This window comes from Helianthus annuus, chromosome 13 (assembly GCF_002127325.2).
Source record: "Helianthus annuus cultivar XRQ/B chromosome 13, HanXRQr2.0-SUNRISE, whole genome shotgun sequence".
Lineage (NCBI taxonomy): Eukaryota > Viridiplantae > Streptophyta > Magnoliopsida > Asterales > Asteraceae > Helianthus > Helianthus annuus.
This window is the reverse complement of record NC_035445.2, coordinates 53320655-53392743: the sequence shown is the minus strand read 5'-3', so window position 1 is coordinate 53392743 and position 72089 is coordinate 53320655. Positions and strand designations below refer to the sequence as shown.

Genomic DNA, 72089 nt, shown 5'->3' with positions numbered 1-72089 from the left:
GGGTGGGATAAGGCTTTGGGACCAATAGGTCCTTGGTTCGATTACCACAAGGGGTTTTCCCCAGATTTATTGGGTTTTCTCATTAATTGGTGTATAGGCATTATGCTTAGTGGCGATAGATATGATCGGGTGATTCCGCTCGTGGCACAATAATACTCCAGTGGTCCGTCAGTTATTCAAATTTTCTGTTAAAAAAAATACAAATCTCGTTTCTTCGTAATGTCCAACTACATTTTCTAATTGTTCCCACATTAATTCATTATTTGGAGTATTTTTAAATTCGTAAATTCTTACAATAAACGATGGTATGAAAGAGAGACAGATTTCATATACCTTTTATCATAGTGGGTCGCCGCCAATGCTTGATTGTATGTATTGATTATTTTTGGCACTCAAACTGTCTAACTTACATGATTCCATATGAAACTTTATTTGACCAAAACAATACTGAAAAGAAATATAGTTTATACTGCTGTCATATATTATTACCCTCATGGTTATCGCAATGACTATTAATTAATTAATTATTAACTAACTATATATTAATTTACAACTTTGTGTTATTGATAGTTGTAACTTTGGCATATTTGATTGTATCTCACTGTTTTTTTTAATCTTGGTTTTTTATCCTTTTTATACCCTTTATTCCAATACTTTTATATATATTTAAAGTTTAACCCTTACACTTTTTTACTTTCAACTTTGTTCTCTATACTTTTCATATTTTACAAATTTTTTGTTTTACGTTTTGTTCTAAGTTTTACGAGATAACACTCCGCACATACGTGTAACCTTAGAGAGCTGGTGATGGATGAAGCACACAAGTCTCGATACTCTGTTCATCCAGGTTCTGATAGGATGAAGCACACAAGTCTCGATACTCTATTCATCCAGGTTCTGATAAGATGTATCAGGATCTGAAAGTCTTGTACTGGTGGGCAGGCATGAAATACTTGTTGGGTTTAAACTACATTCTATTCCGGTCATCACTTAATCTAGCGTATCGTACCGTTTTTAACACTTTAAGCTAGTCGGTCTAAGTCTACGACTTAAATAGGACCCCTTAGCATTCTAATTGGTTATTTATACCATCGTTCCAGACTAGAGCCTTCAAGTAAATGCTACTGATGTACACAAAATGCAACATATAAATTACATCAATTGTGGCATAAAACTAACCCTTTTTTAGTACTAATGTTGGAAAAAGTGTGCTTTTGTCTTCCTTTTGTATTTTCAGGATTAAATGAGCTCAAAATAACAAAAGAAGCAAAAAGACAGCAAAATCTAACATAAATACAAGAAAAGGAACAAAAGTGGCATGCCCGACCTCCCGACAGCATCTTCCCAAGCAAAACAAAGAAGACAGAAGACTGAACACGCCCCGTGCTCAGTGAGCACAGGGTCGTGCCCAAGTGCCAGCAGAAAAGACAAACTCATAGAAGCTTCTGTTGCCCACCACGGGGCCGTGCCCAGCGGACACGGGGGCGTGGTCAACTTCCTGTAGGCGCATTTATTGTAATTGCGAATTACAATTAATGAAGAGAGAGAGTCAGATGGACACGGGGCCGTGCCCAGCGGACACGGGGCCGTGCCCGAGCTTCTGTTCAGCCTATAAATAGGAGTGTTTGGAGCTCTTGCAACTCATCCCTTGGCACACCACCTCTCTCACACTTCACCCACCACCCACCACCCACCACCACCATAACACCATCATCCACCACCATCATCCATTGTCCATCATAGAGTGTGTGAGTCATCTCGGGATCCAAGATTGATCGTAAGAGTTCTTGACAATCAAAGGCCAGTTTGCCTAAGTCTCTTACATCACTTGGTGAAGACAAGTGTCTAGTGTAATACTTTTTATTTTTAATCTTTTGCACTTTTTAATTGGTTTTGTATTAATGACTTTAATTACTAGTTTCTTATGTTGAAGGTGATTCTTCCTTATCGTTTGTCTGTGGTGTCTTGGCATTATTTTACTGTCTATATAAAATAAAAGATTTTCACCATTCATATCTCCACGGTCTATATGGAGGTATGTTGACTACATGGTCGGGGATTAAGGGAACGGTTTGGTAAGAGTCTTGCCATTGTTCAGTGTATAGATCCTACAAAGGACCTGGGTCAAATTTAGTAGGACCTCCTTCAATACCCAAAGGTATTGGATGGCGGGGGTCCAAACTCTTTGATCCCCTCATAAGTTAAACTACTATTAAAACTTTAACCCAGCTACTTAGGACTGTATCTCTGCTGACTCAGACTACTTAGCTGAGGGTAACGTCGCCTTCAAAAGAGGGGCCTACCACATTATGCATTAATAACTTAATTAATTATCTTTCAATAATCCGACCCTTTAGGATTGTATCCTTGCTGACTCAAACTGCTGGGTTGAGGGTAGCGTCGCCTTCAAAAGAGGGGCCTACTACAATAACTAAGATAATCTCTTAAATAAGTGCAAAATTGCAAAAATAATCAAAGGTTACACTACACACGAGTCGGATCCAAGTGAATCATCTTGTCTATCTGTTTTTATTTTTATTTTATTTTTCAGCATTTTAGTTAGTTTTATTTTCATTGTTTAAAAACCTTTTTCTAACTTTTTGATTTGATTAGACGTTGAGGATAAAACGGTACTAAAAGCTCTTGTGTCCTTGGACGACCTCGGTATCTTACCAACACTATACTACGTCCAGGATGGGTGCACTTGCCCATATGTGTGTTTAGTGTTAGTAAATATCGTGTTTTATAAATTTAAAACTTGGCTAAAAAGTGTAAAAGAGCTTAAAATATATACTTAAATTATATTACACCTAACGCACATCAAGTTTTTGGCGCCGCTACCGGGGACACAAGGATTTTAAGAAAGCTTAAAATCTACGGCCTAATCTGTTTTTCAAAACTTTTTTTTTAAAACGCGCGCACGTTTTTTTGCATTTTAGTTTAGTTTGCATTTATAGTAGCCTGAACACGGGGTCGTGTTCACTGAACACGGGGCCGTGTTGCATATTTTTAGTTAAACACCCAGATACAGAGTCTGAACACGGGGTCGTGCTCACTGAACACGCCCCCGTGCTCAACAAGACCAGTAACTTTTATTAAAACGCCCAGATACAGACCCTGAACACGGGGCCGTGTTCACCAAACACGGGGCCGTGTCCAGCCTCTGTTTCCGTCTTTATTTTTGTTTTCTGGTCCCGAGACTCAGTTGTGGTCTGTTGAGTGATTCTTATGGATCAATACTAAGGAGGCTACAACTACACCTATGAGGGGAATGATTACATGAGAGACTATTGCACTAATTATGGTAACCCGCACTCGGTACAATATTGTAACTTATTTCAACCATCCAATTCATACAACTATTATGAGGAGCCTAGGTACGAGCCATCGACTTCATACACATCCTATGAAGACCAAAGGTATGAACCTTCTTCCTCATACTCATATTTTGATGAACCAAGGTATGAGCCTTCATACTCATACTTTGGGGAGTCAAGATATGAACAACCACCTTCATATACTTATTATGAGGAACCATGGCGTGAACAACCCACCTCATATGAGTACTATGACGAACAAAATTACGACCCTTATCCATCATATGCTTACAATGAAGAACAATGGTGTGAACCATCTACTTCATATGGGTACTATGAGGAACCAAGGATCGAACAACCGGATTCAAGCTTTGAGGATCCCGATCCTTTCTCTATCACCGAAGTGGCCGATAGGATAATAAAAAACTTAAAACTATCGAAAGATACATAAAAGAATCTCGCGCAAGGGAAGAGGAGTCCCGCGCTAGAGAAGAATTAAATAAAGAAATGATAGTTGAAAAGTTAAAAATGGAAGAACAAATAAGTGAAAAACCGACACATGAGTTAAACAACGAAAAAGGTGAGTCCGATAACGTTAAAATTCAAGAAGAGTCTAATTTTGAAGGAATTAATCTCTTATCACCTTCTTTTGAAAATCATTGTTTAGTATCAACTCATGCTAAATTTTTAAAAGAGTTAAACACTAACGCAAAAATTGAGGAAATGGTATGTGTTAAGTTAACTTATGATCAAACTTCGCTAATAAAAGAAGACCCTTTTGAAATTAACATCACACCGGTTCCATATTTTTTTCAAAATTTATTTATTAGTAACATCACCATTGATAAGGATCTTTCTGTTAACATAATGCCTAACTACATTTTCAAAAAATTAAGTATTAGTGATTTTGCTCCACTTCAAATACCCATTTTTCTATCCAATCGGAGAATAATAAAATCAATCGGTGTAGTTGAGGACGTCTTGGTTCAAACAAATCAAATGGTTATTCCAACCGACTTTGTCATCCTCGATGACGCTCCTCTAGTGTTGGGAAGACCTTTTGTAAAAACTCATGAAGCTTTGAAAAACCAGAAGTTTAATAATCTACCTCTTCAATTAGGGGCATTCAAAAGGAGCATAGACCTTGAGCGTTCAATGAAATATCCTTTTGGCAACAATGACCCCCTAATTGAAGATGAAGATGAGCCACCCGATATAAGTGGAAAAATTGACCACTTTGTTGAAGAAGAGGTCGCCATAGAACAAACCTTTAAAATTCTTGATCTAGATGAGCCCCAAAATAAGGAGTCTCCTAAAGACCCGCCCCTTGAGCTCAAAGAACTTCCAAAAGGTTTGGAATATGCTTTTCTAGACAAAGATGGTAATTCACCTGTAATTATTTCGTCTAAATTAAATAGTGTAGAAAAAGAAAAATTAATTAGACTTTTGAAAAAACATAAAAATGCGATCGCTTGGAAGCTTGTAGATATAAAAGGAATAAGCCCTTCCATGTGCACACACAAAATTCTAATGAACGATGACTACAAATCAGTAATACAACCACAACGAAGAGTAAATCCAAATGTCCAAGAAGTGGTTAAAAATGAGGTCATCAAACTACTTGACGCCGGACTTATTTATCCTATCTCCGATAGTCATGGGTAAGTCCCGTCCAAGTAGTCCCGAAGAAAGGAGGTATGACGGTAATAACTAATGAAAAAAATAAATTAATACCAACGAGAACCGTCACAGGATGGAGAGTATGCATAGGCTATAGACGATTAAATGAAGCAACGAGGAAAGACCACTTTCCTTTGCCCTTCATTGATCAAATGTTAGAAACGACTATCCGGTCATAAATTTTACTGTTTCTTGGATGGTTTTTCAGGTTACTTTCAAATTCCGATAGCACCTGAAGACCAAGAAAAGACAACTTTTACATGCTCCTACGGAACTTTTGCTTATCGACGCATGCCATTCGGTCTATGTAATGCCCCTGCAACATTCCAACGTTGCATGATGGCCATCTTCCATGATATGATAGAAAAGACAATGGAAGTCTTCATGGATGACTTTTCTATCTTTGGAGATTCATACGACCAATGCCTCAATAACCTCGAGCGAATGCTATCCCGACGTGAGGAAACTAACCTCGCCCTTAACTGGGAAAAATGTCAGTTCAAGGTAACAGAGGGAATAGTACTCGGTCACAAGATCTCGAGCGAAGGAATGGAAGTTGATCGAGCAAAAATAGACACAATTTCTCGATTGCCTCCACCCTCCTCCGTTAGAGCAATCAGAAGTTTCTTAGGGCATGTCGGATTTTATAGACGGTTTATCAAAGACTTTTCGAAAATTTCAAGACCTCTAACAAAATTACTTGAAAAGATGCACCTTTCATCTTTGACAAGGATTGCAATCAAGCATTTCTAACCCTTAAAGAAATGCTAGTCAATGCACCTATCATGATAGCGCCCGATTGGAAATTACCTTTCGAAATCATGTGTGATGCAAGTGACTTTGCCGTTGGAGCAGTCTTGGGACAAAGAAAAGAAAAGCATTTCCACCCAATTTGTTATGCTAGTAAAACGCTTAACGATGCACTAGAGAATTACACAACCACTGAAAAAGAATTACTAGCTGTGGTATTTGCTTTTGATAAATTTCGTTCTTAGCTTGTTCTTTCTAAAACTGTAGTCTATACAGATCATGCAGCCATCCGATACCTCTTCAAGAAACAAGACGCAAAACCCCATTTGATCAGGTGGATTCTACTCCTCCAAGAATTTGATATTGAAATCAAAGACAAAAGAGGGGCAGAAAACACAGCAGCAGATCATCTTTTGCGCCTAGAAGACCCAGCTTTGGAGGCAAGCAGGGACGAGCAAATCAACAAAAAATTTCTAACAGAGTCCCTGGAAATGGCGGAACGTAGACAAGAACCATGGTATGCCGACTACGCTAACTATTTAGCTAGCGGTATAGTCACCAAAGGATGGCCACATCACCAAAGAAAGAAATTCTTTGCTGATGTAAAGCATTACTTTTGGGAAGATCCTTCTCTTTTCAAAATGTGTGCCGACCAACTCATTCGAAGGTGCGTACATGGAAACGAAGCACGAAGGATCCTCCGCCATTGTTATGAAGGTCCATATGGAGGACATCATGGTGCCGCTAGTACCGCACGGAAGGTATTTGATTCAGGATTTTATTGGCCTACCATTTACAAAGATGCGCAAAATCTTGTCAAGACATGTGATGCTTGCCAAAGATCAGGTAATATTTCTTCCAAAAACGAAATGCCACAAAATGGCATTCTCGTTTGTGAAGTTTTTGATGTGTGGGGACTCGATTTCATGGGACCTTTCCCACTGTCAAAAGGAAACAAATATATACTTGTGGCAGTCGATTACTTGTCTAAATGGGCCGAGGCTGAGGCACTTCCAACAAATGATGGAAGAGTCATGGTAAGATTTCTGAAGAAATTATTCTCTCGTTTTGGAACAGCTAAAGCATTAATAAGTGATAGAGGTACCCATTTTTGTAATCATCAACTCGAAAAAATCCTAACAAGATATGGGGTCTATCACCGGGTCTCAACAGCATATCACCCTCAAACAAACGGACAAGCCGAAGTGACTAATAGAGGTTTAAAACGAATACTTGAAAAAAAACGTAGGTTTCAATAAGAAGGAATGGGTCGATAAATTAGATGATGCTTTATGGGCTTTTCGAACTGCTTATAAAACCACTATAGGCACAAACCCATATAAGCTCGTCTATGGAAAAAGTTGTCATTTGCCGGTAGAAATAGCCCACAAGGCCTACTGGGCAATAAAAAATGTAAACTTGGATTTAGAAATTACATGTAAAAATCGATTTTGTCAAATAAATGAATTAGACGAATTAAGGAATTATGCATACTCTAACTCAGAAATTTATAAGGAAAGAATGAAAAATTTACACGACAAACACATTAAACCTAATGAATTTCGAGTAGGAGATCAAGTTCTATTGTTTAATTCATGACTTTGATTATTTACGGGTAAACTAAAATCTAGGTGGTCAGGACCTTTTTCCATCACCCATATTTTTCCTCATGGTGCAGTAGAAATTAAATCTCGGAATGGAATTCCATTCAAAGTCAATGGCCAACGGCTGAAACTCTATCGAGGATCCATTGAGGATGAAGAGGAAGAGATCTCACTCCAAACGGTCGACGAGTAAAGGCATCCACATCATACCTGGTATGTTACGAACAAGCAGGTAAACATCGAAATCGGTAAGTTTTCTAACCAAGTTTTTGGGAAAACAGGGCACTCACACGAGCACTAAAAAAAATTCAAAAACTTTGCTCAGCACGGGGCCGTGTCCGCGCAACTGTCGGGATAAAACCCACTTTTCATATCAGTTACATCATTCCACACGCCCCGTTTCCCCGAAAAACGCTCTGGTTCAGGCGATTTTCCGCAGATTTCGACGTCTCCTCTCATTCTAACAACATCAAGGTATGATTCTATCATCATTAGTAGTTAGATTAGTTACTTGCATGTAGTTAAAACATCAAAAATTTGGGGAAAATCTAGGGTTCTTGAAGATCATCCGGATCAAACCTCAAATTTTTGCAATAATTTGTTAGCATTAGTTTAGATTAGTGTAATGGGAAGTAAATACACTTGTATTGTTAATAGATTTGCCCGATTTCTCATAAAAAACCCAAACCCTTGTTTTTGAACCGAAAAACATGAAATTGAAAGGGTAAACAGTTTGTTTTGGGAAAAACGGCACTTGGGGTTTCATTTTCGGGGAAAACCGCACCTACTTGGCCAAAAATTTTCAGATTTTCGGGACCGGGTCGAAAAATGCAATTTTTGAGTAACAGACGCCTGGACACGGGGTTGTGCCCGCTGAGCACGGGGCCGTGTCCAGCTCACTGTTTGCAGTTTTTTCCGAAAATCTCACTGTTTCATGCTACCTTTTGGTGTATTCTTTCAGATGTCGAAGAAGTTCACAAGATTCAACGCAAATGAGCTCGATGCTAGGGCCAGATATGACACACTTCAAACAAGACCCGAAGAATACCCAAGGCAAGCATACACAGACCTCATATCCATGGTGAACCAACTTGACCGGTTCAACAACCTCGTTACCGGCCCACTAAGGGTTGCCCTAACCACTCGATTTCGATCGGTACATGAGTGCACCATGGAGTTCTACAGCACCTTCACTTTTAACTCAAGGTGCGACCCTTTCGACAATGAGGGTGTTGCATTTCGGTGTGGTGGAACTAGGTACTCGATCTCTATGGCGCAAATCGGGGCAATCGTGGGGCTGTATACGGAAGAGGATTCGGGAAGTGAAGAAAACACCGGTGGAATGCGAGAGTTGGATGAAAACACACGCCAAGCCGCATGGGCTCAGATTGGGGAAGGATTCTACAACCCAAGCAGCACTAAGAGCACTAAGCTAAGGGATCCGCTTTATCGCTACATGCATAGGCTCCTTGCTTACTCTCTTAGTCAGAGAAATGCAGCAGCGGCGTTGTTGGGTTGAGAGATTTGGTAGTCCTCCACTGCATTCACACCCGAAGACCCCTCGATGTTCCATTCCTCCTACTCCGGAACATGCATCTGAACCGACTTGCTCATGCACCAACCCCTATTTTCTACGGGGGATGGGTGTACCGCCTCTTCAAGCACTTCATGCGCATACCTAGATCTTTTGAAAGGAGCCCATGGTCAGGAAGGGTTGATGTACACATTTGTCGCTCCATGAACCTAATCTATGAGGCGGAAGACGGGTCGGTAAGCTTTCAGAGGACGCAAGGTCATGCATGGAACCCGCAAGAGGCGCTAGTCCTTCACGCTCCACCTCCCCAATACCAGTACCAACCCCATAGTGAACTGGGCCAGTCCTCTTCACAAGGAGGTGGTTTTCCTAACTTTCAGAGTTTACATGATCTTTTACAGGAAAACCTTATGTGCACCAGGAACACCTACAACCTCGCCAACAAAACATACCACCGGGTCGGAGCCATTGAAAGAAACATCACCGATATCCAAGATGACATCGGAAGCATCCGGGAGTATATGGCGGGGCATGGGGAAGGAGGAGATGATAGTGATGAAAACATGGACTAGGCGGGTGGAGTAGGAGTAGGAGCGGCTGGTTGGTGATCCCACAGGTTAAATTCCCTTTCTATCGAACAATTTTCGGCCTGCGTGCCAAAATGTTGAACAATTTACTTTCCTAACTTATTTTTATTTTCTGCTTTTGTTTTTATCTTTAACTTGATGGTTTAGATGCTTGACTTGGTGATTTAGGACGTTTGGTATTGTTTGGTGTGGTATTTACTGATAAAACAGGTACAAACAAGGCTTAGAGTGCTAAACATTAGTACTACTAAAGCCAGGGCAGGAAAACCGGAGAAAGAAACCTGTTTTTCATCCCTGCAGACTGTCCACACGGGGTCATGTCCGGCCGACACGCCCCCGTGCCCACCTCCCAGACCTGATGTTTGTTTAATTTCTGTAGACTTTTGCCAGACACAGGGTCGTGCCCAGCCAACACGCCCCCGTGTCCATCTTCTGTAAGTTTTCTTTACTGGCAGTTGAACACAGGGTCGTGTCTAACCGACATGGGGCCGTGTCCAGGATGCCAGTAACATAAGCTTTTAACACCATTTACACATCCAATCAACCTAAAAACTTATTTTTGCGACACATTGAGGACAATGTGTAATTTAAGTGTGGGGGGATGCTAAAACCTTGAATCTTGCAAGTCCTAATAACAAGTCTTACACAAAACTCTATTAGAACCGCTAATCACCCCAAATTTTTTTCAAAAATTTACATTTTCTACTTGTCTAAGTTTAAGTTGGGAATTCAAGTTCTAACGTGGTTATATTTTTACAAGTTTACAACCGATAGCGTCGTGATAAAAAGAACCAACATAAGAAAATTATGAAAAGGCATGACAAACTTAGTTAAAATTTGATTACATATACTTGATCACATAAAAACCCTTTCCCACAAAAGTGAGTTTTGAGCCTTTAATCGAGCATACAAATACATATCTTTACACTAAATGCTCATTTTTCGTTTCTTGTGTGAATAGCCGCTTGGTTCGTACGACTCTAGAACTTGCCACGACAATACATTCCCGGTCCTTACCAACTTAAACCCGAGTAAGTAAATGATGGAGGCATTAGGACTAACCCTTTTTCTTTCTACACCATTATTTTTCATTTTTTTTACCACCTACCCAAAATCCCCCTAGTTAACCCCTTTGAGCCTAAACCTTTTCATTTCTTAACCCAAAACAATCACCCTTTTTACCCACCTAAACCTTTTTATTTTAACCCTTTTCTTTTAGTAACAACGTTCGGTTTTCTTATGACTTGAATATATATATATATATATATGTATATAATATTTTGATGAAACCAAACAAACAAACAAGTTCATCAAAAATAACTTTGTTTGAAATAAATGGTTCATCAAAATAAATAAAAATGAAAAAAAATAGAAAGTCTTTCAAAAACCGACGATTGTTATGCTTTTCGCCTTTTTTACTAACCACTAACCCAACCACCCACCTTTAGCCCAAGCCTAACCCTTCACCCAAAAAGTCCTCGTGATATTTACATGGGTATATAGTTAAAAAGGAGGAGGATTGATTGCTTGGCAAGCTTATGGTAGGAGTAAGTTCCATGCCGTTCTCGAGTGATTCACTAAAAATATACCTTCGGCCGAGTGTTGAGTGATTCCTCGTGAGGTATGCGAACTTGTATATCAATGGAATTTTAAAGAGGTATGTTATCCCCTAATACGTAATTTATCTTAAGAAACGTTTTTAATAAATCATGACGAATAGGATCGTAAATAAATAAAAATAAAAGCTAAATAAAGAATCTTGGAAATCCCGACACTCTATGACAAGCCCAAAACTTCTCTTCTACCCATTCCATTTGGGTGTGTAAGCCACATTATAAAGAGTTTTGCTTGAGGACAAGCAAAGATTCAAGTGTGGGAGTATTTGATGTGCACAAAATGCAACATATAAATTACATCAATTGTGGCATAAAACTAACCCTTTTTTAGTACTAATGTTGGAAAAAGTGTGCTTTTGTCTTCCTTTTGTATTTTCAGGATTAAATGAGCTCAAAATAACAAAAGAAGCAAAAAGACAGCAAAATCTAACATAAATACAAGAAAAGGAACAAAAGTGGCATGCCCGACCTCCCGACAGCATCTTCCCAAGCAAAACAAAGAAGACAGAAGACTGAACACGCCTCGTGCTCAGTGAGCACGGGGCCGTGCCCAAGTGCCAGCAGAAAAGATAAACTCATAGAAGCTTCTGTTGCCCACCACGGGGCCGTGCCCAGCGGACACGGGGGCGTGGTCAACTTCCTGCAGGCGCATTTATTGTTATTGCGAATTACAATTAATGAAGAGAGAGAGTCAGATGGACACGGGGCCGTGCCCAGCGGACACGGGGCGGTGCCTGTCACAGCCCCCGATCCCCATCTCCCGGGAACGGGCGGCCGTGAGCCAGTTTCGGTGGTATCACATTTATTTATCCAATTTGGCAGCGGAAATTTTCATCAGGACCGTAGTTAGGAAATATTTTAATCAGAGTAAACCACCATGTTTATAACATTCAACATATGGGTAAAAACCCAAGTTTTCAATACACATGTTTCATAGGAATAAATCCTATTTATTTAATAAAAACATCCATTTTATTCTTAGGTAACTTTATTGCCACTTTTCCAAGCCTTCAGTGCTGTCCAGCTGGCTTCTATTTGGCTTTCACATTTTGTTACCTGAAACGCGTTTTAAAAACATTTTGTCAGTGGGAAATACTGGTGAGTGAATCCCAGTTTAATCAAGTTTAAGTAAAAACCCATTTGCAGTATTGAGGGCACATCCGCAATTACATTTGTATCCAAGACATCACAATTAACATCAGTGGTACGGTCATACTCAACATATGGGATGTTACCACGCCAGTAACCAATTTTGTATACAAAACCCCAACATACCCACTATAATTGTATTCTTCACAAATACTCAATAACTGTCATTTGCATGGAAAGGTATTTAAGGTTTTGTAAAAACAGTTAACAAAAAGGAGATTACTCACATTGCTGTTTTAGGTTTTTCGTAAGGGTTTCCTGGAGATAATCTATAAATTACACAAATGCACGTGTGTTAGTATAATAACCCATTTTAACATTAGTAATACCCTCCCCGAGACGGCATTCCAACGACTACGTCGGGCAGAACCACGACAGCCGTTACGGAACCCTAGATCAATCGGGCAGCGTATCTAATACGTCTCCAGGGGTTATAATACTTACATCGTAGCAGAACCTCGCTATTTTAGGGGGTATAATACCCGGCTATAGTGTATACTACTTCAGAAATTTAGAAAGAAAGAAAGTTGTGAGCGACGGAAACTGAAAGCCCGTTGCCTTCTTATATAGGGCTGTAATCGGACATCTTCGCGGCCCGCGTGAAGTTTGGGCCGGGTCTACGCGGCCCGCGTCAATGCTAGTCAACGGACTAGCTTGTCCGGCTCATCTACTAGACTCGCCACGATGATGACACGTGGCCGCACCGGGTCACGCCACAAATTGGGTCGCTCGCGGCCCGCATCAACTAAACCGATCATGTACGCGGCCCGCTTGGGCTTATGGTTTTGGCGATCTCTTGGTACCTACTCGCGCGGCCCGCTTAAGCTTGAGGTGAGGCCCTACGCGGCCCGCCTCAACTTAATAATTATTGTTTTTATTTATTTTATATAGTATAATCTATTTTGGGGCTCGGTTTTCACATACGGGGTGCATATAAAGACATATTGATATATTTAGAGATATATTAGGGCGTCGGAAATATTATGAGGATGTCTGTTTTACCGAGGGTTGTTATAGTGCCCGAGCCTCTGTTCAGCCTATAAATAGGAGTGTTTGGAGCTCTTACAACTCATCCCTTGGCACACCACCTCTCTCACATTTCACCCACCACCCACCACCACCATAACACCTTCATCCATTGTCTATCATAGAGTGTGTGAGTCATCTCGGGATCCAAGATTGATCGTAAGAGTTCTTGACAATCAAAGGCCATGTTTGCCTAAGTCTCTTACATCACTTGGTGAAGACAAGTGTCTAGTGTAATACTTTTTATTTTTAATCTTTTGCACTTTTTAATTGGTTTTGTATTAATAACTTTAATTACTAGTTTCTTATGTTGAAGGTGATTCTTCCTTATCGTTTGTCCGTGGTGTCTTGGCATTATTTTACTGTCTATATAAAATAAAAGATTTTCACCATTCATATCTGCACGGTCTATATGGAGGTATGTTGGCTACATGGTCGGGGGTTAAGGGAACGGTTTGGTAAGAGTCTTGCCATTGTTCAGTGTATAGATCCTGCAAAGGACCTGGGTCAAATTTAGTAGGACCTCCTTCAATACCCAAAGGTATTGGATGGTGGGGGTCCAAACTCTTTAATCCCCTCATAAGTTAAACTACTATTAAAACTTTAACCCAGCTACTTAGGACTGTATCCCTGCTGACTCAGACTACTTAGCTGAGGGTAACGTCGCCTTCAAAAGAGGGGCCTACCATATTGTGCATTAATAACTTAATTAATTATCTTTCAATAATCCAACCCTTTAGGATTGTATCCTTGTTGACTCAAACTACTGGGTTGAGGGTAACGTCGCCTTCAAAAGAGGGGCCTACTACAATAACTAAGATAATTTCTTAAATAAGTGCAAAAGTGCGAAAATAATCAAAGGTTACACTACACACGAGTTGGATCTAAGTGATTCATCTTGTCTATCTGTTTTTATTTTTATTTTATTTTTCAGCATTTTAGTTAGTTTTATTTTCATAGTTTAAAAAACTTTTTCTAACTTTTTGATTTGATTAGACGTTGAGGATAAACCGGTACTAAAAGCTCTTGTGTCCTTGGACGACCTCGGTATCTTACCAACACTATACTATGTCCACGATGGGTGCACTTGCCCATATGTGTGTTTAGTGTTAGTAAATATCGTGTTTTGATAAATTTAAAACTTGGCTAAAAAGTGTAAAAGAGCTTAAAATATATACCTAAATTATATTACACCTAACGCACATCAGCTACCTACACTTACCTATTGATTAAACGGCTGAGTTAATACAAACTTTGCATTTTAAATTCAAGTACTAGCTCAGGTAAATACTTTAAACTTATTTTCCCTATACGGGCTTGGATACGGTAAATTATTAACGCTTGGTCTGGTATGGGATCATATGCCGGATTGTGGCTACAAAATCCGTATAACCCATTTTAATCTGTTTTGTTTGATAACTTAAACCTTGGGGTTTAACGCAACTGTGTCCCGGATATCCTCGGCTCATTTAAATTATTAATGGCCACGACCAAGCACAGGGTGTAGGCATACACCCAACAGATGCTTAATGCTAAAATATTTTTACCCACAAGTTGGGGATAACTCCTTTGTGGGCTTTATAATTGGTGTGTTGGTTAATCATGTCTCGGTTTCTATACTAGGCCCCATATGTATTGACAAACATGTAAAACTGTATACAAGATTAAAATTCTTAATTGTCCCACGTTATAAAAGATTTTCATATGCCTTGTGCACTTAAATCAATTTTGAAATGTTTTTAAAATGTGTCGGTTAATTGTATTTACCAGTGTAAACTGACGTATTTTCAAAAGACTAAGTTACAAGTACAACACATAATAGGCTGGAAGCTGCTTTATATTGATATAAGAGGATCTTGCAAATCCTTAGATATGCCTAAAAGTCTGTTGAACATCTTTTGTACATTTTTATGATCCGCCTGTAGATCTTTTATATTATATGTTTGAAACAATGTTGTTCGTATTTGATTCTTGTATGACATTTTAGAAAGTTATGAAATTTAAATTTAAATAATATTGTCACATAGTGTTATGAAGTCTCTTGCAATCTATTTCGTCTCATCCCGATGTTTCCGCCATCGGTTGGGGTGTGACAGATTGGTATCAGAGCCATAACTATAGGGAATTAGGAAAAGTAGGAATGCTTTTACCTAGTCTATAGTTTTAGAGCCTTATTCTTAGATTTTTTCTTGAAACTACTTGCATGTTACTTTATTTGCTTCTTGTTTACTCTCTTTTGATCTTTTAAACATATATGTCACTTATGTGTTAATACTTGACATGCTATTCTTATGTGTTAATATTTGTTTTATTATGTGTCAATACTTGTTTCATTGTTCTATTCTTTATGTGTTATTCTTAACATGCTTCCGTATATGATAATGCTTGTTTTATTATTCCTCAACATACGCCTTTTCTACTGCATTTTACTCGATTTTACTTGTAACACCCCGCGTTTCCAAAGTCAAAGTACAAGTCAAAGTCAAAGTCAAAGGAAGAAAAGATTGCTAATGGTGATCTGTCACTCCTTGCTTAATTATTGATTGTACTTCTTGACTTGTAATCGGATCCTTTAATTTGTGAACTTTAGTTGTATTATGTGGAGTAAATGCTAATAATCGCAGTTTATCGCTAATCGACTTAACGTTATCGCTATCGCGTCGCAACTCGAATTATGTGTTCTGGATATTTTTTTTACGTGTGTGTGTTAATTTTGTGTTACTTGTGCACGTTTATTGTCACACCCCGACCGCGTATAACATGCAACCGCGGCGGAAACGTCGGGGAGTGTTGGGACAGAATTAATTGTTTCATAACCATGGAAATTAAAGTTACATTTTATTTATCAAACAAGCGTATTACATTGTCTTTAAACAGGAAATAAAGAGTTTAAGACATAATTAAACTAGTCTATCTTCGTTTTATGTCTCTAAGGCACAGGTCCGCCCTAGTATCACAATCATCATCCTAAGAAACAGCTCCTGAAAACACATGTGAAAGTAGGTACGTCAGCATAAAAATGCCTGTGAGATACATAGGTTTTGTGAAAATGGGATTCGTGACTTGAGTTTAAAGAAAACGTTTAATAACAGTCAGTCATGAACCTTGTAAATTATTTAGTCTTGTAAATCATATGAGAAACGATAAGATCATATGATATGTATAAGTAAAACGTAAGGTTAAATGAGAGTAAAAATGAGTTTGTATAAGATAAGTTTGTTTGTAAAGCAATGTCTTGTGAAGAATATGTTATTTGTGAAAAAGGTAACATGTCTATACTGAAATGATTTAAATAATGCTACGATAGGTAATATTATACAAACATTTATATATAGGAAGTACCAGCGGCGTATCCACCATGTTTGTATCATATTACATACGCCACGTTACTCAAACCATTTACCCAAACCAACCACCATGTAAATTGTTTATGTATAAATCAATTGTCAAGTGTTATTGTGTAAATCATATCGAAATGTCTATGTTCAATGTAAACCACCAAATGTGTATATCAATGTCAAAATGTTTATGTTTAATGTAGATCATGTAATGTGTACCCGAAATATATCATGTATGGTAAGTGGAATATATCAACTAAACCATATGTAAAATGCACAAAAAACAAGGTATTGAAGTAAAACATGGTTTAAATCAAAGTTATGTTTTGTGGAACAAATGCATGCTATACTGATACAAACATTTATGCGGTATTGTGAAAATGCATACATCCAAGCCTTGAGACTGTGGCGATAAACCCTTAAACAAATTAAAGGTTTATCTAAGTTATGTGTATCGAATTCGGTCATTCCTTTCATCCAAACCAACCTAGGATGTCCGGAACGGGAGTTGTCAATTCCTATGGTACCACTACCTACTAACGAATGGCGTAGCTAATGTTAATGAATGTATTGTTCCATGTTAAACAAACCAAATGTCATACCAAAATGAAGGCATGTGATGTAAACAATTGTACTAAGTATGCACACAATGGGCATAAATAGCATGAAATGTAATGTGAAACAATGTACTAAGTACGCACACAATGGGCATACATAGCATGAAATGTAATGTAAAATAATGTACTAAGTACGCACACAATGGGCATACATAGCATGAAATGTAATGTAAAATAATGTACTAAGTACGCACATAATGGGCATACATAGCATGAAATGTAATGAAATCATGTACTATAATGTACAAACGAACATAGCTGGTATATGATGTGAAAACATGGAAAGCGTGAAAGTAACAAGTAGGCACATGTGTTTCACCCCAAAGCAGTTTGGAAAATAGTAAAAGATGGGGTTCTATGTACTCACCTGAGATTGCTTAGAAGTCCTTGTGTAATAATCACACAATGCTAGAGATCACGGAATATCAAACGGCACCTAATAGGTAGCTATATTAATATACCGGACCAAAATCGGAAGGATCGGATAGAATGAGGGTTCGCAAACCAAACGAGTATGGAGACTCGTGTAATATGGTCTAACAAAGCCTACATTCTAAAATGAAACCTAACCTAAGTGCTTACGACCCATTACGACCCGTTTAGGTAGCTTATGCTACCTTAACGCGTCGTTCGCGTAAAACGCGTTTGGAACACCTAACATCGTGACCATAAGGTATAACCTCGGAAGGTTACAGCTATGGTCACCTAATGTGTTTGGTCGGATCCTAATGATCGACCAAATGGGTCGGGTTCGAAAGTGTAAGCGATTGTTTAGATCGCTTACCTTACGACCCTATATAAGCACTATACTAAAAGTGACGAGCTAAGCATGTTAAAACATGCTTAACTAAGTTTAGAAAACAGGTTTGGCATCAAAACAAACGGTTTTAATGCTGACGAGTAGTTTGGTTACAAAATACGCAAGAATGCGCATTTTGGCCGAAACTACGACTCGTCACTGAGCCTAGATAATGTGGTAATCAGTTGGTATAGTCACTACGGACTATAACCATCGTGATCACGCTCACGTTATGAAGTTCCAACGAACTTCGTGTTGACCATAAGCTGGTCAACGCAGAAAGTCAAACAAAGTTTGACTTTAGCACTAGAAAGCGATTAAAAGAACGAAAGAACACTTACGAAGGGTCCCCGAAAGCTAAACTTGATCCAGGAGCTCAGGTATGAAGCAATGGCATCAACTTAGAGCTCTTTGATCAGTTTTGTGGGTTTTAACACAAATGGGGGGGGTATTTATAGGAAAAGCAAGACCGTTAGGATCGTTTCTTGAATATCGTGCCACGATCTCATGCGTACACTTGTCAAGATGTTGTGGTATCATATAGTGACCCTAACTCCAGAGATTGTGAAAGGGCATTGCCCTTTGGAGTGGTTGAAAGGCCAAAATTTTCAAAAAAACGAGTTTCTGCATCCGCAGGGCTCACGCGGCCCGCGTCAGCATACAGGCAAAACTCAGGCGGGCCGCCTGGCCTTGTCTGATCTGCACAACTTTCAGTAATGACAGTTTTAGTCCCTGTTGCATATGTAAGCCATTTCCAACACCTCTAAGGCCTGTAAAGCCAACTTTAAGGCCCTAAAATGATGCCTAAACATTGTGAACATGAAACATGCTCAAAAATATGCCGGATGTTGGTTCGTTGGGCCGTACGATCGCGATGTTCGCTTAATTACGACGGAATGCGCATAAGCGCGAAAAACGATCCAAATGACGCGACGAATGGATTTTTCTCATGCCAAACACTAAGGCATAATATAAGGATGCTTACATAAATTTTTGGATGTCCGGATGTATTCGGAACGTAAGTTATGCGCGAAAGTGCAAACTTGTGCACTTTTTGACACTTTTAGCCCCTGAATGATCCAAAAGTTTGTTTGAGCATACCAAACCCCTCAAAGCCTATTTCTAAGCTATGTAAAGGATATTTATGGTATGTTTAACTTATGGACATGTTCCGGAATGTTTGTTACAGTTCAAATTGGCATACTTTCGCAGTTTGTCAAGTTTAGTCCCTGTAAGCGAATTAACTTGTTTTTGCCATACCAAAGCCTTCAAAACTTATTTCCAAGTTATGTAATGGTTATTTAAGGTATGTTGAGTATATGTTGATGTTCCGGAGTATTTGTCGCATTAAACTGAGTACGTTTACGCACCAGTTTGCGTATAATTCTCCAGAAAGCGATGTAGAGTTTAAAATCGAACAAAAGTCAACACATGAAAAATGTAAAACTCAACCAAACAAACATTGGGATCAAATAACATTGTTTTATTGATAATTGAACTGTGCATAATGATTTCGAGCACAAATGTTACATTTATTTATGTTTTGTGGTGATTATTCGAAAACACAATCGCAACTCTATCGCAACGCAATCTCATCGCAAACTCGAGATGCAAGATTACTTAGGTTATTGTATGTTAGTTAGGTTAATTGTGTAATTAGTGTGTAATACTATCGCATCGCTTACTCGAAGTGCATCGCAACGCTCAACGCACAAAACGAAACATGAAACTCAACTCGCCGGAGACGTTCGATCAAATGACCATTCGATCAAATGGTCATACGTCCGGATGACCATCCGATCGGATGGTCTTCCGATCGGACTGCCCTCCGATCCGCGCACCTGCACCACCTTTCCTCTTTTGGACACCTATAAATACCACCTATCACATCACAAACAGTGATGTGACAGCCCTCTCGTCCGACCAGCGCTTCCAGCCCTCTTTTCTCTCGATTTCTCGCGATTTTTGTAAGTTTCTACATCAAATCTTGTACATCTATGATCTACACACACTCCTTCATCTTTTTCACCATCAAATCTCAACTTTTAACCATGAAATCGGCTGGTTTGAGGTGTTCTAGGATGATGTCATCATGGGGTTCTTATGAACTTCAAGATTTGACTTCATTCCACCAAGAACAAATCAGATCTAACGGATTTCTACAGTGTTTAAACATTATTCACACTGATTTCGCAATAATCTAAACATTTTTAAGATTAAAAGGATTGAAAGATGATTTCTTCACTTTCTTTCAACTCTTTTACACTCATGAACTCAAAACCGATAGAATCGGAGCCCATTCAGGCCTTCTACTCATTCCTTAGTGAAGTGTCGGTCTGGGAACTAAATCCTATCAAAGAGACAACTGATTCACGGGTTGAACATGAACAACCGTCAAAGAACAGTTAACTGATCGGACTGGGGTGATTCCCACCTCGATCGGATGACTCAGACTTGACGAGTTTCTGTTGTTTAACACGTTGTCATACCGTCTCGGTCAAACCGCAAACTTTCTAAACTTAACAAAATTTCCAAGTTTCAAAACGAGTAAGTCACCAAACGGACTGCCGTCCGATCGGATTGCCATCCAATCGAACGACAATCTGGTCGGACGACTTGTAATCTCAACACATAAACATTTCTACAAATTTTCAAAGATCATCAGTTTCCAACGGATAGTCATCCGATCGGATGACCATCCAATCGAATGACTATTCTGCTATGAACTTGTTCTCTGAAATGTCTCACTTGGAACGGATCGCCATCCGAGCGAACGGCCATCCGACCGGACGACCGTTCGGCCGGACGGCCTGACAGGTAGAGATACTTCTCTGTTTTCAAAATGCTACAACGAAAACTTCAAAGCCATTATACACAAACACATCCATCTCAAACGAAGGACAATCGGACCTAATGGCCATCCGTCCGAATGACCATCCGTACGGATTGTCATCCTATCGAATGGCCCTTCATCACTCAGTTCACTCGCACCATTTAGCGCACCGTTCGTCGCTTATGCTATCGTTCTGTAATCAGGCTAACTTTCCAGCGCTCCCTTCAATCCAAGACGGTGTTTATTTATTAAACGCTATCTGTGAGTATACTCGATCCCTTTTTGCTTTACGCACTTTTGGGTGTTACATACGTTACTTATGCTAAATCACATCGATCACATGACGCAAACACTTTTATACGCTAACCGCTCTCGCATGTTATACGTGTTATTCGATGAATACTTGTATGTTATGTTTACACAGTGATTGTTGCCTTACACCTTAGCAATGATAGTACTGTAGTTTGGACTCAACACCTGTCGTGGACGGGGGTTGCTAAGGGTATTTCTCACATGTCACAGTGGTGATATGTGTTGCGCACTCTACAACTCGCAGTCACGTCTGTGCATATTTCATTGTTGATAACCTACTAGCTTTGCATTATTACGTGTTACATGTTGGTTATGCGTAAACTCGTTTTCGCTATCTACTATACTATGAAACTTGTATGCTCACCTTTACACTATGTGTATTGACTTTTATTTTAACGTATGTGACAGGTGTTTGAGATGCTAGGATGCTTGCTATGAGGAAATCAAGTAGGAGAGTCTAGAAACAAAAACACTTTAATTTATGAGTTGTCGGAACAGCTTTTATTTGTCTTTGAGATATTTGGTCTGTAATAATTAATTTGCTGAATATGTTGTGGTATGGGACATGACTTAAAAGTATTTGGTAATATTAGTTGTTATGGATTTCTCCTGGACAATCTGTTTCGCTCAGTGCCGCGCCCCGATGTTTCCGCCATCAGTTGGGGTGTGACATTACTAAACTCGAAAACATTCATATTACACAAACAAGACTGTTGGTGCAGTTTTCTGTCGACTTCATCTTAGTTCGAGTTTTGCTTTGCTCATGGCATGAAGATCGAGGAATTATGTCAAAGAGTTAATTCCGCATGAAGACCTAATTCCGCATGAAGATGACAAATGTAATTCCGCACGGAATTACTTAATTTTGTGTGAGTAATGATTTCGCATGTAAGTAATTCCGTATGAAGCATGTTTCATGCGGAATTACCATGTCTATATATAGCTGTGATTTCGTTTCATTTGGTACGAAATTACCTAGTTGTTTTCCGACGGCGAAGCTCTGTCGAAGTGTCGTCTTGCTGAAATTGTGTTCCTGATCAATACAAACGACAATTTAAGTGAAGATCTTGCTGAATTTGATGCATTATGTCTGTTTCCGCCTTTCATAGTGTATAGAACGCCTCTGATCGACTCAATTCGGGTCCGACAGCGATCCTACAAAAACGAGTTTACCAAAATAGGCGTGAAACCCACAATTTGGTAAACAACTCTCATTCTGCTTGATTCTATTTATGCACGAAATTCACCACTAAGTTAGGAGTGAAATCCACATCTTAATGGAGAATTTCAATTTCAAATTCTAGTGGACCCTCGTCAACGTGTCGAAATTTAATTTGACCCGACGAGTACCAACCACACCTAGGGTACGAAGTCATCAAGTTAGGGGTGAAACCTACATCTCGTCGACTAGTCCCACTCCTTGATTTTACAAATCCCACCAAGTCTCGAATTTTCAATTGAATTGGAACGTGCAGTAACCGGAAGGGTAAATACTGTTAACCGACATGTCGGCGAGAGTATTTCACCTATTAGGCCAAAGCATGTTCTCAATTTCAAAAGACCTTTCGACCACTTTGGTTAGTCAAAGTTCCGTTTTGGAACCATCCAAGTTTTTATTGAACTTACGCGTTAGTATTCTCGACCTTTTATGATGTAACTCTCCCTTGTCAATTTTGAACCATTTTGAGATTTCACTTTTGCGCATACATCATACTATTACTTTTTATACGATTATACATAATTAGCATGCATAATTTCACGTAACTGTATTTACACTTTGTAATAACGAGTGAAGACATATCATCAAGATAGGAGTGATTTCCTTACCTTGACGATTAGCTCCGCTTCTTTTCTCATCTTACAACGACCTCACCAACAGATTAGGGGTGATTCCCTTACCTAGGTGATCGTTACCTATACTTTCCTTTTAATAGACTATATTATGTAAACACGATCATGGTTATGTCTAAATCGTTTATCATTACAAATCTCTAATTATTTCAAAACGCATTGTTTACCTAAACGAATTTCTTATTCCACAACCTATTTACATATCGCTCACACACACCAAATTCCTAGCTTTTACCATAAACGCTTATTCCCCGATATCCATAATTTCACGAAATGCTACTCATCAACTTAATCGGTCCAACAGAACCATTGCCCACAAAATTTTGTGTTCAACGTAACTATTGAAACAAGCTCACCTCATACCATTAAACTAGAGATTTCTATTTTCAATTGGGAATCAAACCAACTTTTTCGCACACACCTATAGAATATTACAAACATTATTCAACATTTACTAAAAATTCTTTCAAAAGTAATAAAACATTTTATTAAAAGACGTTTTTTCAACAAACACTAAGTACGTATACCAAATTCCTTTTTCTAAGGATCAACTTTTTCAGAAGAATCTGTAAACTTCAAAACTCTCTAATACGAAGTTACTTAAAACGATGCGAACTTGTTAATCCCTAAAACTTTTCAAAACCTCACTCGATACGTCAATTAAATTCAAAACACATGGGCAAGGGAACTTTGTAGGAACCGACGAATTTTTCAACTATATCAACTCTTATAAAACAATAGTAGCATTTCCATTTGTTTATAAAGTACAATTCACATAACCAGTAGATGTTTTATACTCCCTTTACATTTACAAACTATATTCTATTTTTCATGCCAACTCAATCTCTTTTGATTCAATAAACTTCACGTTTTGCTCAAACCATTATACATGCATATCATCTTACACGTTTTAGTCAATATAACGCGACAATCTCACACATATCACTCGTTTTCTTTTCTTTCGTACTCAAAATTTCTTAATCTTTTACATACTTAAACTCGTGTACTTAGAAATATACTATAAACAAAATCATTATTACTTACGTTCATACATGTACATTTTATGTCTACACTTATATTCATACTTACACACAATTATACATTTACGTCGTAATTATATCAATATTTACACTTACATTCATAGTCATATCCACATACACACGTCTCACGTTTATACAACTGCTTTTGAACCTATATTCATAATTCATATATACATTCATACATTATACGTTTATACTTATATTCACTCCTCCTCAGTTATGTCTATGCTTATGTTCACGTTCATAATCACATTATACATACTTATACAACTATTCTTAAACTTATATTCACACTCATACATTTTACAATTTTGTTTACACTCATATACACACTCATACCTTTTATTTGTACTTAAACATTCATGTTTTACACCTATATTCACATTTACATCCATGCTCCTGCAATCTTATGTTTATACTCATACTTATACGTGTATTTATACTCACCTTTATACGATTTATGTTATACTAGTACACATATCCATACTCTCATGTATACGACTTATGTTTATGTTCACGCTCATTCGTTTGTGCTCAAATTTGTACCCACATTTATACTCATTTTTCATACACGTCATGCTTATACTTTTACTCATATTCTTGTCATGCGTTCTGTGTTTATGCTCACATGCGTATTCGTATTTAAACTTATACTATGCTCATGCTTTATTCATACTCAAAATTTATGCTTCCACACCTATTCGCGGACGAAATCCAAGGGATTCGCTTACGCTGGTCTTATACTATTTGGAACGCAAACATGCTTATATGCTACATTTCTATATACACGCAATCTTGCTCTCAAAATTTATGTACACCTTAACCCATACACAACTAGTACAAACTATGCGGATCATGAATCAATATAATCGCGGGTGCACACGAGATTATAATGATAGGCGTATGAGAACCAAAGAGTATACTACTGCGTATCGTAAGACACGGAACGTAACATGACACCGAATACGAGACGGACGTAAGATGGTCAAAACATGATGGATACGCCGCTGGTACATCCTATATATAAGTACTTTCACCATGTTATCAAACTCTCGTAAAGCGTGCCATGACAAATTCAGTGTCCTGCAGACCTTTTGGACCTAATACAACTTTAGAACAACTCACAAATGCAACATATCCGATTATCCACGATGAGACATCATTCTTAACCCGCTACTTTCGTCTATCGAATACTTATGCTATTCCTATACTCGCACTCGTTTATTAAAATCAGTCGTTCACCTTTATACTCCCCTTATTCTCCATCATTCTTTGTCTATATATGAACCTCGCTTAAAACCAATCGGTTTAAACTATCGAATCCTAACCTATCTCCTTGCTTTTAAAACTACCTTTCTATTCTTTATTCATGCGCAAACACCGTAATTAGTTGATTACCTTCAGAACCGTTTTATGTAAAACGTCAAACCTTCTCATTCCTCTTGATAAGGCAATTTTCTACAAATATGCGATTTAGTACTATTCTTAAACTTTCCATACAAACCATCTCACTTTTCATCAAAATACAAACCGTTTTGTACAAAGATTTCTTCTTAACACGACACATTTTATATATACATCTCCAATTTGATTCAAAACTGTTTAAACTCACACACACGTATACGCTTTTACTTATGCTAAGTACTTCGATTCATATTCAACCAAACGAACTCTTTTACAACCCTATCATGTCATTCCTCATAATTTCATACTTTTCAAAACGTCTCAAACTCCAAAGCCTCAATTTTAAACAATCCTCTTTTGTTTACCAATACCCTTACAAGTCTTCCCTCTGAATAAATTTTGGGACGAAATTTCCTAAAGGAGGGGAGACTGTAACGCCTCGTATTTCCGCATTTTTTTATATTCGTAGGAATTGCGGGCCACTTAAACGCGAGAACGGGCTTGTGGGCCTGGGGCCCAAGCCCACATAACAACTTATTGTAAAAACCCTTTAAAAAGAAAAGACCTAAATCCTAATCCTTTTTTTTATCTTCAGCCGCTTCATAACTTGTTCCCTCCCAACATTTTGTCTGCAACTACAACCTCATCTCCTCAAAACAAGAACTTTCACATACAGACCCCCCCTTCTCTCATCGTCCTCCTCATCCTCTCCAGCGGCGAAGCCGCCAATAGCGGCGGTAGTGGTGGTGAGCGACGGCTGGCCAAGGAAGCACGAAGTGAGAGAAACAGAGACAGAGAGAGACCAAAAGGAGAGAGAGAGACCGAAGGAGTAAGTAACGATGACAAAACCGCCGCGTACGGTGGCGGAGGTGGTGTCTTCGACGAACTCCGGTAAGTCACGTGCCTTTCCTTCATTTTCTTTCTTTTTTTTTGTTCCGATCGATCCACATATCTTCGGCCGGGGTGATGGAGGTTCGTGATGCAGTTTCAGTTCGGGTCGAGTTCTGGTTTGGATTCAGTCCCGGCTCAAGATTCAGGCGTTATGTTGATGCGAGTTTCGATCGGACTCAGGTCAGCTGTGGATATTTCGGTTCGAGCTTATGGTTCCAGTTCGAATCTCGATTTAGGTAGGGATTTTGCGCATTTCGGTTCTGTTTCGATTGTTCGAGTGTGTCTTGTTTTTCCATTCACTCGAGTGAACTCTAGTCATGTTCAAGTTGTTTCGGGTTCGGTCAAAACAGTCAACAGGTTCAGTCCTGTTTCGGGTCTTGACTCGTGTCTGGTTTCAGCTTTCTGTTCGGGTCAAACCCAGTCAAGGTCAGTCAAACCCGGTCAAACGTTCAACACGAGCCACTCGGACAGTTTTCGGCTCGTTCTTTTTTTATATATAATTGTTGATTAATACGGAACCGAACCTGAGCCGACACGATTAGTAAACTTAGTAAAAACTTGCGCGGTATTTTTATTATTTAAAATTTTCGTATGTTAAATTATATATCAAACCGGCATCACTATCAAATGTTTAAAAGTATCTATTATTTATTGTTGTTTGTTGAATTATTGTTGAAATTTGGAATATATATATATATATATATATATATATCAACACTTAGAGTCGTCGGGATCGTCCAAAACAGAGGAAACTCTGTCTGTTTTTCGTAAAAATCCGTAAAACGAAACGCGTTAATTTTATAAAACGGAGCGTATCGGATTCAATTATTTTTTTTGTAAAATAGATATAAATGTATATTTATTTTTGACAACCTTTCGATAATACTCTTGTGTTAGACTTAATTTAGAACGTTTTACATAAACTTTATGAAATATGTGTGTGTGTATATATATATATATATAGATATGGGACCGCTAAAATGAAAACCATCTCCAGTTGTAAGAACCATGTGAACTGCACCGTACGGGGCGAGTTGGACCAAATTTTTTTTTCATAAACGTAGATGCGTGTATTATAAACACATTTGTAAAAAAAATTCAAAAAAAAATGTCGTGTGTGTAGTTTTGAGCACCACAAGTTTGTGTTTACGGGTACCGTAAATTTTACCGTAAACACAAACTTGTGGTGCTCAAAACTACACACACGACATTTTTTTTTGAATTTTTTTTTTATAAATGTGTTTATAATACACGCATCTACGTTTATGAAAAAAAAAAATTTTGGTCCAACTCGCCCCGGATCAAAAAGTTCTCATGGTTCTTACAACTGGAGGTGGTTTTCATTTTAGCGGTCTCTTATATATATATATATATATATATATATACACCAACTGGTTATACTCGAAATTCCCAATTCAAATCCTCCGTCGTAAATTCGTTTACTCATGCACCATCGTTTGCCCATATAGGGTGACTTCGGCGTTCCATCCTCCTAGGCTCATACACTCATCAACACTTGGATAATCGGAAGACTTAGCAATTATGTGAGTATATCGATCTCATTTTTACTTTTAAACACTTTTGGGTGCAACATGTATTCTATATTAAACACACGAAACATTGAAACTATTTGAATCACTCTCTATCCATATTTGAACATGAAACTATATGATGCTTGTTAATCTCGTATGTTATGTTAAACTTTTCGTGTCTATATGCTCATTAACTTCGTACAAGCCTACCTTAACAATTATAGCGCTATAGGAGTAATGCACAGCCCACGAGTCTTAGGGTATTGTTAAGTTAAACATGTTACCTCCCGTTATTCTATTTGGGATAGGCTATTTTAACGCATTGGATTCTTGGGTTTGAACATATACTTGACACCGTTACGACATACTAGTAACTTGAGTTTCTATGGGGCGTAGGCCTCCCAAAAGGTAACGGAGGCGTGCAAAGGTTTCCTCGGGCCGGACGGAGACATATTGTGATTCATGTTGGATAGGAACATTAGACTACTTTAAAACCATTTTTATGCTATGTATCAAAACTTGTATACTCGCCTTTGCTTTTGCATTGAACTCTATTTTAATACATGTTGCAGGTTCGATAGACAAGATGATGCTAAGTGAAGAAAACAAGACTTAAGTGGACTTAGAAACACACTTAGATTAATCTATTTTGTATTATATGTTTGAAACAATGTTGTTCGTATTTGATTCTTGTATGACATTTTAGAAAGTTATGAAATTTGAATTTAAATAATATTGTCACATAGTGTTATGAAGTCTCTTGCAATCTATTTCGTCTCATCCCGATGGTTCCGCTATCGGTTGGGGTGTGACAGGCAGTGTTGCGAAGGTTGACGTAAGCGACAATTGGGGCGGCTTTCAAACTCGAGACTTCCATGTAAACAACATAACATTCAACCAGCTAGGCTAGAACGGTTAGAATCATATTTAAATTTGTTTGAATTTATAAGTTATTTAGATATTATTTATATCCTTTAAGATTTTAGAAAAGGTAAAAAAAAAAAAAAAACTACTTAAATCCACATAAGCCAATGAAACAAATGTGCGATACATTCTCTTAACAAATGTATGTTTATATAAATATATATATATATATATATATATATATATATATAACATAATATAGAGTAAATTACTATTTTGGCTTCTGTGGTTTAGCCAGTTTAACTATTTCAGTCTTAAAAGGAATCTTTTAACACATCAGACATTGAAGTTGTATTTTATAACGGTCTGATACAAGGCCCATAAACAACCCTAGTCTGCACTAGTCGGCAGTCATCACCAATTTAGATGGTTTTTAATATGGTTCTAGGTTCAGTACATCAAAAATATTTGATGTTGCAATAAACTTGTTTACTCATTCGTTGTTGTTTAAAACTTCAATAAAAATAAACATAATTAATAACTACTTCGCTATTACTCAAAATGTTATATATATTCCAAACTTTACATTCCATAACATTTTAACTACTTCGCTCTTATTCAAAATGTTATATATATTCCAAATAATTAATAACTACTTCGCTATTACTCAAAATGTTATATATATTCCAAACTTTACATTCCATAACATTTTAACTACTTCGTTCTTACTCAAAATGTTATATATATTCCAAACTTTACATTCCATAACATTTTTGATACAACTAAACCATTTTGTCCACATTTACTAAGAATAATTTTTTTGAAAAAGATTCAAAACTCATTTTCGTTTTCATCAAATTTAATATTTTGTTTTCTTTTGTAACACCTACAAATAAATTTCGAAATGCTTCAAAACTTAGTTAGTTTTGCAAAACTCTAGTATTTAACACATTGTAAAATTTTGATTATTATTTATAGTATTTATTAAATGTTTATTAGCTTTCAATCCTTGCTTTTAACTTTATTTTGTTCTGGTGTGAGATATCACATATAACCAATATCAATAATACCCAAACTAACAAATCACCAATAAGAACATTGGTTTTATTTATTTCGAGAAAACAAGAATATTCTGCTTAATATGTTTTAGACTTTTGGTTAAAAGACTGCCTAATATTCTTTCTTTTTTTATCAAGAGCCAAAATACTGTACTGAATGATGCTTTCGGGTTACTTATTATTTTTTATTTAATCAAAGGACTAGTCCAACTTTACTGCAAATAATTAATTAATAGTTAATAAAATTCAAACTGTCTCCCACTATCTAGGAGTGCAAGTGGCCCATGTGAACCCAATGCATTTTTATTTCATTTCTTTATTTTGCCTTGTGTTTTCTATAATATTGAAAGTAAACATTTGCTAATCATTGTATGAAGTTTTAATAATTACTAAATGTGATTTCTTGAAGTGCATTAACAGTAAAAACAAATTGAATTAATGAGGGTGGTGCACCAAAACAGTACCTATTTCTATAAGTTTGATATCATATTCTAAAATTTGTTTTCGTTAACCAGATGTCTATTCTATTATTATTAACCTTTGAATCAAACACGCCCATAGTTCTTTAGCACATAGTGTAAGATATACCTTTATCAAAAAGTATAAGGGAGGTACGTGTGAATCAAGACATAATCATAATTGTACATACAGTGTTCTATTGATAACTTTCTTACATATTAACAACATATAGAGGTTGTGGTGCTTAGACTGTCCGCAATGCAACGGCCTGCATTTATTACATGCATCCTAGTCATTACTGTCACATCATCTTTTAACAAATTCTTCTCACATGCATTATCTCTCCTCTTTTTAACTTTAACCCATCCTTCCCACATGCATCCTCTCTCTTTCACATCACCATTTCTTTTTCTATTTTTGTTTAAAAACATTTAATTTGTAATCTTAAAAAATATTTAATAAATAATTGTAAAAATATATTTAAATAATATAAAATAAAAAAAGAAGCTAAAAATAAATAAAAATTAAACTTGCATTACATAAAAAAGAAAATACATATTCCTAAAAAATAAAATACAAATACCCAAATTAAACTAGAACTTAATTTAAAAATGAAAACAAAACTTAACAAAAAAACAAATCTAATCTTCATTAGCTTGATTAAGATTCTAAAGATGTTCCATATAGCTGTTGGAAAAAAAATAAAAAATAAACCATTTTTTAAAAATGGTCGTTTACATGCATAGTTGTATTTAATTATTTAGTTGAAAATTAGATTTTAAAGGACCCACCTTTACCTTCTCTCTCCTGTATGTAGGTGCACTTCCACACATGCAACCCCCTTTAAATGGCACCTACGCTAATGCTTCCTTTACAAATGCATCATCCACATCATCAAATGCAACCCCCAACAAGAAGCGTTGGGGGCAGTCTTATGGTTACAAAAAAAATTATGGCAAGATGGGTTCATGCAACTAAGGGAATATAATACAAATGATAAATGGGGTTCATTCTGTTCTAACTTAACACAAATTGAGTGTATCGGTTTTTGTTGATTTTTGTTTGATTCTAAATATCTCAAAGTTTAATCAATGGTTTCAAAAATCGAATCACAAACTGTTTTAAATGCAACTATTGTTTGATAATACGGATTTGAGTGGTTTAGGCCTTGATTGATTCCATTTTTTTTTGTAAACCAACTTGATGGCATATGTGCAATGCTTTATTGTTACCTTCTCGTAAGTAGATAATATTTCGAGTATATTTCGTACTAACGCACGCATTTACACGCACGTATGTGTGTAGCCGGTAATATTCAAGACATTGGGTGTGGTACGTTTTTAAGGAAGAAGACTCCGTGTTTGTATTTTTTTCACGATATAAAGTAGCAATCAAGTAGAAAAGGCATAAATGATTAAAGAATAAACGTATTAAATAAAAACACTAATTTACGTGATTTGGACATAAAACAGAGGGGTTAGACGGAATGAGATTCCTTGTGGAATAGGTAATTTCATTTCATAAACTAACCAAACACCGTTTTTTGCAATGTCACGACACGTTTTTTTTTCTTCACGTACTTTTGAGTTTTAGAAAGCGTAACAAGTTTGATCGCTTTGTAAAGTATGTATTTAGTCTCATGTGAACAATCGGCAATGAAAACATATTTCTTACCTTTTTATCAAGCTTATCTATATTCAGGATCTTAATAATTCACGTAAGCAACACAACGAATATTGTTGGTATTCATCCTTGACAATATTAGAGTCCAACTGTGTTCAATGACTAACCAAATATGCTAGTGTGTTAACGGCATTATATCTAGGGGTATGCTTGGATCGGTTTGGTTCGATTTTTACCATTAGCCATAACCATAACCGCTAACTTTGATTATGAAATTTTCTTAGTGATAACCATAACCAAGCCATAACCATAACCGCTAACTTTGATTATGAAAATTTCTTAATTATAACCATAACCAAACATCGGTTACGGTTAATCGGTTATAAAGTCGGTTATGGTTCGGTTTCGGTTATTTTCAGTTAATTAATCAAGAAAGGTTTGAAATAAATAGGGGTGTTATTAGGGGCGTGCAGTGTTAGGACTTAACTGGGTCTTTTTTTATAAAATAACCAAAACTATACTTTTTGGTTAAACTACCATTGTGACATTCTCTTTAATAAGTTAAATTCTCAACAAAAGAAATACAATACTATGTTCTTCATTAAAATAAAAGGCATCTACATCAAGAACATTTTGATACTTACATACTTTTATCTTATAATTACATGGTTAATATAAAACATAAATCCATTAAATATACTTATAATTACATGTTCGTTTTCGATTATATCGGTTAACCAAGGCTTCATAACCGTAACAATAACTGATTAGTTGATTATACAAAGTTTCATAACCATAACCATCGATTATATCGGTTATCAGTTAATATTGATTCGGTTATCGATTATAATGGTTATTTTACTCACCTCTAAATTTACATCTTTGACAGCTCTGCATGAAACCTCATACTCTTTGCTATACTCTTTGCTATGATTATTCAAAAGTATATGTATCCAAACACTACATGTTCCAATCCAAAACTAATCAAAATCAGGATCTCGGATTTGTATACATCCAAAAATTATTCAACATTGCATTTGCAAAAATATTTTAACCCACATTACTTTTATATGTGTGTGTGGTGGTGGGGGTAGAGGGACATACCACTAGACCATTTAATTATGGATTTATTTCTATGTAGTAGTTTTGTGTGTTTCCAAATAATCAAATGAAAAAATTACACTTTTCGTCCTTTATGTTTGTACCTAATTGCAATGGATGACCTTTACTTTTAATATTTACAGCCACAATACTTTTTTTTTTTGAAAACCTGTTACATCTTTCGTCCTTTACCCCAAACCCAGTTAAAAAATTTGGTTAAGATACATCACGTGCACAGCACGTGAGGGCATTTATGTCCATTCATCACACCCACCTACCCACCATTTAAAAGCCCCAATATCTCCCCCAAATCCCTCATTTATCAGTTCAATCCTTATCATCTCCCCTAGGTCTTCGAAATGTCATAACATCCCCAAATTCATCTGCTCTGCTCTAATCGATCATCTTCTTCCGCAAGAAATCTTGCTTGTACGGTCATGACGACGAATCAAGAACCAGTACCACCAACGTGGTTTATACGAGAGACCATGGATGGAGATGAAGTTCTTCAGTTGTATGGTAAGTTTAGCTGTAACCTTAAATTCTGATCTTTTTGAATGATTCAAGACAACCTATTGTAATGTGTATGTTTCTAACTAGTAAAAATTTTTCCTTTGCAGTTGGTATGCCTCATCTATTCAGTATCAGGTTACATCATGGTGGTAGGTTAACCAAGAGTCCCGGTCGTGTATACGAAGGTGGTAAGGTTAATTTTGTTGACATGATCGACGTTGATATGTTTTCTGTTCACGAGATTTCAGATATGATGGATGAGCTGGGTTATTCTGTTAATGATCATATATACTATTTTTTCCAAAACCCTGAAAAGGATTTAGATAATGGTATTGAAGATTTAAGTAGTGACCAAGATGTTTTGAACTTGTCTAGGCATGTAGAATTTCATAAGATTATCAATGTATTTACTTTACATGGTTTACACATTATTAAGGACTTCTTTCAGTCACCTATGAAGCCACAAAAGGGCATTACAATTGAAGAAATTGATGAGCCTGGCCCTTATGCAATAATGCCTTCAAAACTAACTGTAACAAGAAGGTTGCAGTAAGATGTTGATAACATTGGGCATGAAAGTGGGAGTGTGAATGAGCAGGAAGGTTTGAGTGTGAATGAGCAGGGAGGTGTGAGTGTGAATGAGCAGGAAGGTGTGAGTGAGCAGGAAGGTGTGACTGTGCAGGGTGGTGTGAGTGTGCAGGAAGGTGTGACTGTGCAGGAAGGTGTGAGTGTGCAGGAAGAACATGTGGACATGTTCTTGTATGATAATGCACCAGTTGACATTGAGGGGAATGTTTTAAATGAAGAGGGTCCTGAAAATGAAACAAGCATTGAAGAGGAGGATAGTGACAGTGACTTTGTGGTTGATGAAAACAATTGCATGCCAGATTATGATGTAGATATGAGGGACTACACTATGAATGTTGACATGGAAGTAAATGACACTGTTATTCATCAAGACGAAGATATAGAAGATGAAATCTTAGACAATGAAGCATTCCCAAGTGGGTCAGAGTCTGATGACAATCAAACAAGCACTAGGAAGAGACAAATACATCAACATAGAAGGAGAAATGAGAATAGAGTGAACTTTTATTTAGGACAAGTGTTTGGAACTAAGGAAGAGGCAAAGAAGCTCATAAAGGTTCATTCAGTTGAGACAAGAAGGCACATTGTTATTGTTAAGGATGATAGCACAAGGGTGAGGGCAGTGTGTCATGGTAAGTTGCCTCAATTTGATGTAGATGATAATGTAGTTCATATTGAAAGTCAAGCTGTAATGCCCATAAATTTAAAATCATTATTCTAGAAATAAAAGGAATAATAGTAATTATAAACCACTAGAAAACCCTAATTAAGACACCCAAGTAATTCTGCACTAACCCTAAAATTTTCAAAACAATCGGAATCAGGATCAGGGCCCCTAAAACTCAGGGGGGTTAAACCCTGGCTGGATGTTTATCTACTTAAAAACGTTGTTTAAATTCAATTGGACCAAATTTTGACTCAGCAAAGCTATGTAGGACACGAAACAACCTAGGCTAGAAGTAGACCCGTCGCGCCACGCGACGGGTACACATGCTTCTTTCGCGTGGCGCGAGGGGGAGCAATTTTTGGGTATAAATAGTAGAGTCTGGGACTTGATTTCTGGCATAAAATCGACGTTAAAAGTCGAATTACCTACGGAGTTATACTCTATATACTATTAAAACACACACGGATCACGAAACGCTGCCGCAATCAGGGTAATAACTCGATCGCTATTACGATTCAACGTCCGATCGATTATAACTATACAACGATTGTCCGAGTGCTGCTCAAATTGAGCTTGTACTTTGATTATTCGTCGTGATTTCAACTTGAATATTTGAGTGCTGTTCGAATTCGGACTATGCTCTGTTATTCGTTGTGAATCCGATTGAATTATTAAGTATTGCACTTGATAATAGTTGTGAGGGTTTGGTCTCGTGAATTGACGTAAATGTTGTATTAAGTTACTAACCTAGTTTGTGTGCATGTTATTTAAATTAGGTTAAAAGATTAATCAGTAGTCTAAACTCTGCCCGTATAAATCTAAAATATTAGCACAAGGTAGCTTCACTTTGGAATTATTAAGGTACGGATCCTTACCCCACTCTTTATTGCTTCATATTCAAATTGTTATAAAACCACTAAATTACTATATCTGTTAAAAACTCCTCACGTCTTTGATTATCGATTCATTTGACAGTCCGTTCGATTCCTATCCTAATCATTTGATTTAGCTTTCATGTCATGCGATAGTATTATGTTATACTCATTATCGCATGTTCCAATATATGTTCCGTTTTGTTATGAAAATAAGTTTTATAAGTTATGTGAATAAGACCATTTGTACTCTGATACCCTGAGTATCGCTTCTCGTGGAGTGTCCCACGAGCATGTTGTTGTGGAATCAACATCATGTGCTCCATCCGTGACGGAGAGATCAGTTCACGGCGTCTCTTAAGTACAAGTGTGGTACATAAGGCTATTAGGAGGCGTATGGATCGATCCTAGGATTTAAGTATAAAGAGGTGGATAATTATGCAGGAGTAGCTACCTGTGTATTGTCACGTTTTAAGTTTGCTCATGGGTACATCCGTAAGATATGATTATGAAATTATGTTCTTGCATCGTATCATTTCCGCATAAAGTTCCATCCGGATAAGATTTCATATAAAGCGTTATTTGTTATTTGAGCCTAAAATTCCGTACTGAGCATTCGGCTCATTCCGTAAACTTTTTGTATATACAGGTCCACATGTTACTTTGGGAGGGGAAAAGAGAGAAGAATAAAGCCTAGGAATAAATCTGAAGATGTTAGTTAATTAAGATGAATGTCTCCGCTTGTATATTAATCTTAATTTTAATAGTCGTGTGGTTGTATCCTTATCAAATAAATAAATGGAATTATGACTTTTGTTTATGTTACCGTTATTGTGACACGTCAGCCCTTCCGGGTTGGGGTGTTACACAAGCAAAGGGAGCAAAGGGCAAAGGGGTTGCTGTGGACAAAGGCAAAGGGCCTGCTGTGGACAAAGGCAAAGGTAAAGGGCCTGCTGTGAAGAAGGGTAAAAGTCAAGGGAAAAAATTGCCAAAGTTTAAAAGAACTGGGCCTCCTGTGAATAAAGGCAAAGGTTAAAGGGCTGCTGGTGAAGGATCCAATGTACATGTTGGGGGAAGAGGCATCAAAAAAGATTCTGCAGAATACCATGTCCATGGGCCCTACTTATCTCAAAAATTAAAGGTGAAGAAACTTGGATGGTCAAGACTCTTCTTGAAGAACATAAATGTGTTTGTACCAGAAAAATACATGCTTGTACTTCAACCTTTCTCTCTCAACAAATGGTTGAACAAATTGAAGAAAATCCAGATATTCCTGTCAAAGCTGTTCAAGAACAATTTCAAAGAAAGTATGTTGTTGGTGTATCCAGGATGAAGGCTTACAGGGCTAAAACAAAAAGCAAGGAAGATGGTGGAAGGTGATTACTCATCACAGTATGGTCTGTTGAGGGACTATGTCCTTGAGTTGCAAAGTAAAAATCCTGGTACCACTGTTAAGATAGATCTAGAACCTGGTCATCCAAGGGATCTGACTAGACAGTTTAGAAGGATCTATGTTTGTTTAGGGGCTTTAAAGCAGGGGTTTAAAGCATTAGGCAGGGATTTACTTGGTTTGGATGGTGCATTCATGAAGGGGCCTTATCCTGGACAACTCTTAAGTGCAGTGGGTGTTGACTCTAATAATGGAATCTATCCAGTGTGTTATGCAATTGTTGAGGTTGAAAATCTAAGTGCTTGGACATGGTTCCTAGATCTGTTAGCTGATGACCTTGAGATACCAAGAAACTCAGCCTTTAAATTTATGAGTGATAGGCAAAAGGTTAGTATTTACTTGCATTCTTTTTTTTTAATTCAGTTCTGAGATTTGATATTGGTTTAGGTTTAATTACAATCTGTTTTCCACAGGGTCTGCTACCTGCAGTTTCCAAGTTGTTTCCATTAGCTGAGCACAGATATTGTCTTAGACATATTCATGACAATATGAAAGGAACCTTTAAAGGTAGACAATACAAAGATTTATTGTGGAAATATGCACAGGAAACAACAATTCCTGAGTTTCAAACTTCCATGGAGGAATTGAAAGCTTTTAACAAAAAAGCTCACTTGTGGCTGTCTAAGATCCCCCCTCTTCACTGGACAAGGTCCCATTTCTCTGGTATGTACATTGTGTTCCCATTTCTCACTTGGTCTTAATTGGTATACACTTGACTAATGATAAAAACCAATGAACAGGTAGGGCATTAAGTGACATGCTACTCAATAACATGTGTGAAACCTTCAATGGCAAGATACTGGAAGGGAGGGACAAGCCTATCATTGCTGCTTTGAAGTATATCAGGGAGTACCTAATGAGGAGGATTGTGACAGTGTTGAGGGTTATAGAAAGGACTGAAGGTCTTATTACACCTTGGGCACAAAAACACCTTCAGACAATTAAGAAAGATGCAGCCTTTTATCATGTGCAGTGGAATGGAGGGGATCTGTATGGGGTGAGTGGTAAACCTGGACACACAAGGGTAGTGGACTTGGCCAAAAAGACTTGTGCTTGTAGAGGCTGGGAAATCACAGGTATATTATTAACTGTTTGTGACTGACTTTTATCATTATTGACTATTTGTGACTGACTTTTATCATTATTAACTGTTTGTGACTGATTGTTCATGATTGTGACAGGCATGCCCTGCAGACATGCAGTGGCTGCAATATGGTTCATGGCTACTAATGGTCAAAGAGTTGGTGCTTTGGAAAGCTGGTTTGATCCAGTCTACTCAATAGGCAGGTGGAAAGAGGTGTATGCTTTCAAGATAAACCCTATAAATGGCAAAGCTCTATGGCCGAAGAGTGAAGTTCCTATCAAGATAACACCACCAAAACATCACAAACAAGTGGGTAGGCCAAAGAAGGTTAGGAAAAGGTCAGCCGTGGAGATGGAGGATGAAGGCTCAAGCAAGAAGAAGGGCAGGTTATCAAAGAAGAATATGAAAGGTGTATGTGGAAAATGTGGGAACACCGGACACAATCAAAGGACTTGCAAGGGGCAAGGTGAAAAAAGGAAGGACTAGATCTGTTGGCAGGGGTTTAACTTTTGACTTTTGGTTTGTTATGGTCTTTGACTTTTGGTTTGTTAAGGTCTAACTTAGTAATTTATGGGATATGTATTAACTCTAGATGTTTGGAACATGTTTAAAACATGTCTTTTATAACTTGGTTATCTATGCCAGTGTGGCAGTTTTTGTTTGCAATTTGCATTGTGTTTGATGTCTACAACACTTGAATGGGTCAAAACAGAAGTTGCATTGTGTTTGATGTCTACAGCAGTTGAATGGGTCATTTGTCTTGTTTGTTTGCAATTTGCAGCCATTTAAAGTGTCCAAACAGGTTATGTGCTGTCTTGTTTGTTTGCAATTTGCAGCCATTTAAAGCGTCCAAACAGGTTATGTGCTGTTTGCCAAACATGTTATGTCCAAACAGGTTATGGGTCAAAATAGAGACTGTCGAAACAGGTCAATTATGTGCTGCTTACCAAACAGGTTATGTCCAAACAGGTTTTGGGTCAATATAGAAACTGTCAAAACAGGTTATGGGTCAAAATTCCGTTTTGCAACAACAAGAAAGACAATATCATTTGCTGAAGCCAAAGCTACTGCATTAGATTCATTATATTCATACCAAAGGTACTGCATTACATCAAAACTACTTACATATCACATTTCATACAAAAACTACTTGCATTAAACTGCATTACATCAAGACTACCACATTATATCTAGACTGCTTTGCATTACATGAACAAATACACGATGAAGCAAACCCAACTCAAAATCAAAATCTTTTTCAGCTTCATTGTCTCAGATTTAAGTTCTTTCACCTTCTCCTCTAACATGTTTCTGTTTCGTAGCAGACCTGGGATGATGTTCACACGTGAATGGCAATTGGACTGATCTACCCATCCTATGAATCGACATGTCGATCCTTGATCAGGACACCCATAAAAACGGCGGCCTGGGTTCCTATCTGTCCAAGAGGTGAGGATAACAGCTTCTCTTCCACAACCGCATAACACCATCTTCGTTTATGAGCAGATGATTTAAGATCCAAACCCTAATTTTGGGCCAGCCGCCTTAGAGAGAGTTGCAGGTATGGGGGCTAAAACAATGGGGAAGAAACCCTAATCAGGGATTTGGGGGAGATATTGGGGCTTTTAAATGGTGGGTAGCTGGTTGTTATGAATGGACATAAATGCCCTCACGTGCTGTGCACGTGATGTAATTTAACCAAATTTTTTAACTGGGTTTGGGGTAAAGGACGAAAGATGTAACAGGTTTTAAAAAAAAGGACTGTGGGTGTAAATATTAAAGGTAAAGGTCATCCATTGCAACTAGGTACAAACATAAAGGACGAAAAGTGTAATTTTTCCTAATCAAATTATTCGACATCAGAAACCAAAATTTTGGATCTAAACATCAAACTTCATGATTAGAAATTATCTAGTTTGGAAAGCCGCTAGTTTTTGCCCTTTTCGTTCTATGTTTGGTTGATTATTCATCAACATCGTTCTCTCGCAAAGTTTTCAAGATTGTTTCTAGCATCTTAATCCTATACCCGATCAACACAACAGTGAAGAAATTCTTTGTCGTTGTATACAACTACATTCATCATACTTCAACTGCTTAACATTGTTTGTCTTGTTTGATGATAATGGTCCACTTCTTAAAGGTGGTAGAAAATAAAAACTTACAAAGGTATTAAACATGAAGTTTAATTTGTAGAAAATAAACACTTACCTTTCAAATGAACGTGACATAGTAATATGCTTCTTCTAAAATTGGTTACTATTTACTTTTAATTACTAGTATAAATTCACTTTTTTACTATTCGTTTCTGCTTTCGGAATGAGCATATTTATAAATGGTCGCTTTCATTCCCAAAAATAGAATCATTCTTTTGTTTAGCCCCGTTCAAGAGTAAGACTAGTCTTTAACTTTTCAAAATACTTAAACCAACGAATTTAGATGATGTTAATCTAGTCATTATCGTGTTAATATTCTTACTTTATTAGGAAACGACAAAAAGTTATTATGTTTAATGTTATTGTTTTTTTTTTTTTAAGTTTAAGCTTATATTTCTAAATGTTATTGGTTTTTTAAGATTAAACTATTATGTATATTTCTAAATGTTTTGTTTTCTTTTTTTAAGCTAAGTTAGCTTGAAGTGAATTTGTAATCTCAATATCCAAATATGCATACATATTTTTATATTTGAGTCTTTTGAAGAAAGTTGATTGTTAACGAATTTAAACTAAAAAAACAGATAATTATGTTCCAAAGTGAAGAAATGAAAGAAAACTAGTTGCTTTTAAAAACACACTATTAATTTGAAAAGCTTATATATTATAAACACAAGGGATACTATACGAAGTGCATATCAGGCATAGTTGCTGAAGTCCTTAGACGCTCCCAGCCCCTGGTAGGTCGACTAAGAAGCTTCAAGTAATGAGGAGTACTGGGATATGCTAAATTATAAATAAATTAATAAGTTAAATGTCATTTTAGTCCCCGTGGTTTGGGCCATTTTGTCAGTTTAGTCCAAATGTTTCATTTTTCGCCTATGGGTCCAAAAAGGTTTCACTATTGCCATTTTAGTCTACTAGATTAACTTCATCCAGTTTTTTCTGTTAACTTGGCCTCCTAGACCTACTTTTACAACATTGACACCATGACGTGATCCGAAACCAGATCCAGGTCCCATCTAAAACCGACAACGAAACCTGTTTGGGTGAAACCTGTTTGATCCCGATCCAAACCACCGGTTTGAAATCGGTTTGGGTATATAATATATATATACTTGGAAACCGGTTTTGAAGCCGCTTTGGGGATGAAGTTGGGTTTGAACCCGGTTTGAAACTAATTCGATCCAATATGGTTTTTCTTTAGAAACTAGTTTCTAAACCAATCCGGTCGGCTGAACCGGATTTTACTTTGTTTAACTCTATATGAACCGATTTCCAAATAGATTCGCTTTGGCTAATAAACTGATTAGGGGCAGCTTTATTCACATACCTCGAGATTTGGGCTCCATGATGTAGCTCCGATGAGTCGGTGACCACTATAATTCTAGCTACATGTAAAAAAACATTGAGGAACATTAAAAGCAACAAAAGCCCAAATTCTAAAGATTAGTGCCCATCATCAAGTCCGATTTAAAAGCGGTCTGCAAGTGTTGCTATTCTTGGCACCCATTAGTTCCAAGTTCCTACATGTGTCACATGTGATGATTCCCATTAATGTTATTAGTTCCAAGATATCGGTTGGGTATATACACACACACTTACTTTGTTTTCCATCATTTGGCATGTATAAAAAAAATCTGGAGGCTTCTTTTCTAACATAGTTTTAAAACTTTTTATTTGTCTTTCTTTAAAAAAAAGTTTCTAAACCGATCTGGTTTGGGTTGAACCGGCTTCGGCTTTGTTTGACTCGATCCAAACCAGTATGGTTTGGCCCATAAACTGATTTTGTGCACCTCTGTTAACATAGCTTTAAGATTTGGACTCCAAGGTGGGCGCAACTTGGTTAATATAAGCATTATGTTGATACTGGTTCGCCGGCGACTAGGCGAAGAACTGTTGTTGGATTTTGATGATAGCTTCAATAGAGAGGAGAAAAAATGAATGTATCTGATTGACTCCTACCTGTTTCTATTGTGCTCATGGGGCAACCATTTTTACCTATGTGTGTCAGTCAGAAAGCTTCAGTTGTGTTCTATGAAATATGAATAAGCCATCACAAATTTCTATGTGGTATTATTGCAAACCAATCCTAGAGTAAGGTGGAGAATGAGTTGTGTACAATTTTTGGGTCACTTTTAGACTGGAAGGTATGGTGTGGGGAAATGGGCCGTCACGTCACCGCCACGTAAGCGGGTGTGAGGATGGGCCTAAAGGGGATGGACCTAGAGGGTGGGGGATGAACTCCTTTATATATATGTATGTATGAATGTATAGGTGTGTGTGAGGGGATAAGGCCCGGCTTGGGCGGCTGTGGGCGGACGATGGGGCGGCGACGGAGCAAGGGGGTGGCAAGGCTGGGGCGGCGGCAAGAGGATGGGCCTGGGGACGAGCCCCATACCTTCCAGTCTTAGAATTTTAGTTATTGCAGAAGTGTCCTCATAGCATTATTCTTCCCTGCAAAAGGAAGCATGGGATTATGACCTGAAACCATGTGCGTACACGCACATAAATGAACGAACACAAATGAACATAAACATTACCGAATGTTCACGAACATAAACAAACGAGCGAATGCCGCCTCTGTTCATGTTTGTTTGTTTGTTTAGCTCGTGTTTGTTCGTTTATTAAACGAACTTCCCGTCAAACAATTCAAGAACTGTTCGCTGAACGTTGGGTTCATTTACTGCGCTAATTAAAACACCAGTAGTCCTCATACATTACAAAAGAATCTGACTCTTATAGTAAGAACTTGCAGAACAAACACACACGAATCGATACATTGATCGAGATCGAAATTTTAGCAGAAGAAATAATCTATAGCAGATCATTTCCCTCTTAAACTAACACTTTTTCTTTTTTGATTTAACGCAAATCTACGAGCCATAACAGGATTGTAGAACTTCCTCATATGCTCAGATAATCTACTAATAGCGCGTAGATCACCGATGCTTGAGAGCTGCATCAAGAAAGAATCAAACTTTTGAAACGGCAATTTCATGCCTTTATTCAAAACCTCTTCCAAAAGACCACAAGCGTCCTCCGTTCTTTCACACCCAAACAGTCCTTCGATCATTACACAATACGAAGCGGTATCGCGAACGCATCTTCTGGCATCCATTTCACGCCACATCTCAAATGCCCTATTCGGATCACCCATTTTAAAGAACATCATCACTAGCATGTTAAACGTTTGGACACTCGGCTTACAGCCGACCTCAATCATGTTCTTGTAAAGTCGAACCGCTTCTTCGCTATCTTTTTTATCGCAAAGAACCTTGAGAAAACAATTATACGTAACGATATCAGGAGGGTACCCGTTTTTCTTCATGTCTTCCAAAAACTTATACGCGGCTTTCACTTTTCCGGCCGAACACATCCCTTCGATCATTTCTCGATACGTTGAAACGTCAGGGAGGCAGCCATTAGTCACCATATCATCAACGAGTTTAAAACATTCGTCCATTTTATCGTTACGTGCGAATGCAATGATCATGATAGAATATGTTTTGGCAGTCGGTGAAGACATGAGTGTACCCTTTGATTTCATAAACTCCAAAAGCTCGGCAGCGTCTGATAACATCCCGGATTTACAAAACGTATCTATGGCGGTATTGTAAGTGAAATTCTCCGGTGTATAGCCCGTTGCGATCATTTCATCGAGAATTTGCATACTTCTACTTGGGTTCCTCACCCTACACCAACCGAAAAACAAGATGTTATACGTGCTAGCGTTAGGCTTGACTTTGTTCTTTAATTTCATATACATAGCTTCAGCATCTTCAACCAAACAACACTTGCAGAAAGCATCTAATAACACGTTTAACGCGTCTATCTCGGGCTGCATCTTTTTAAACTCAACTTTTTTCTTCTTTGCAAACTTATGAAGATGAGTCAAATGCTTATCGGCATACTGTCTCAAAATCTTTAACAATGCTTCAACAGGCACACACGTTTTGTCATTTCTCTTCATGTAATCCAAAAGATCGCAAACTATACGGTATTGCTTCGCCTTATATTTAGTGTTTGACAGGATATCAATCATCTCGTTATACGCCTGCGGTTCATGGCTATAGTTTTCTTGATTCCCAGCCCAAGTAAAAAACCGAAACGCTGACTTTTCAACATATCTAAGACTTCCTAAAACCTCGATCACCAACGGTGTAGTCAGCTGAGCGCCAGCTTCGTTAAGATTTATCTCCATTCTACTATTCTCAGGGTTATTAGGCTTACAATCTATAACAATATTGTACAATTTCTCACCATTACTTGAAATTGGCACACACCCGGTAAGTTTTTTATCTATTTGATTACTATCAGAACAAAAATCATGAACCTTTTCATGTGGATCATCATCAAAACTCATATATGAAACATGCCCACCAGGTGTTTGATCAAATGCGTCACTGGCATCTTCGGGAGTATAAGAGGGAATTAAAGTAAAATAACGAGAACCCATTTGTGGAAACGGGTTGTGAAGTGAAACGGGTGTGAAGTTGAGCAATTTGTGGGATAAATTTAGCATGAGGGTAGTGAAATAGGTGGAGTGTAGAGGTGTTGATGAACTTACACATGGTGAGAGAGTATGATGATGGAATTTTGAAGCGTAGGAGAAGATGGTGCATCGACGGGTGGGGTTAATATTGATTCGTGACATTTGAATACGGTGAATTCACCTGTGATCGATAAGGTGAGTTTGATGTTGTTATTGCTCATCAAACTGGATTGAACGATCGGGGTAGGGTTTGGTTGAACGATGGGAGAAGGGTGGAGTTAGTAAGGGTATATTTGTCTTTTTACTGCTAACATTTGATGTTACTAACCTTTCCGTAACCAAAAACAATGCAACTAATTTCAACTGCCGCAAAAGCGATGAGAATTCGATCAGCATCGGTTTGTTACGCTACCGGCACATATTATAGCATATGTAAAAGTAAACACAAAGCTAAAAGTTGTTGGTTTGGTGCGTTAAAAAAAGTAAACTCGTAACAAATAGAAAAATGTTTGATTATTAAACAAAGGTACGTGTTAACTGTTAACATAGATCTTGTGAAATAGAACTTTAAAAACTATAGGTCACAAAACTATTGATTCTATTTTTTTAATTTGAGAGTAAACATTACTTTACAACATTCCGTTTATTGAGCGTGTGTTTGATTAAGAATGTAGAAAGAAGAACAAATTGCTTTTTAAGTCCCTGTGTTTTAGTGGTTTTAACCTTCTAAATTCAAAATTTAACGTCCTGAGTCCCTAACTGCTCATTTTATAACTTTTTAGTCCAATTTTTAACACTTGTATTTTTTATTTTGGACTCAAATGATTAAAACCATTAAAACACGAGAACTCAAAAATTAATTTACTCTGGAAAGAAAGGATTGAAATAAGGTAAACCGCGTAAATCAATTTAGGGGATTTTTTTTAACTTTCCCCATTTATCAAATATATTTCCAATAGTGTAAACTAAAACCAGCGTCCTTTACGTTTATATCAAATTACAACCGATATCCTTTAACTAAAGAAATTACAAGCTTTGTCCTTTATGTTACCAGTTTTTAACATGTTATGTCCTTTAGCCCTAACCTAGTTAAGTTTTTTGGTTAAGTCTTACCATGTGCTTCTCACATGAGGGCAACATGGTCTTTTCATCTCAATTTAATATGAATTTCGATTTCCCCCTTGCATCTGATAACATCTGATTGTTCATATTTATCTCAAAAACCATAGCTATTATCTATGTCTCTCAAAACTTCCATAAAAAAAATCCTACAGAAAAAAAGGAACGTGAATCAAACCTTGCAATGGGTGCCTTCTACATACGACAAGCACTAGAACAAAACGACATCGATGAAATTTATGGTAAGCTTCCAACATCATCGTAGTCAGTTCTTTTGATTGGTTTGATAAAAAAACAAAGATTAACTCCAAAATATTGTTTATTTATTTATTGGTTTGAAAAAATGGAGGGGATAAAAGAGATTTATTTATTTCGTTTTTAATATAAAATTGGGATGAAAAGACCATGTTGCCCTCATACGAGAGGCACATAGTAAGACTTAACAAAAAAAACTTAACCAGGTTAAATCTAAAGGACATAACGACCGATAACATAAATGACAAAGCCTATAATTTATTTAGCTAAAGGAGACCAGTTGTAATTTGATACAAACTAAAACTAAGAACACCGGTTATAATTTACTCTTTGAAGAATTTTCAGTGATTCTATTTCTAAAACACTACCATACGGGATCGTCTTCAACCCCTCGACAAATCGCCTGAAAACTGTCAAACATCTTCTGCTCCGTCACCGATCTCCACCAGAATTATGAGCGGCCACGATTCCAAATACTTCTCCACTACTAAGAAAGGAGAAATTCCTGAACTCAAAGAGGAACTCAATTCTCAGTACAAGGTCTATTAACCTCCTTCCTTCCTTTATTATATGCAAATTCATCATATGTATCTCTAGATCTATACAACAAATTCCTAACTGTGTGTGTGTTGTTCCGATATTCTGTTAGTTAGGATCACGTAAGTTTGTCATGATGCCAGATCTATTGTCCGTACAAATGACTTAATCGATTAAGCTGTGTTTATCGGAGTTTTTTTTTGGTGATTTGAGAACAGGAAATACATAATTAATAGGATTTGAAATTAAGCAATTGGTGCTTAGGTTTGCTCTGATTTTCTTTGCCTTGGAATAATGTGAGGTAATTTTCGATATGCCGCATAGGGTAAAGATGAATGAATAATGAATGATACATAGGTCGTTAATCGTTGTGATTATCGGAAATTTCCTCATATTATTCAAAAGCAAAGAAAATAACTAAATTTTCAGTTTAATTCAAATTCTATAAATTATGTGTTTTTTTGTTTCCAAATCACATAGACGGAGTCGATAAAACTTCAAAACGAGTTAATCAATTAAGTAATGCGAGCACATAGAAGTAGTTAGACTATTTACCTTATCCACATACTTCAGTTTACGAATTCTTTCGGTTTGCATTTTGGATTGTTTTTTCTTTGTGTTATCTTAGAGGGCCTACTATGTGTGCTAGTATTTTAGAATGAGAACAACAAACTGGGTCACATCACATGTTAGTTGCTTCATACTGCGGTGGCTAGTTTGTATACAGTTTATTGATTTGATTAAAATGGTTTTGTCTGTGATTCAGGATAAGAGAAAAGATGCGGTCAAAAAGGTGATTGCGGCTATGACAGTTGGGAAGGACGTTTCATCACTTTTCACGGATGTGTTGAACTGTATGCAAACGGAAAATTTGGAGCTCAAGAAGCTTGTTTACTTGTATCTCATTAATTATGCTAAAAGTCAGCCTGACCTAGCAATACTTGCAGTCAATACCTTTGTTAAGGTAAGAAGTCGATAAATATTGCTTTTCACTTCAGTGTAATGTTTGCACTTTATAGACGTTTTAAATTAAATGACTGTTACAGGACACACAAGACCCGAATCCTTTAATCCGAGCTTTAGCGGTTCGCACAATGGGATGCATTCGAGTTGATAAAATTACTGAATATCTTTGTGATCCCCTCCAGAGGTGTCTCAAGGTTAATAATTAATATTATTCTTTTCTATTTTCTTTTTAGAATCTTTAGTCATCGATTAAAAGGGTATGATGTTACGTTATTTATGAACAGGATGACGATCCTTATGTTCGAAAAACAGCAGCTATATGTGTTGCTAAACTATATGACATTAATGCCGAGTTAGTTGAAGATAGAGGTTTTCTGGATGCTCTTAAGGATCTGATATCTGATAACAATCCTATGGTAGTCGCAAACGCTGTTGCAGCACTTGCTGAAATTCAAGATAATAGTGCCACATCCGTCTTTGAGATCACTACTGCTACGTTGTCAAAGCTGCTTACAGCTCTAAATGAATGCACCGAGTGAGTTTCGTTCTTTATTACAGTATATTTAAACCGAACTTGTTTTGACCCGTTAAGTCATGTTTTAACTTAATTCAGGTGGGGTCAAGTTTTCATATTAGACGCCCTTTCTAAGTACAAGGCAGCTGATGCACGCGAAGCTGAAAATATTGTAGAACGAGTTACTCCAAGACTGCAACATGCAAATTGTGCTGTAGTTCTTTCAGCTGTTAAGGTGATTTTTCTTTACTTTTTATTTTCTTATACTTGAGTATTATTTTTTTCATAATCCTGGTTATTGTCTTTATTTATTTTAGATGATCCTTCAACAAATGGAACTCATCACTAGTCCCGATGTGGTTCGTAACTTGTGCAAGAAAATGGCTCCTCCGCTTGTAACGTTACTTTCCGCAGAACCCGAGATTCAATACGTTGCGTTAAGGAATATTAATCTTATTGTACAACGACGGCCCACAATCCTTGCTCATGAAATTAAGGTATAGTTACTAGTGGCACTCTTAGCCCTAGGCCTGTAAACGGACCGAACGAACACGAACACGGGCATGTTCATGTTTGTTAATTTAACTTTAACCGAACACGAACACATAATCGAACACATTTTTTTGTTCATGGTTCACTAAGAAAATGAGCATGTTCGTGTTCGTTTGTTTAAAACCTAAATGAACAGTTCACGAACATAAACAAACAAACTTATATGAACATAATTTAATAAACATAACGAACACAAATAATTGACCAAACATAAAGTAATTTTTTTTGTATAAATTAGTGATTAATTACAATAAGTTCAATTAGAAACCCATTTTTTATTACTAGGAAGCCATTTACTAATTAGTTATTTTTATATAAGTAGTTAGAAATCCCGTTTAATGTTTATATTTAAATAAATATAACTACATATCTATTTATTAAAATTTAAATGAACATAAACGGGCGTTCACGAACATAAATGAAATGTTCATGTTCGTTTGTTTAATTAAATGAACAAAAAAATAAATATAACATTAACATCTAAAATGGCTAATTTTCAGGTGTTCTTTTGCAAATACAACGATCCAATCTACGTGAAGATGGAAAAGTTAGAGATTATGATAAAACTTGCTTCGGATAGAAATATAGATCAGGTTTTATTGGAGTTCAAAGAATACGCTACAGAAGTAGATGTGGATTTTGTCAGAAAGGCTGTTCGTGCTATCGGGCGTTGTGCTATTAAACTAGAGAGAGCAGCTGAACGTTGCATTAGTGTTCTTCTTGAACTGATCAAGATTAAAGTAAATTATGTCGTTCAAGAAGCCATTATAGTGATCAAGGATATTTTCAGAAGATATCCCAACACGTAAGTTTCCGAAAACCATGTTCATACAGAAAGGTGGTAATTTTTAATTTTTAATCGTAAATCTTAATTGCATTTGTCTTTTCAGTTATGAATCTATCATTGCTACACTTTGTGAGAGTTTAGACACATTAGATGAACCAGAGGCTAAGGTACTTACTACAAACAATCTATCTATAAACTTTCTGTCACTTCTATAAACTTAATTTTTTTCTTCTTTTGTTTATTTCACAGGCATCGATGATTTGGATAATTGGTGAATATGCAGAAAGAATCGATAATGCCGATGAACTTCTCGAAAGCTTTCTGGAGAGTTTCCCTGAAGAACCTGCACAAGTCCAATTGCAGTTGTTGACTGCAACAGTCAAACTATTCCTCAAGAAGCCAACTGAAGGGCCCCAACAGATGATTCAGGTATCGGTTACTGTTACATTTTTGTGTTTCAATATTTTGCAAACATGATTACATACATATAGTCTGGTTTAAATTTAGGGTCTTGTCTTTTTAGGTTGTTTTGAATAATGCCACTGTGGAGACCGACAATCCAGATCTGCGTGATCGTGCTTACATATATTGGCGTCTTCTTTCAACAGATCCTGAGGTTTGTTATTGCTGACATCATCATAACTCATCAAATGCATAGCCATAGACATCATCATAACGAACATTTCATATATTAGGCTGCAAAAGACGTCGTTTTGGCTGAAAAACCGGTGATAAGTGACGACTCAAACCAGTTTGATTCATCTCTCCTTGATGAGCTGCTAGCCAACATTGCGACTTTATCTTCCGTGTATCACAAACCACCCGAAACATTTGTGACACGTGTGCGGACCCTACAGAAAACAGAAGAAGAAGAAGAGTTCCCTGAAGGGTACTCTGAAACATCATCCGCACATGTTGCGGATAACGGTGCATCCCCGCCATATGCTGCAGCAACACAACCACCTCCTGCACCTGCTGCTGCTGTGCCGGATTTACTCGATCTTATTGGTCTTGACGGTGATGCTGGTGGAGATAACGCCATTGTATCAGTTGATCAGCCGGTACAGCCTACAGGGTAAGTACGGTAGACACTCAGATAAAGATCATGATCAGCTAGTTAGAATATGATTCGTCTATTGAGATCAAGTGTAATCTTGGTCTGTTTAAAAACAAACCAAAACTAAAAAAGTGGCTCACGTCTGATATGGGCCATTTTTTGGTTCAGACATTTTGGTGACTTTAAAATAGTGGTTAATCTAATCAAAATACTGTCACAGGTACTGGCTTGATAGTACTTGCTTGTTCGTGTTCGTTCATTAAGGAAATAAATGTGTTCATGAAGTGTTCGTGAACACTTACTGAAAGGGATCTTATGTTCCTGACTGATCGTTCATTAAGGAAATGAAGATGTTTGTGTTCGTTCGTTAATTTTTAAAAACGAAAAGAAGACGTAAACGAACACAAACGAACGTTCATGAACACAAACGAACGTTCATGAATACAAATGAACACGTTAGTATATATTAGATCTTGAATAAAATCGGCACAAACATTACGAGATCCACTCAAATTGTTAAAATGTATGTAATATACAATACACTAATATTTATTAAATATTTTTTCAGTGGTAAGTGTGAAGTATTTGAATAACATATAAAGATTAAAAACCCTAATGAACTATTGAACACAAACGGACATAAACGAACATATCACTGAACGCTCACGAACATAAATGAACAAAAGTTCTTGTTCGTGTTCGTTCCTTTATTAAACAAATGAACACAAACGGAATTCCCGCCCAACAATTCACGAACTTTTCACTGAACGTTCGGTTCAGTTGCAGCCCTACTTGAAAGTACATTAAAAGAATGTATTTTATATTATTCTCATAGTTTTTAGGTTTACCACCCGTAGAGAATTCTTGTTTGTTATATAGTTCACTGGCATTTTGGTTGCAGGCCTCCATTGCCTGTTCTACTACCAGCTGCAAGCGGTCAAGGTTTGGAAATCAGTGCTCAAATGGTGCGGAGAGATGGTCAGATATTTTACAGCTTAATGTTCGAGAACAAAACGCAAATTCCACTGGACGGGTTCATGATTCAGTTCAATAAGAACACGTTTGGTCTTGCTGCTGGTGGACCTCTCCAGGTAACTATTATCGGACTTGGATATCATTCATTCTTATAATGTTAATATACATAAAAAACCAAACTATAGTTTTTGAATTACTAAATTTTTAAATTTGGTAACCAGGTCCCACAAGTGCAACCGGGAACATCAGAAAGAACCCTTCTTCCTATGGTGTTGTTTCAGAATATAGCACCGGGCCCACCAAACTCGGTTCTGCAGGTTGCTGTGAAGAACAACCAACAGCCTGTATGGTACTTTAATGATAAAATCTCACTGCTCGTGTTGTTTACCGAGGATGGAAGAATGGAACGTACCGCCTTTCTCGAGGTAATCTCGTTTCGGGTTTCAAAATTTTAAGTGAGCAATTTAGTATCTGATCGTTTTGTGACGGTGATTGCAGACATGGAAGTCATTGCCGGATTCCAACGAGGTAACAAAAGACATTTCTTCCATCGTGATAAACGATATTGATGCAACCATAGAGCGGTTATCTTCTTCAAACATGTTCTTTATTGCCAAACGTAAGAACGGCAACCACAATGTCTTGTACTTATCAGCCAAAATCCCACGCGGTATCCCTTTCTTGATTGAACTGACAACAGATGTCGGTGTTCCCGGGCTTAAATGTGCTGTTAAAACTCCAAACCCGGAAATGGCCCCGTTATTCTTTGAAGCACTTGAAACGATCCTCAAGAGTTAGTTTACATTTTTCTGCTCTTCACGTTTTTTGCTGTCTGTATTTGTTAGTTAGCATATGTATAGGTTTCGGCTAAGATTGATGATGAAAAATCTGTATCTTTCGTTGTTGTTTTTATGCGTGTCTTGTGGAACCAAATGTCGCGGGTTAAAAAAGTTATGATTGTTGAGGTTGTTTCTGACTGTTATGGTTCACAGATAAGAAGAAAGAAAAAGAACAGAAGAGAGTGATTACGTCGTGTGTTCGTCGATTTTGTATACTTGTGTATACTAATCAGGAAAATAATTCAATGTTTGATTGAACTAAACTAAACGAAAGGAAAGATTGGTTTGGTTGTAAAATTATTATTAATTGAAAGACATGTATAAAAAACTATAAGGAATTACACAAGAAACAACCTTTTACGTCACCTTTCTATAAAGTTGTCTCAAACATTTATACTTTGTGAGTGATGCATCGTTGTAATGCATTACCAATATGCTTAACTCCACAAGCTTAGTAACCAAGCTAAAGCATTATTTTTATGAAAGGTTTAAAACATGCATTATTTTTATGGAAGGTTTAAAACATGATTTTTGTTTTGCATAAAAAACCATGAACCTAGTTTTGATATTAGTAAAGTTCCTATCAGATTATTTACCCAACATATACGTGAAACAGTTTGTAATTTGTTACATATCAAACGAGAGAACTCAACCCAAAAGATTAGTCTAGTGGGTGAGAGAGCTCACTTGGTATATAAACCCCAACTCAGTTGCTCATACAACCGATGTGCCATGTGGGACAAGTCTCATACATTGCAATGGTATTAGTCGATAACATAATTAAAGTGGTAAAAAATCGAAGAGTTGATGTTTCGTGTCAACAAAGAGTTTACATGACATGGATGTCAATAAAAGCCTTGTGGATTGTGTTAGCAAACAAAAAAAAAATTCGTTAATTTTACGAGATCGTGTATTTAAAACATGTTCATGGACTTTTATATACTAAAATTGGGTTTAAGGCATTTTTTTTTAAATCAAAATGAGAAAGTATGCTTGCATTTTTATAAGCCACAAAATTGGGTGCAAGGTATTTTTAGTTTTCCGTTAATTCATATAATGTTTCAGAGGCCATGAAATATAACGATAATTTGACAATGCAGATGAGTGGGTGTGGGTTGTTCAACGGGTTGGGTAACGAGTTAAAACTTAAAAAAAATGAATTATTTTGTTAAACCTTACAAGCATGCATCGTGATACAAAATATAACGGGTCAAGATGAATTTGAGTGACAAAACAGGTAATTGTTTGGTAAGGGACGACTTTTTGATCAACATTTTGGTAAATAATTAGTGTGCCCAATTTAATTACAAGAAGATGGTGGTCGCCCAAATCCATAAGAGGTCGGCGGATAGAGTTAGTTGTAGAGAGAAGATGGTGGTTGGTTGGGTGGTAGGCGGTGGGGCCCGGTGTGTGTGATACAACAAATTCTGCTTTTATTTTGATGTCATTTCATAAAATAACTAACATGGCTCACTTGTTCATTTTGTGTACATCAAGTCATCAAGTATTTTTCTTCATTAGACTATGTGTACACCTTTTCCTTTTCATTCATCTTCTCCTATCAAAAAGAAATGGTCTCCCCATACATCCATTCCAATTATATAAAGAGAGAGAAGCATTTCAAAAAGGATGAAGATAGAGCTCCGATTCATCAAAGGGGGGGGGGGGGGGCAGTGCTCCCCGACAGGAAGAGGTGCCACTTCACCATCCCGACCACTCCCCGAGTCCAAGCACATAATTTAGTACCATATTCGTATTAAAGTGGGTACATACATATTTTTTTTTATGAACATGACCTTTACAATAATTACAATTAGTCATTAGCCCTCTGCGTTGCGGGGAGGTGGTGTAAAACCATGCTACCAGCATTGCGGAGGCGGGGGCGGGGGCGTAAAACAATGCTAAGTAGCAATCAAATGACGATCAACATGATATAAAAATACGAATTCTAACACCAAGTGACTCACGTAACGTGACACATAGACGAAGTCGAATTTACATGACACATATTAGAAAGTCGAGGGGGTAAAAAAAATCTGACAGATCAAATGTGACCACTAAACACCATACTAAGTAGCCACCGATCGACGATCATACCCGAGAAAAAACCTAAAACAAAAACTAATAAAAAAAAGACTAAACTCATTTTAACTTTTGTGGAAAAGTTATATAATAAAAAGAGTAAACTGCCATTTTGGTCCCTGTGGTTTGGCCAGTTTTGCCACTTTAGTCCAAATCTCAAACTTATTACATCTGGGTCCATGTGGTTTGCATTTTGTAGCCATTTTAGTCCAAAATTCAAAAACCTCATTTTTTTGACTGTTACAACCTCCTATTTTGTCCTTTAGTGCAGGGGCATTTTGGTCCATGTTAATTTATTATAACATTTCAATCATTAATAAATTCATCTTCAAGAACATCATCAAACTTTATCATCAAAACCCAAAAAATTCAGAAAATCAAGAACATCAACTTCAAGAAAATCAAGAACCCAGAACAAAACCAGAAACCATCACAAAAATCAAAATACAAACAACAACAAATCAAAACAAAAACCGATTTGTAAAAAGAAACGAGGCTCAGATCTGTATGTTCAAGAACATCATCATCAAAACCCAGAAAATCCAGAAAATCAAGAACATCATCTTCAAGAAAATCAAAAACCAATTTGTAAAAAGAAACGAGGCTCAGATCTGTATCTTCAAGAACATCATCAAACATCATCATCAAAACCCAGAAAATCCAGAAAATCAAAAACATCATCTTCAAGAAAATCAAAAACCGATTTGTAAAAAGAAACGAGGCTCCAACAACAAATCAAAACCGCCATGGCTGCAAACAGAGGTTGCAAGCGCACTTGCCCTCCTCCGATTCTGCCACGCCAAGCTGCGGAAAATCTCAAATGTTGACCCAATTTTGACTCGGATTAGGTGAAATCATCACAGCCTCGTGGTGAATAAAAGGACTGGGTTCAAGTTTTGATCATCCTGTTTGTTACAAAATCACCCTCAACCACCTAAAACATTAACAAAATCACATATCATCATCCATCATCTTGATCCCTTAAAACTAACAAAATCACAGATCATCATCCATCACAAAATCACAGATCATCATCCGTCTCCCCTCCACCACCGTACACCCTCCACCACCGTCTCCCCTCCACCACCGTCTCCCCTCCACCACCACCGTCTCTGACCACACTGTAAAAGCAGATTATTTACCTGGTTTTCAACAATACTTTTGCTACACCATTGTAGATCAAACATAGAAGGTTCCAGATCTGCTAAACTTCCGGCGGTTTAGGGTTTCAGTATCGGCTTTGATGGTGACAGCGGTGGTGGCGCTTTAGGGTTTCAGTGGTGGCGGTGGTGGAGTTCACGGTGGTGGTGGTGGTGGTGGGAAGGGGGATGAGGTGGCGGTGGTGTGGTGGTGCTATAGAGAGAGAGAAGAGAGAGAGGGAGGAGGTGGCGGTTGTGGTGCTATAGAGAGAGAAAGAAGACAGAGAGAGAAAGAACCTGATTATGATCATCATCATCCTCAATATATATTAAAAAAAACTAAAACAAATGAAATTTAAAAAATGACCAAAATGCCCCTGCACTAAAGGACAAAATAGGAGGTTGTAACAGTAAAAAAATAGGGTTTTTGAATTTTGGACTAAAATGGCAACAAAATGCAAACCACAGGGACCCAGATGTAATAAGTTTGAGATTTGGACTAAAGTGGCAAAACCTGCCAAACCACAGGGACCAAAATGGCAGTTTACTCTAATAAAAATGAAAAACACTAAAGTTCAAAAAATATAACCAACAAAAATAAACACTATTCCTCATATGTTATGAATTAATATATATATATATATATATATATATATATATATATATATATATATATATATATATATATATATATAGTGGAGAGTTCAAACGAGAAGAATTTTTTTGTAAGAAGAAAAAAGAAGAAATTTCAACCAATAAGAATGTTTCATTTTACTTCATTTAATATTTGCATTTAATTTTAATATAAGGGTATATTGGTAAACTTATATAAATCATTAATTTGTATTCTCCCCCTTTAATAACTAACTAAATTAAATTTGTAACTCTTTTTCAAAATATATACTTTTTCCAAATTAAAAAAACAACTTAATTTAAAATGTAGAATAAATTACTCATTGTGTAGGATAAATTACGAATTGTGTAGGATATATTTCGAAGTGTGTAGGATAAATTTCGACTGTGTAGGATAAAATTCTGTAATGTGTAGGGTATATGTAGGAAAATTTTGATATGTGTAGGTTTTGTAGATTATATGTAGGATAATTAATGATTAGTTGACTAATTAATTAAAAAGAGAAAAATTAATGATATGAGTTATAAATGAAATACTATTTTACTAATATGCCATTTCTTCTTTTTCTTCTCACATTAAATTTCTTCTCAAATGAACTTTCCCCTATATATATATATATATATATATATATATATATATATATATATAGGGGACCGCTAAAATGAGAACCAACTCGAGTTGTAAGAACCGTGAGAACTACACCGTACGGGACGAGGTGGACCAAATTTTTTTTCATAAACGTAGATGCGTGTATTATAAACACATTTGTAAAAAAAAGAATTCAAAAAAAAATGTCGTGTGTGTAGTTTTGAGCACCACAAGTTTGTATTTACGGGTACCGTAAATCCTACCGGAAAATTTACGGTACCCGTAAACACACACTTGTGGTGCTGAAAAACTTTTTTTTTTTGAATTTTTTTTACAAATGTGTTTATAATACACGCATCTATGTTTGTGAAAAAAAATTTGGTCCACCTCGCCCCGTACGGTGTAGTTCTCACGGTTCTTACAACTCGAGGTTGTTCTCATTTTAGCGGACCCCTATATATATATATATATATATATATATATATATATATATATATATATATAGGGTGGGAGTTGGCTACAAAGTCAATTTTTCCTACAAAGTGTAGGAAGTGATCTTGTGATGACATGTGGCATCTAGAGAATTTTAATAAAAGGGTACAAAGGTAATTTAATAAATAAGTTATTTTTGGAAGTGATAATATTAAAACAATGAAATGAGATTTTTAAGGAAACTCTCTATCATTAACAATTTAAATATATCAGTTACAGAATTAATCATTCACGCATTATTCTATCATCATTCAACGATTTTTGTTCATTTTCACATAACTTGCCAGTTGATCATTCATTAACAATTTCTTGACGATGTGTTTTACCGGTTACAAGTTCACTCACATGTGTTATAACAGTTTATGTTTTAAGAAGGTCATGTAGACGATTTTTGTTCAACTTCACCTAACACACTAGTTGATCCTTCATTAACAATTTCTTGACGATATGTTTTATGTAACGTCCCGTATTTTTTAAATTTCTATTTATAGCTTTATCAGTTGTACTTTCCAATTTCAGTCGTTTGTACTCTCATTTTACCCTATCTTGTATTTCGAGACTTGGATCATAATGAAAAAGTGCATCGTTTTGATCATATGCTTGTTCTAATACTATGTTATGTTATTTCACGTTAATCACGTTAAACTATGTCAAACACGTAAAAACAATTGAAAGGTATTCAAATCCTAACTCTTAAATCAAGCGTTGTCAAGAGATTACCCTAATCGGTGCAAAATTCGGGTTAAATTAAATAATTATAAAATTTATTAATTTTAAATAGTAAATTAAATTCTAATTAATTAAATAAATAAATTATTTGATTATCATATTTTGTGAAATAAATAAATAAAAAGAAAATTTTACTAGTTTGGACTAACTAGGTTAGTTAAATCCTTGTAACATTGAAATTAACCAAGTTAAGCCTAACTTGGTTAGCTTTTATAAAGGAACCAAACTAACTGAGTTAAATAACTCAGTTAGTTCAGTTAGTGTCTAAGAAAAATGCAAAAAAAAAAAAGGGGATAAACCCCCTGGAACCGCTGTGAACCGGACTCGAACTCGTGACCTCTCACACAACAAACAACAACTCAACCACTCGGCCGGGCATGCCACATCCAAACTATTTTAGGAATGTTTGAGTTTTATGCTCTGATTACGTGCTTTCCATATTCTTTTTTTTTTGCCGCCCAAATCAAATATCACACAACATCAGTCAACTTTCCCTTCAAGATTTCTGGCTAGCTATTACGTGATTTGCAGTTTACCAAGTTTACTCCTCCCTAATCGTTTCCATATATACGGATGATTGCCAATCACACCATGAGACTTGATTCGGTTTCCTTAAATCCGAACTATTTCCAAACCTGAACCAACCTATAAATACCGAGCCACCCCCACTTCGATTCACACCTCTCATCCACACACCTGCACTCACTCGAAACCCATTCGGCACCTCACCTCTGTTCCGCTTCTGGTTCGTCGCCGGAACCCGACGAACTCGCCGGAGAAGACAACCCAACCGCCGGAAATTTGGGAACCGCCGAGGAGACGACACGAGCCATCATCCGCCACTATATTCGGTATACGTTCCTTATTCCTTTGCACTCATGTGAATCTTCTGTCGTTATAATCAAGTCACAATTTAGTCCATGTTTATGTCAAAACGGTTAAGTATGTGCTTGATCGATTCTGTTTATAAAAAAAAAAGTTGAACTGAACTAATTATTTAAGTGAAATGAATACCAAATCCTAACACCAAACTGGGCTAGCCCAGTTGTGTTCCTGGTTGTTCGGTCGGTCGGGTAATTGACCCGGGTTCGAAGCCGGGCACAGACCGGGTTGCTGTTGTTGTTGATTGGGGTTGCTGTTGGGCTCAGTTAAGGGGGCCGGCCTGTTGGGCCAAACTTTTTGTTGTTGTTATTTCTTTTCTAAAACAATCAGTATATTATACATCAGAAGTATTAGTAATATTAATAATCTTATTATTCCATATAATCAGAATTTTTATTGTCATCATTATTATTGGTAAAAAATTCAGTTAATATTATTATATAATATATAAATTCAATAAACTAACTAACTAATAACAAAATAAGTTCAAAAAGCAGTTATATTACTACCATTATTAATATTATCACTTTTAATATTAAGGTTATTATTCACTTAAGATTAACATTTTATATTCAATCCCACAAAAATTCCCAAGCCTCATTTTAAGTATTTTAACATATTTTCAAATTACAAATAGGGTAAATCTCTTGCATCTCTTGCAACAATTGGATCCAATCCACTCTCGTAATTCCTTACAAGAAACGCAACGCAATCTAAGGTGAGTATACATGACCCATTTTCGTTTTACACTTTTGGGTGCAATATGTATTACATATCAAACATCACAACACATTAAACATTTTATGCACACTCATTCCATATTCTATGTGACACACTCTATTCATGTTAGACATGTTATGCTACTGTAAACACCTAATGACTATGTGTTCATTAACTTCGTACAAGCCTCCCCTAACAATGGTAGCGCTATAGGTTGAGAAACGCCCCTCCTGTTCTACGAGCAGGTATTGTTAGGTTAAACTATGTCAACCTACTCAAACTCGTTTGGGTACACTTTAATTGCGTTAAACTTTGGTTTGGGCACATAGAGTAACATCGTTTCGAGTATATACTGTCAATATGGTATGGTATTTCACATTTGGAATTGAGTAAACATTTTAAACATGTATATACTATGTGTGAAAACTTGTATACTCGCCAACATGCTTTTGTTGATTTTATTTTAATACATATTGCAGGTTGATGTTCAAGAAATAAAGAAATCAAGCTAGGATGGAACTAGAAACCCATTTTAGCATAGTATTTTATTATGTTTGGTTTATGATGTACTTGAAAACAATGTATTCCATTTGATATTTATGAAATAAATTTAAATCATATTGTCACAATAGTGTTATGTTGTTTTGAGCAATTTGTACGTCTCATCCCGATGTTTCCGCCATCGGTTGGGGTGTGACATTTTACCAGTTACAGTTGACTCACAATGTGTTATAGCAGTTTATATTTTTAAGGGGGACATGTAGTTATAATTATTGACGTTGTGTTTTATCAGTTTTTTTGGTTTCGTCACGATGTGTTATATCAATTATGATTCACGAATGACATGTTTTTTTATCTTTCTTGACGTTGTGTTTTACAAATATTAGGGGTCTTCATGGTGTGTTATATTGTATATTCTTGACGATGTGTTTTACCAGCAGGTTTACTCACAATGTGTTATAGTAGTTTATATTTTTAAAAACATGTAGTTGTAATTATTAACGTTGTGTTTTATAAGTTACGGGTTTCATCACGACGTGTTATACCAATTATGATTCACGAAGAATATGTCTTTGTATTTTCCTGACGTGTTTTATAAATACTAAGGTTCTTCTTGGTGTGTTATATTGTATAATTTTTTTTTACAGATACTAGTTTATCAAGATTTATCAAATGCTCTCACAATGTGTCATACCACCAAAAAAGCATTACCGGATCATGCAATGGCATCTAATAACCTATAGTTAAATTTTATAATATTAAATTACTAATAATTAAATTTGTAGTTAAATTTATCATATTAAAATCGAATAGAGTATGCGTTGAAATTTTAGAAGAAATATGTGAATTAGGTGATATTTGCTTATGGGATATTTATATTATCGAAAAGGTGTTTCAGAAACCTTTTAAACAAAATTTGGTTTATTGTTTTCCATAACAACACTTCATCTTTACGAATTTAGAGTAAGAGAGAAAGAGAGAGAAAATTGTGAGAAAGATGGTATGTGTTATGATAAAATGGTTATTACCTTATTTAAAAGTAGTTAAATGACACATTTACCCTCAATCAATCAATAATCTTATTTTTAAAACATTCATATTACCAAAATGCCATCAAGATGATCTCAACCATTAAACACACTTATCCAATGGTCAAGATCACTTCCTACATTTTGTAGGAAAAACACACTTTGTAGAGGAACCCCACCCTATATATATATATATATATATATATATATATATATATATATATATATATATATATATATATATATATATATAATTGCGCTAAAATGAGAACCACACCGAGTTGTAAGAACCGCGAGAACCACACCATCCGGGTCGTCGTTTACCACGATTTTTTTTACAACTAGATGTGTGTATTATAAACACGGCCGTAAAAAAAAATTAAACGCCGCGCCCGAGGGGGTAGTTTTTTACACCACAAGTTTGGTGTAAAAAAAAGAAAAAAGAAAAAAAAATAAAAACACCAAACTTGTGGTGTAAAAAACTACCCCCTCGGGCGCGGCGTTTAAATTTTTTTTTACGGCTGTGTTTATAATACACACATCTAGTTGTAAAAAAAATCGTGGTAAACGGCGACCCGGATGGTGTGGTTCTCGCGGTTCTTACAACTCGGGGTGGTTCTCATTCTAGCGGTCCCCTATATATATATATATATATATATATATATATATATATATATAGGATTAGGTTCAAGAGTAAACACTAGTGTAACTTGCGAACTGAGTGAACTAATCCTGGCCATACACGTGTGTAGATTAATGGCCAGGATTTGATGTTGAAATACACTAGTGTATTTTACGATTTGATGATGAGATCCTGGCCATACACGTGTGTAGATCAATGGCCAGGATTTGTTCACTCAGTTCACAAATACACTAGTGTTCACTCTATAACCCCACCCTATATATATATATATATATATATATATATATAGGGGATCGCTAGAATGAAAACCACTACGAGTTGTAAGAACCGCGAGAACTACACCCCACGGAGGGGCGTTCGCCGCGATTTTTTTTTTTACAAGTAGATGTGTGCATTATAAACACGGCCGTAAAAAATCACGGCGAACGCCCCTCCGTGGGGTGTAGTTTTTTACACCTCAAGTTTGGTGTTTTTTAATTTTTTTTCTTTTTTCTTTTTTTTTCACCAAACTTGAGGTGTAAAAAACTACACCCCACGGAGGGGCGTTCGCCGTGATTTTTTACGGCCGTGTTTATAATGCACACATCTACTTGTAAAAAAAAAATCGCGGCGAACGCCCCTCCGTGGGGTGTAGTTCTCGCGGTTCTTACAACTCGAGGTGGTTTTCATTCTAGCGGCTCCCTGTATATATATATATATATATATATATATACAGGGAGCCGCTAGAATGAAAACCACCTCGAGTTGTAAGAACCGCGAGAACCATATATATGTATAGTGGAAAACAATAAACCAAATTTTGTTTAAAAGGTTTCTGAAACACCTTTTCGAGGGGGTAGTTTTTTACACCACAAGTTATGTAAAGGTATCTTTAATCTCCTTTTCATAGTGTTTTATCCCCATCAATAGTGTTTATTCTGTATAGTGTCTTACAGTAAACAGATAGTGTTATATTTTTCTATAGTGTTTTATCATGTAATATATTGTTCCTTTCATAGTGTTTTATCCTCATCAATAGTGTTTTATTCTGTATAGTGTCTTACAGTAAACAGATAGTGTTATATCTTCCTATAGTGTTTTATCATGTAATATATTGTTCCTTTTCATAGTGTTTTATCCCCCATCAACAGTGTTTTATTTATGTATAGTGTCTTACAGTAAACAGATAGTGTTATATCTTCCTATAGTGTTTTATCATGTAATATACTATTCTTTATAGTGTTATAAAAAGTTGTTGTGAAGGAAATCGAAGAATTTATTTCAGTACGAGAAATTCGCTGACTTTTTAGGAGATTGGTGGGGGTTTTGAAACAGTTACCATAAATTCGCTAATTTATAGGAGATTGATGGGGGTTTTGAAACGGTTACCATATTTGAAACGTTGGAAAAGTCACTATTGCCCTTTAATTTTACATAAGGTCCTTCTAATTAAAACACAATTTACATTTTATACCCTATTGATCTCAACCATTAGATCAAATATCCAATGGTTTAAAACACTTCTTACCCTTCTCACATTTTAGACACTGTTTACCATATCCCTACCCTATAAATATATATATATATATAAAGTATATCGTACATTACGCCTTAACGTACTTCACGTACAACAACGTGCGTGATTTGTTATATAACATGCGTGATTAATGTTTTCAATATGCGTAATTATTGTGTTTCAACATGCGTGATTTTGGATTTTTAAGTTATAACGAGTGTGATTTTAAAATGAACGTGCGTAATTACCTGTCGTACGTGATGTACGTTAAGCCGTAATGTACGTTAACCTTCCTCTCTCTCTCTCTCGCTATATATATATATATATATATATATATATATATATATATGAATATTTGATAATAATAACTTTTGGGATAAACAATAGAAACACTTTAGATGACTTTTGACCTTATTAATGTCGTTACCAATTTCATAACTTTTAACCTTTAGATGACTTTTAACCTTATTAATGTCGTTACCATTTTCATAACTTTTAACCTTATTAATGTTAGAAAAAAACACTTTGGATGACTTTTAACCTTATTAATGTCGTTACTATTTTCATAACTTTTAACCTTATTAATGTCGTTACCATTTCCATAAAAGCCCTTTATGGTCCAGTCATTCAACATCTCAAATTTCAATCTCTTAGGCTATAAGGAGTGGTGCCTGGCATGGCCACGGCGCGGCACCGACGGCATGTTCTCACCGTTCATGATGCAGCAAAGGTAGAGCCCCTCTCTCTCTTCAAACCCCTCCCTCTCTCTCTCTCTCTCTCTCTCTCTCTCTCTCTCTCTCTCTTCAACCGGGTCATCCTCCATTCCCCCGTTCCATCCACGTCGGTTCATCCTCCAACTTATGTGACGTAGCCGTCGACGTGGAGCTCCACCCTCAAGGATGGAGTAGCACCACTCCTTGTAGCCTTATAAATGAACATCACGCACACATCCAAACTTAGGTTTCTAACCAAAGTTTTATTGATCAATTTTCATATTCCTATTCTTATTATTTATTAAATTAGATAATCATTTTCGAAAGGCATGTCTAAACCGCCCCTTAAAGAGATAAATAAAAGTCATGCACGTACCTCAGGGCTCAGACGAAGAATGTCCTGTATTGATCAACTCATATTTAATGCCAACAACAAATCCTTTATTTTACATAGTTTATATCATAAAATTAATGAGAAAAAAAAACAAGAATGACATATGGAATATTTAGAAAACCGAAACAATTTTTGCTAAATCTTCAACCGCCACCTAAGCCTTTTTTTTTACAAAAAAAAAAAAAAAAAAAAAAAATAAGAAGCCTTATATCAGTTTTCATACCCCATTATATGAGAGCATCTCTAGCGGTGTACACATGGTACCGTGTGAGTGTTGGACCCCACTTCCAAACCGGTGATGGCGTTGAAGGATAATGTGTCCGAGGTGAAGGGTTTAAGCCTAAGTAGGACTGGAACGGGTACGGGATCAGGGTATGGATACGAGGAACGGTAAAACTCAAAATTCCAAGATACGGGTACGGAAATAAAAAATATTAAAAAATAAAAATACATTAAACAAATTCCAAAAATACTACATCTTTCAAAGGTAATTAATTATCAATAATCAAATCATTTTCAAATTCCGGTTATCGACAATCGATAGAGAATTAGAGATGATGAGACTTGAGAGTTTAGAGATTAGAGAAGCTGAATATGATAGGTCTATTTATTTAATGACCGGTTGTGGAATTTGAAAGGGTAAAAACCCTAAAAATAAATGGAAACGGGCCGGATACTTCTACTAGATACGTCCCCGACATTGGAAATGTTTAGAAAACGTCCCTGACGAGTACCCATGGTGTTTCCGTCCCCGACAAGTACCCGAGACGGGTACGGCCACATAAATGGAGTCCCCGTGCTACATAGGTTTAAGCTCACGGACCCTTTTAAACAGTTATTTGTGGGCTCGCTTACATTTCAAACGACTATATAAAAAAAACCCGCTATATTATAGCCTAGTGATATCTTTTGGGTGGGATAAGTTTTATGACAATTAGTCATGGGTTTGATTCCAACAAGCAGTGGCGGAACTAGCCAAAAAAGTTAGGGGTGTCCTATTTTTTTTAGGCTCAGGGGTATCCTTTATGTAACGGAAACGGAGTTGAGGGGTATTTTTACACTACGGAAATGGAGTTAAGGGGTATTTTTACACTACGGAGATGGGGTTGAGGGGTAGCCCATGCTACCCCTACTAACACTATAAGTCTGCCACTGCCCAAAGGGGGTTTTCCCAAATTATTGGGTTTTCCTTCTGAATTGGTGTATAGGCATTATTGCTTAGTGGAGATGGATATGATCGAGTGGTTCCGCTTGTGGCACAATGATACTCCAGTGGTCCGTCAATGATCCAAATTTGCCGTTCAAAAAAAACACAAAAAAAAAACAAAATTAATTAAAATTTTAAATTAAAAACTATCCACCCTTACTTTCAAATTAAAACCTTCACCCAATTCACACTAACTCTCACGATTACTTTCACCCGCTCTCAACAATTCACGCCAACTCTCAAATTTACTTTCACCCACACAATCCATCGCCATGGATGATCAAAGGTCTTTTGAAAAGGTGTTGGGTTCCAGCTCAATTCCGAACCCAAACGAAAACATCCTGAGCTACTATCCGGCGCAACTTGGTCTCGCACTCTTTCCCCTCCCAATTCCAAACGAACTTGTCTCGACCTACTATCTGACAAAACTCGGTCTCACACGTCTCCCCTCCTGAACTACAAGTTGCAACAACCCGATATTGTACCAACCTACTAGCTTTGGATCAAGTATTATCTTACTTAAATACTCAAGTATATAATTACCAAATAATAATAATAATAATAATAATAATAATAATAATAATAATAATAATAATAATAATAATAATGCCCAAATATAATTACTATATATTTAAAATAGTAATAATAATACCCAAATATAATTATTAAATATTTAAGTGATATATGAAAAGAATAATATATATTCAAGTGTATAAATACATATTACGTGGAAATTATGGAAAATATATATACAAGTAATAATAAGAAAGGTATAAAGTATATATATATATATATATATATATATATATATATATATATATATATATATATATATATATATATATATATATATATATATATATATATATATATATATATATATATATATATATATAGGGAGCCGCTAAAATAGGAACCACTTCCAGTTGTAAGAACCGCGAGAACCACTATCAACCAATCAGATTTTGACACTCAAAAGGTTATTTTGGTCTTTTAACACCAAATGTCATTTCCACACCCTCTCTCTACATTTATAACTGTCAGAAATTTCTCTCTCAACCTTTTTATAACTTCTTATCCTCTCTCTTCTAAAACTTTTATCACTTTCTTTTTAAAACTCTTGAAACAAGAGTTTCAGACAAACACCCTCACCCTCTCATTAGTCTCCTCTCTCTCTCTCTCTCAAATGTGATGGTAGCCGGCAACCCCCCACCCTCGTCTTTCTGCTCGGTGATCTCCCCCTCTCATTTTCAGCCCGGAAACCACACGGAGGAGCTGGCTACGGCCGGTTTTTCCCCGTCGTTTGATGATGATGATGATGATGATACAGTCAATGTTGATGATGAATATGACGGCGGCACGCGGCGGCGGTAGCTCCTGCCGACACGCTTTTCCTATGGCGGTGGTGTCTCCGGTGCGCCGCCTCGTCTCACCTTCTTTCGGACCGGCGGTGGTGTCTCCGGTTGATGTTGTTTCGGTCGGGGGTTGGAGTATTCTGATTGTGGGGTGGGTGGAGATGGCCGGCGGCGGTGATGGTGGTTTAGCCAGGTGGTTTGTGGGGAGACGGTGGAGGGTTTTTTGGTGGTGTGTGGCAGAGGCGGTGGTTCAGTCACGGTTCCGTCGGTGGGTTTGGTGGGAGTTCGGCAAAGGGGCAAGCCGATGGTGGTTTGTGGGTTTTGATCTGTTTTGATTTGTGGGTTTTTGATTTGTTGAATCTGGGTTTTGAATGTTTTGATTTGTGGTTTTTAATCTGTGGAATCCTGGCCTGTGTTCTTGATCTGTTGAATTTTTGGTATGTGTTCTTTCTTTTTCTGGGGTTTGAATGTTTGAATCGGTTGAATCTTTTTGGCCTTTGTTCTTGATCTATGGGGTTTGAATGTTTGATATGTGGGTTGAATAATGTTCAGGTTCCTTGTGGGTTTTGAATGTTTAAATGTTTGAATCTTTTGGCCTTTGTTCTTGATCTGTTGATGGATGATGTTCTTTTTGGGTTTGTTGTTACTGCATTTTGTTGCTACTGACATTTTTTGGTTTGTTTAAATCGGTTGAATCTGGCGCCTTTTTGAATCGGCGGTGATGATAAAAAAAAACGGAAGATGGCGCGGCAAGGACGGCGGAGGGTAGGTTTTTAAACCTGCAACCCCTCTTTTGCAGCCTTTTGATTATCCGCTAATCTGAGCCAAACCCCGTTTCATTTTTTCGAGATACACTTTGTTTGGATGTTTTTGTTTTTTTCCCCTCTAGTCGATGATGATAACGATATATCTGAGACACCTCCCCGAGTATGCGATTTCTGTGTGCGTTCGTTTTTGCGTAAAAAAGTTTTTGTTAAAAAAAAAGTTAAATCGTAAACTTTTTTAACGTAAAATGTAAACTGTTTAACGTAAAACGTAAAAAGTTTTACGTAGAACGTAAAAAGTTTTACGTAGAACGTAAAAAGTTTTACGTAGAACGTAAAAAGTTTTACGTAGAACGTAAAACTTATAGTGTAAAAAGTATGTGTTTCTGGGTGCGTTCGTGTTGCGCAAAAATGTTTTTGTAAAAAAAAAACTGTTTAACCGTAAACGTTTTAACGTAAAACGTAAAAACGTAAACTTTTTAAACGTAAAACGTAAAACGAAGAAAGCGTAAAAAGTTTTACGTAAAGCGTAAAAAGTTTTTAACGTAAATCGTAAAACGTAAAAACGACGCGTTAAAAATGTAAAAAACGTAAAACGTAAAAAAAACGGCGCGTTAAAAAGAAAACAACGTAAAAACGTAAAACGTTAAAAAACGACGCGGTAAAACGTAAAAAAATTTAACGTAAAACGTAAAAAAAACGGCGCATTAAAAAACGGGCGAAAAAACGGCGCGTCAAAAAAACCGACGCGTAAAACGTAAAAAACCGACGCGTAAAACGTAAAAAAAACGGGGCGTAAAACGTAAAAAACCGACACGTAAAACGTAAAAACCGACGCGTCAAACGTAAAAAACCGACGCGTAAAACGTAAAAAACCGACACGTAAAACGTAAACCGACACGTAAAACGAAAAAAAACCGACGCGTAAAACGTAAAAAAAACGGGTCGTAAAACGTAAAAAACCGACGCGTAAAACGTAAAAACGGGGCGTAAAACGTAAAAAACCGACACGTAAAACGTAAAAACCGACGCGTAAAACGTAAAAAACCGAGGCGTAAAACGTAAAAAACCGACGCGTAAGACGTAAAAAACCGACGCGTAAAACGTAAAAAACCGACGCGTAAAACGTAAAAAAACGGGGCGTAAGACGGGACGGCTTGTAAAAAAACGGGACGGCTAAAACGGGACGGAAGGAAACGGGACGGCTAAAACGGGACGACAAAAAACGGGACGGCTTGTAAAAAAACGTGACGCTAAAACGGCGCGCTAAAACGGGACGGCTTGTAAAAAACGTGACGTAAAAAAAAAAAAAGGTGGTAAAAAAAAGCGCATAAAAAACGTGACGTAAAAAACGGTCGCAAAATCGGCGTGAAAAAACGGAGCGTAAAACGGGTCGTAAAAAACGCGCGTAAAAAAAGGGTGGTAAAAAAAAGCGCATAAATTTTTTTTATATAAAAAATCTGATTTTCAAAATTTTTGTTTAATAAAGAAATCTTTTTAAAAAATAAAAAGTAATATAATAAAACAAAAAGTAATTAAAAAATAATAAAGTGAAAAAGACAAAAAAAGAGTTATTTTACCAATCTACCCTTTTTGATTAAAATATAAAAGACATAATAAGACAAATTTTATTTAATATTAGTTTTTGTTACTTTTAATCTCATCCATCCATCAAGTTGATCTAAAGGCTATAAAGTGGTTCCTATGGTTCTTACAACTGGAAGTGGTTCTCATTTTAGCGGTCTCCTATATATATATATATATATATATATATATATATATATATATATATATATATATATATATATATATATATATATATATATATATAGGGGGCCGCTAGAATGAGAACCACCCCGAGTTGTAAGAACCGCGAGAACTACACCCCACGGAGCGCCGTTCGCCGCGATTTTTTTTTACAAGTAGATGTGTGCATTATAAACACGGCCGTAAAAAATCACGGCGAACGGCGCTCCGTGGGGTGTACTTTTTTACACCTCAAGTTTGGTGTTTTTTAATTTTTTTTCTTTTTTCTTTTTTTTCACCAAACTTGAGGTGTAAAAAAGTACACCCCACGGAGCGCCGTTCGCCGTGATTTTTTTACGGCCGTGTTTATAATGCACACATCTACTTGTAAAAAAAAATCGCGGCGAACGGCGCTCCGTGGGGTGTAGTTCTCGCGGTTCTTACAACTCGAGGTGGTTCTCATTCTAGCGGCTCCCTATATATATATATATAGTGTAAGTATATGGAGAAAACCAATTTTAGTGAGAAAACTTAGCAAACTAGAATATGTGGTCCACATTCACTCACATCACCTCATCCATACCCATCCTTTAAGGGTATTTTGGTCTTTTTGTTTCTTTCTTTGAAGATTGTGCTTTGTACTTTTCACCAACCATCACATTTCCCCACATCCCCACTTGATTATACCCAACCCATCATCCATCACCTTTTGTACTTCTTATCATCTATCATATTTTTCAAAACTCCATTGTTCTCTTCTTCAACCATTGAAATTTGAAGATCGAAGATCGAAGCCATCCCTTCCAACCTTTGAAATATGAAGATCGAAGCCACCATCAATGCTCTGCCACCATCAAAGCTCTCAAAGATCGAAGATCAAAGCCACCATCCCTTCCAACCTTGAAATCTGAAGATCGAAGCCACCATTGAAGATCGAAGCCACCATCAAAGCTCTCAAAGAAAAGGAAGCTCGGTGTCATTTTAATCACATCTTTGTTTCTGTTTTTTAGAGAGAGAAAGGTAATGTTTTGGAAGGAGAGATAACAATTTTCATGTTGTTCACCTAGACACCAAGAACACACGCACAAGTGTGTGAGAGAGAAACAGGTTTAAAGATCTTACTTTTGTTAATTTATGTAATTTGTTTAGATTTATACTTTGTATAACGTTTGGTAGATTTAAAATCAGAGCTCGTTTGTTTATTTTATTTTTTAAATCAAGATCTATAAGAAATTTTTGTATGTTGTATTTCTCTCTTCAAAGTGTATTGATTTTTTTATGAAGATTAAAGTTAAATTTCTAAATTGTTTGTCCAGCGATTTTGAGTTAATGATTGCTTTTAGTTGGATTTTTGTGTGTGTGGGGGGGGGGGTGAGCTGGGTTTTTTTAGGGTTTATGAATTGGATTTGGTTTGATTTGTGTTCTAGTTTTGTTTAAATTCAGCATCACCATTGATGGTAGATAATTAGTTTGAAAATCCATAATTTTTACGATGTATGTTTCAAATTTCTTTGTTTTTTAGTTGTTTTTTTGAATAAATTCACTCCGATATTACATTTTCATTACCTTTAGAAAGTTCATAATTTAATCGGATATCGGTTTTGTTTTACAAATAGAAATTCGTGTTTTTTACTGGCATAATTTGTTACATATGTTACATTTCTATCAGCTACATTTATGCGAAGAGTATATTGATATTTTTTACGAAGATTAATGTTGACTTTCTAAATTGTTTGTACAGAGTATATTGTTATTTTTACGAAGATTAATGCTAAAATTTATAAACTGTTTGTCATATATGTTGAAACACGTGTTACACTGCGGGTTACATATGTTGTATATAGGGTGTTACATGTGTTACACCCAGTATATGAGACCAGCTTATTGTTTTTTTTAGATTGGCTGTTAAATGTTAAAACGTACAAACTTCATAATTTATTCGGAATATCTCGTTTATTTTACAAATAAAAAGTCGTGTTTTTTTGTGGGATAATTAGCTACATATATAGTAACAACATTATGCAAGTTACTTATAGATACCCCAACCCTTTTTTGGACACAAAGGGGGGGTGCACATATGTAACACATGTTTGTAACATGTGTTACACTAGAGAGGTAACACATGTATATCCACGTTACACATGTTACATAGAAGATTAATAAGTTTTAACTATAGAATATTTAATATTGATGTACTTGTTTTGTTCATAGGTGGAAAGATGTTTTGTGTTCAAGATGAAGATGGTTATCAAGAAGCGAAACCCGCGGAAGGATTACAACGCATCATCAGGTTTTCGTGGTGACGATGGTGTTGTTGTGAAGGCAATTTTTAGAAGACCATTTTTAGAAGCATTACAACTATTGATATAAAATTTATTTTTATTTTCATTGTTAGTATGCCAATATTTGGATGAATACGGATGTTGTTGTGAAGGCAATTTTTTTTTTGGATGCAACAACTATATGTAACATGTGTAACCTTGACGTTGTAACACATGTAACACCTATATGTAATATGTGTAAGATTGCTATACATGTGTTACATATATACCCATATTGTAACATATGTTAT

The 72089-nt window shown here is 36.5% G+C and overlaps 3 protein-coding genes and 1 long non-coding RNA gene across 4 annotated transcripts; 3 read left to right on the top strand and 1 right to left on the bottom strand.

Annotated features, from left to right (window-relative positions):
* The first annotated feature begins 36797 nt into the window (after positions 1 to 36797).
* LOC110902646 lies at positions 36798 to 38834 on the top strand. Its single transcript, XM_022149142.2, has 4 exons — positions 36798 to 37402; positions 37489 to 37738; positions 37816 to 38151; positions 38257 to 38834. The coding sequence occupies exons 1-4, from the start codon at positions 36992 to 36994 to the stop codon at positions 38643 to 38645; spliced, it is 1386 nt and encodes a 461-aa protein (XP_022004834.1). The 5' UTR covers positions 36798 to 36991; the 3' UTR covers positions 38646 to 38834.
* Positions 38835 to 42957: 4123 nt separating this feature from the next.
* On the bottom strand, positions 42958 to 45073 carry LOC110897849 (pentatricopeptide repeat-containing protein At1g73400, mitochondrial). The gene has a single exon (XM_022144578.2). The coding sequence runs from the start codon at positions 44964 to 44966 to the stop codon at positions 43137 to 43139; it is 1830 nt and encodes a 609-aa protein (XP_022000270.1). The 5' UTR covers positions 44967 to 45073; the 3' UTR covers positions 42958 to 43136.
* A 1394-nt stretch (positions 45074 to 46467) lies between these two features.
* On the top strand, positions 46468 to 52542 carry LOC110897850 (beta-adaptin-like protein B). Its single transcript, XM_022144579.2, has 14 exons — positions 46468 to 46718; positions 47482 to 47679; positions 47762 to 47875; positions 47966 to 48216; positions 48295 to 48430; positions 48513 to 48692; positions 49248 to 49552; positions 49638 to 49701; positions 49784 to 49963; positions 50058 to 50150; positions 50230 to 50609; positions 51493 to 51682; positions 51788 to 51991; positions 52065 to 52542. The coding sequence occupies exons 1-14, from the start codon at positions 46632 to 46634 to the stop codon at positions 52362 to 52364; spliced, it is 2682 nt and encodes an 893-aa protein (XP_022000271.1). The 5' UTR covers positions 46468 to 46631; the 3' UTR covers positions 52365 to 52542.
* A 17545-nt stretch (positions 52543 to 70087) lies between these two features.
* On the top strand, positions 70088 to 71955 carry LOC118485440. The gene is made up of 2 exons (XR_004876114.1): positions 70088 to 70624; positions 71729 to 71955. It is a non-coding gene; the product is annotated as an uncharacterized LOC118485440 (long non-coding RNA).
* The last annotated feature ends 134 nt before the right edge of the window (positions 71956 to 72089 follow it).

Bases quoted from the DNA above. Each gene is read 5' to 3' on its own strand.
- LOC110897850 (XM_022144579.2), top strand. From the start codon at position 46,632: ATGAGCGGCCACGATTCCAAATACTTCTCCACTACTAAGAAAGGAGAA. The intron at 49,702-49,783 runs GTACTTACTACA...TTTATTTCACAG, and splicing joins TAGATGAACCAGAGGCTAAG to GCATCGATGATTTGGATAAT. The intron at 50,151-50,229 runs GTTTGTTATTGC...TTCATATATTAG, and splicing joins TTCTTTCAACAGATCCTGAG to GCTGCAAAAGACGTCGTTTT.
- LOC110902646 (XM_022149142.2), top strand. From the start codon at position 36,992: ATGGTGGAAGGTGATTACTCATCACAGTATGGTCTGTTGAGGGACTAT. The intron at 37,739-37,815 runs GTATGTACATTG...ACCAATGAACAG, and splicing joins GACAAGGTCCCATTTCTCTG to GTAGGGCATTAAGTGACATG. The intron at 38,152-38,256 runs GTATATTATTAA...TGATTGTGACAG, and splicing joins TAGAGGCTGGGAAATCACAG to GCATGCCCTGCAGACATGCA.
- LOC110897849 (XM_022144578.2), bottom strand. From the start codon at position 44,966: ATGTCACGAATCAATATTAACCCCACCCGTCGATGCACCATCTTCTCC.